General features: G+C 39.0%; 1 pseudogene; it reads left to right on the top strand.

The window, feature by feature from the left end:
• The first annotated feature begins 35,541 nt into the window (after positions 1-35,541).
• On the top strand, positions 35,542-56,868 carry LOC109166681 (annotated as a pseudogene).
• Positions 56,869-72,089: the final 15,221 nt, after the last annotated feature.

Here is a 72,089-nt window from a genome sequence, read left to right as displayed (position 1 = left end):
AAGAAGGCGTTATATGGGTTAAAACAAGCACCGAGAGCTTGGTATGACACCCTATCAACGTTCCTAATTAACTGTGGTTTCACAAAAGGCCTTGTTGATAAAACCTTATTTAGAATTCAAGAAAATGATCACATTTTATTGGTACAAATTTATGTTGATGATATTATCTTTGGAAGTACTAATAAAATTCTTTGTGAGAAATTTTCTAAGCTCATGCAGAATAAGTTTGAGATGAGCATGATGGGAGAATTGAACTACTTTCTTGGTTTACAAGTAAAGCAACTCAGCGAAGGAATATTCATCAATCAGGCCAAGTACACAAAAGATCTGATAAGGAAATTTGGTCAAGATGGAAAACCCTCAATCAAGATCCCGATGAGCACATCTTTACGATTAGATAAAGATGATGAAGGCAAGGATGTTGACGAAACAAAATATCGAGGAATGATTGGATCATTACTATACCTCACTGCAAGTCGACCAGATATATCTTATTCAGTGGGAGTATGTGCTAGGTTCCAGTCAAAGCCAAAAGAGAGTCATCTTCTTGCTACCAAGAAAATCATCCGATACTTAAAAGGAACAGTCAATGTGGGATTATGGTATCCCAAAGAAGGTAATTTTACACTAACTGGTTTCTCAGATGCAGATTTTGCAGGATGTAAAATCGATCGCAAAAGTACCTTAGGAACGTGCCAGTTCTTAGGGGGAAGGTTGGTATCATGGTTCAGCAAAAAGCAAAACTCCATAGCTACAAGTACAGCCGAAGCTGAATATATAGCTGCTGGAAGTTGTTGTGCGCAAATTCTTTGGATGAAACAACAGCTGAAAGATTATGACGTGAATTGTGAAAATGTCAATATATTGTGTGACAATACAAGTGCTATTGCCTTAACACATAATCCCGTGTTACATTCAAGAACTAAACACATTGATGTGAGACATCATTTTATCCGGGATCATGTTGAAAAGAAGGAATTATCAATTGAATATATCCCGACCGAGAATCAATTAGCTGATATTCTCACAAAGCCTCTGTGTGAATCAAGATTTTCGAAATTGAGACACGAGATGGGCATGATTGAATTGAGCTAAGTTTCTAAACTCTATTCTAATTAAAAGCTCAATTTTTCATCTGATATTTCGACACTTTATCTGATTTAAATTTTCGTGCCTATGTGTCACACATGCAAAAAATGTCACATCTTTTTAAAATCCACCTATATCTATTAAATGGTGTTAAAGCACATAGTGCTTATATATCTTTCTAACCGTATATCTATATACATATATACAAGTAGAAATCATTTAGATATGCCAAATCTTACCATTTAAGAGTGATAAGATGGTGTGATGATCGAATGTTTTAAATGAGAACACCTTTTTATGGTAGTTGTGCACAATAAATAGTCTAGAAAGAATAGATTTCTCTTTCTTCCATCTACATAAAAACGTGTATATTCATACATATTATTTTCGAACAAATTTAGTGCTCTTTGAATTTTATTTCAGGTAAAATCAGTCCGAGTATCTAAATTTTTGGCGCCACATCAGCAGACAAATTAGATGGAGAATATATAACCTAAACTAACTATCAGTTAGGTCCAAGGTTGGAAGCTATTGGAATATCAAAAATACCCCTCACTTATTAAAAGTCAACATTTAATTGTGAGGATATTTGTGTAAAGACACCTCTTTTCTACCCAATCGGTTGGAGAAGCCACCATCACACTTAAATTTTCAAAAGCCTTTCATCTTCCATAGCCGAAATACAAACCTCTTTTTCCAAAAATTCTCAATCCCTCAAATCTCCTAAAAATATCAATCGCATTATGGCCACCATTGGAGATACAAGGTCACAACCGAATGAAGAACACACCACACAACTCAACCTTACAAAGCTAGCAGTGGGAATCAAGGCCGGAGGAAGTTTTGACCCTCAAGGATTCCTCAAAGAAGCCGAGAACTCTCATCTTGCACAAAGAATCATCAATGCACTTCAACAAATCAATCTAATGAGGTTATGTTCTTACCCATATTCTGGATTTTATGATGAAGATGTAGCAGAGTTTTATGTGAATGCCAAGGTTGTTGGATGGACCATTGAGTCCACCGTGAATGGAACTCTCATCACCATTGATGAACACGAGTTACACACAACCTTTGGACTGCCCATATCTAGTCCAGAACAACCTCTGTTGGACTTAGATGTTCATTTATATGATCATACGGAAATTTGGACAGAAATTCGGAATGAGAATGCCTCTCTCGAACCAAATCTTTCCGGTCAAAAATCTGAGTTGAAGTTGGAGTATGAAATGCTTGTTAAAATTCTCTACAAATGTGTGTTGTGCAAATTAAATAGCATGGAAGATATTTCACCTGTAAGAATTGGTTATGTACATGCTATCATGAATGTTGTTAGGGGTGATTGGAGTAAGCTTGTCTTGAGCCGAATTGCACACTTTGTGAAAGGTGCAAAAATAAGGAATGGGAAGTTCAACCGTATATTAGGGTTCGGTTTGCTCATTGGTGAGATTATCAAAAGAAAAGGGTTGACTATGAGGTCAAAGAAGCCTTTTGGAAGTAATAGAATCTTGTTTAAAGATCATGAAGTGATTAGTGATCTAAATTCCAAAAGAAAGAGGAAGCCGAGAGGTATCCCAGCTAGAAAAAGACCAATTGCAGAAATTCTTGGTCTACCCTCTCAATCCCGTGAAAACCCTACATCAAGCCAAAATCCAAACACAAGCCATAACCCTACCTCAAGCCTTAACCCTACCACAAGCCAAAATCCTACCACATGTCTTAACCCAAATGCAAGCCAAAGTTTCTTAAATCCTTTTTCCCAAATTGCCGAATTGGAAACAATGTTGAATGAGGAGATTCATCAAGTTGAAGGTTTAGACTTTGTATTAGTGAATGAATACCGTAGAGTCCTAAATTGGAGAAAATGGAGACTTGGTCCTTATGATGAGTTGATGACTAAGGGACCAAGTATGCAAGAAAAAGAATTGTTTTCATTAAATTGGATTGGCAATTTTGATGTTTGCCATGCAACCTTGTTGTCTACAGTGAATGGAGCATTTGTGAATAAATTGAAAGCCAAATTGGCCGAAGCTACTGTTGATTGCACTGTTCAAAGTGATTTGCCTACTGAAGAAAATTTTTTAGTTGATATGGCCGAATTTGTGACAAGGGATGTTGAAGAAAATGTCACGTATGGTGTACATTTGATGGATAGTGGCTTATATGATGTGAGTGTGTTAAATCTCACTGAAATAAGTCAAGACCAAAATGCCATGCAAGCTAGTCAACATACGGAGGAAATTCAATCTATTAATGCAGAAAGTGCACATGGTGACACTCACGTGCTACACACTCCGGAAAGGGAAGGAAATCTAGTGGAAAATCAAGCTCAATCTCACATGCTTGAAGCCAATTTTGCTCAAGAAGGAGCAAGGTGTTTTCCCTCATCCCGAGAAGAGCAAGAACTTGATGGCACACCTACAAATGAGACATTAAAAAATCTGGAGAATGTTGTCTTAAGCCTTGTTGACCGAATGGAGAGCATGTTTCAAGGGATCTACACTCATGTGGATCAAGTTGTCAATGTTCAAGGTGGAAAATTCGAAGCATCTTTTGATGAAAATCGGAGAAGTCAACAACATTTGATTGATACCCACCAAGCACTTGAAAGACAAGTTGGAAGTTTGAATAACAATGTCAAAGGGCAACTCAATGAGTTCTATATCCAACTTTCCCAAATCCTCAAGAATTCTGGAAAGGCAAATGAAGCAATTGCCGTGAGCCAAAGCCAAGGTATTCTTAATGTTGTTCATCAACATGAAAAGCAGATTAGTGATGTCCACACGGATCTCATCTCAGTTAACACCAAAGTGGGCTGTCTTCGGGGTTCTTATGAGAATATTTCCGAATCCATTTCATTTCTTCGTGAATCGGTTCATACACTTCTTGATTACGCCAAAAAGGGGGAAGAGAGATTCAGTCATTTGGAGAGCATGATTGAGATGATGATGACTGCCATGGCTAGCAGAAATGTTGGCACAAGCAGTAGTAGAGGTGGAGGAGGCAGATCTGTTGGAAGAAATGCACCAAGAAGAGGAGGATTGGAGTATTGGTTCGGTAGTGGTGAAGCTGGCAGTCCAGGATGATCAAGCAGTGCAAATACCACTAACCGTTCTTTTCGTGATATTGTTTGTGCAGGAGGAAACATTGAGCAAATAAATTGGTACAACCGTGCAGCTCTTTATTTGGAATCCACACCGAGAGATGGTAGAGTTGAAATCCCAAAGTTGGTGCACCACTTTGAATGATCTACCAAAAGGAATGAAGAAAAGTGGTCCTAGTGATCAAAACATGTGGGTTTCAAGTGAAAATTTCAGAAGAATTCAAAGCTATGCTAGAGCCTTGATGATTATGGTTCTAAGGGACTACATCAAAGTCAATGATGCCGAGCTACAAGATGGGAAAAGTCTAGAAGAGTGCATCATATGGTATGAGGAAGGTATACTGCCCGGGAGCAACATCACTGAAGCTTTCAACTACTATTCAGTTGGGCAGGTATGTAACAACTTTGCCATTAGTGACAATTTCGTTGATGTTCAGAACCATATTAACAATGTGCTCAAGGAAAAGAGAAACAAAGTGATTAGATGATTTGTATGATTGGTACAATTTTTGGGGTCCACGGGTACATGAACCCATGAAACAATTTGAAATGATTTGAATTATCTGTTTATGATGCTATTAAGTTGTTTCTTAATTTTATTATTTGTCTTGAAAGGTAATATTTTTAGCTTAGAGTGTATCAAATCGCATGAATTGGAAAAATGCAAAAATTCATTATCATTAAAATTCCAAAAAATGCGAAATAGGAATATAGTGGCTAAAAATACCTTTCCTAGAGTCAAAATCATTTGTTAAACTCATCTTGGCTATGTCTAAGTTAATAAAATCTTTTGAAAAATAATTGTTTTTAAAAGACAAGCCAAATGACTGAGTATAGGTTTTGGCGTCATCAAAAAGGGGGGAAATTGATAGGAATATTTTTGTAAGTTTTGATGAGCCAAATGTATTTTTAGATCCCCTTAGTTTTTAAGCCTTTAGTACAAGCATCATAAATCAGAATATTGAAATCAAAAGGAATCTACCATAGGAAGAACAAAATTAATTTGAGAAATTAATTTTGGTCCTACGAGTATTCATCCGTGAAAGAAGCATAAAGCAATGGCGTTGCAAGGAATGACCGGATGAGCCTAACGGCGAAATGGTGGAGGTCCTTACTTTAAACGATCATACCTATTTTTCTTAAGGCAGATTTTGAAGGAGCTCGATGTGTTCAAAAGAGCACAATGTGTGCTAAAGAAGCACAATGTGTCCGAAGGAGCACAATGCGAAGGAGCACAATACTATCTAAGAAGCACAATGCTGTCAGAAGAGCACAATGCCACCTAAGAAGCACAATGTTGTCAGAAGAGCACGTGACAATGCCACCTAAGAAGCACAATGTTGTCAGAAGAGCACAATGTATCGAAAGAAGCACAATGTTCAAAGTCAAGGAGCACGATGTTCAAGTCAAAGGAGCACAATGTGGCAAAAGAGCAAGATGATCAGAAATTGGATAAATTCGAAGGAATTTACTCCAAGTCCACCCACATGCCACAAGACTCCAAAATTGCCTGAAAGACATTTGATCAGAACGGAAAAATATTTATGAAGGCATGAATATAAAAACTTATCCTAGAAATAAATTCTATCAGATGAATTTATTTCAAAGATTCGTTGGATATTCAAATTGACAATTAAAGTAATATTTTTAGAAACAACTAGAAAATCAAAGTTGTGCTAAAGAATTACTTTGTCAGGCAAGTTGACAAATCAAATCAAAATTGAAGATCTACTACTGTCAACAATATCAGGCTATGAAGATTCAAATTTCAAATATCAAATTATCCCACTCCAACGGATATATTTGATTGACTATAAAAAGCCATGAAGACTTGAAGACAAAGAGCGTGAGAAGAGATAGAGAAAAACGAGATAGAAGTGCAATACAAGTGCAAAATTCAAAAGTGCTAGTGCTCAAAATATTCTAAGAGACTTAGTCTGAATAGTCTCAAATCTAGTTGGAGAGAGAAATACAAATCCTTGTATTTGTAAATTGTAGAAAGAGTATAGCTGTGTGCAAAAATACTCTAGTGAGTGTAGCTGTGTGCAAATCACTCGTAGTTGCTAAGTGTAGCTGTGTGCAAGACACTTAGTTGGCGTTGAGTATAGCTGTGTGCGAAATACTCGGAGTTGAGTGTAGCTGTGTGCGAGACACTCGGAGTTGGGTGTAGCTGTGTGCAAGACATCCGGAAGAAGTGCTTGTGTAGCACTTATTCACTATTGTAACTGTGTGTGAAAATAGTGAATTTCTCCTAGACGTGAAAGGAGAAAAGTGGACTAGGAAGATTACGCCACTTCCGAACCACTATAAATTGCCTCTCTCATTTACATACCGCACTTACATTATTTGCTATATCTATCTATCTCATCCGACTAACCCGTTTACTATTCTCAGTTAATCTTAATCATCCGGGTTTAGTGTGTTCTCATGTATGCATGTGACTCAAACTTCTCGAGCTTAAATACTAATTTATTCTAAGCCAGTTTGACGTGCTGCATGTAACATTCGTCACACGGACGACGTGACACGATATTTATTTACAATCTTGAATATTGTTATTATATATTGAGTGAACCATCTCCTTTATATATTCAAGATATCTCTGTCACTTTACATATCATTTGTATCTATCTTACTTATACTTGCATACTTAATTTACTAGTTGGGCATAACTCTTTACTATTATTCCGCTGTGCAGTACAAACTCGCTCTATTTACTTGTTATTTAGAGTTGAAGTTACCGAAGAGTTATTTAATTTGAAAAAGCTTGAAAGTCTATTCACCCCCCCCCCCCTCTAGACTTTCACCACCCTATCGGGACCAACAAGAATAAACTTTAGTAAGGGAATATTCCGTTAACTATTTATTATTCTTTAACTTACTTATTAATTTCTATAAGAAAGGTCTTAGGTTCTAACCTCACCCCAATCAGAGTTGGCATAATTCTAAAACATATACTACGCATATGTTAAAAAATACAATGTAAAATTTAACATAAACTTTGGTCAAATAATTAGCCCAACTAAATAAATAACATTCAAAGTTACATCAAAGATTATAAATCAGTAACCTTGCAGTCATTTTCTTTCATTTAAAAAAAAATTTAGGTTAAGTTTTTTTTTTTTTTTCATTTAATTAATTTATAACTAGATGTCTATATTGCCTTTATTTAAAAACAAAATTCATTATGAAAGTTGATTTTAGTGGTGATGTTTTAGTGAGTGTCGTCCTCCGGGAATGGCTATAAGGGAATTGCGAAGCGAGGGGTTAAACACAAGATTATTAAGTGTTTGAAAGCTAACCAAAATGGAATATTCGTTTGCATAGAGACAATTTTAAAACAACTAAATGATTAAGTAGTGCACAAGGATAAAAGAGAGGACTTAGATTAAATAGCAATTTACAAATGCTTTTTAGTGTTATAAATTCTAAGGAAAACAAAGACCAATGATGAAAGTGAAGGCTGATGGGGATTATACCCTGCCGATATAGGTTGTTTAGCCCGGTCAGCAGTATCCGCCAGGTCCGCCCGGTCACCCTTGTAATATAGCCCAGTCAACATCTCGCCGCAGTCTTCCCCCGGACGCCCGACCGTCCTCATGAGGCAGAGCGCCTCAGGAACCTCACGGCTCTCAGATCGGTGACCGGGAAGGACAACCGGTCGGGGCAAGGTCCTGCTGCTGTCAGGAGGAGCGCACCATGTGTACGGCTGCATGCTCGCCTTCCCAGGACCCGGTGCATGAACACCACGTGCCCGGCATGCCGGAAGACCGGGTGCTGCTCCCTATGTCTCTTATAAATACTGCATTTATTACCTGATAGAGGACTTTTGGATTTACCTACACACAGTACTCTAGAGGTTCCCGGTTGTATTATACGATCGGTCAACCCGTCACATTATTGTACCAAAGTACGGTGATTTTATACTTATCAAAGGCGTTTAAGGCAAGTGCCAATGCCATTCTCATGGTCATTGGGCTATCACCTAAGTTCTAATTCCATTCTCATGGCAAATAGACTAGATGATGCAATTAATCAAATACCTTGTGTGCTCTATCCCTTCCAACTCCCCTTTCTCAAGAGTAAGTTAGAATTGTGATAGGTTTGGCTATGGTGAATCCCTATTCTCATAGGTGAAGCACCAAATCCAAAATCCCCTTACAAAGTTGGGCCCTAACCAAGCAAGATTCAAAACATTTTACCAAATTCACAATCAAATTCAATCTAAAGATATTGCAAGCCCTAGGTTTTCCAATTTAATTCATGTTGACATTCATACAAAGCAATTCAATCTAAATCCCTAACTAGTTTAAGTACTTATAATTAAATTGATAAACTAAAAGCAATTAAAGTAATGAACAATAATTCAAACTACAAATTATGTGAAATGTAAAACTGTAACAGTAAGAAATTGAGAACTTAACTTGATAGAACTTGTAGAATGTAAATCTGAAACTGAAAGTGAAAGTTGCAATTATATACGTTAATCTCCCTCTAAATCTTCTCCAAAAGATGATGGAATACAATGGATTTTTTGTTCTAAAGGGTTTGGATGGAGAGAAGGTGTAGAGGGAGATTGGAAATTGAAAGATTGATGAAAATAATGCCTAAAGATCCTTTATACTTTTGGAATCCCGTCCTTTTAACTGCTTCCAGAATGCCTAGTCAGGATGGAGGTCATTGCGTGACCTTCATCGTGACTAGGCCTAAGCCTCGCAGGTCTCTGCTGGTCACAGTCAACGTTACCGTGACTGCCACCGTGACTAGCATCTCTGCACAATATCTATGGTTTCTAGACCATTTTTCACGTTGTAAACGTCCGAACTAGCCTTTGTAGTTTTCTTGAAAGTTGTAGCTCTCTAAGTTTCCTTTCGAATGCCACTTGAATCACGTTATTTGGACACTCCTAACTCGAGATATGCTCAAATTACCGAGATTTCGCCTGACAGAAAAAAAAAGTACAAAGCGTAATGGTGTAACGCTAGCAATCACGGCGTGACCACCAGCGTGACCCATGTTTTTCACTTCAAAAACACATATTTCTTCATCTACTTTTTTCCTTTGGGTCCTCGGGCCATGTCATGATACTTCCACTTGCTTTATTTCATTTTCTTGACGTTTAATGACTTCCGGAACTTGCCTTTCTGTCAAGATGACGTCAAAACACAACAAATTGAGCTCCAATTTACATAAAGTTACAACCAATGCCTCCTAATAACCTAAATGACACAAAAGAATCAAATATGCACATACTTAGCTTCCAATTAACATGAAATCATATGAGTTTGATATCAATTATGCAAATAAAATTACTAAGAATTAGCACTTATCACATTATAAAAACATAAAAAAACATATATAATTTCATTAATTATATTATCTTTATTTTCTACAATTAAGGTTGTTGGTCCCGATAGAGTTGTAGCGAGAGTCTAGAGGGGGGGGGGGGGGGTGAATAGACTCTTTTCGTGTTATGCCCTAAAAACAACCTTTCGGTGTTTTAGCGTAGCGGAAATGTTAAATTCGTTTATTTGCTTTGCACGGGTTTTGTTATAACGAGAGCTTTTGGTAATAGAGAGAAAAACTATATGATGCAGAATTGAAAAGCATAAGTAAAGAGATAGAGAGACGAGAGTTTTATAGTGGTTCGGCCAACTTTGCCTACTCCACTCTTCTTCCACAACTTATGGAAGGATTGCACTATCACTCGTTAGTACAATTACACAAAGACTTCCTTGATCACTGAGCTGGACAACCTTCGTAGGTTTTTCAACTCCTCGAGTTTACTCCGCCTCTATCAACTTCTTCTTCAAAGTTGAGGTTGGTAGAAAGTGATTTCTGATTTCTCCAACATGATGAAGTCTTGACTGAGAGGAATGATTGCTTCGTACAAATAGCAAGACTTCTTTAAGGTGTAAGATGAGGATCAATGAGCTTCTTCAAGTATCTTTACACCTTAACACTGGTTCACAAAAGCTTGAGAGAGCTGAGAGCGTTTTAAGAGCTTTTGCGTATATATAGATCGAGTGATTAGAACCAGCACCTTCTTAGTTGGTGAAGGTGGGTTTATATAGGTGAGGAAAAATTCATCCGTTGGAGGGAGATGAATTTTTAAACCTATTGACCAGTGGGTAAGGACCGGGGAGCTTCCCGCATTAAATGCTCCATTAATGAGGTTGTACCTTGTAGACGTTGATAACATGGAGAGCCTTAGGGTTTTGTCCTTTAGCTTCAGGAAAAGTACATTTTCATTTAATGCTCCTTGATATGTGTGTCCCACAAGTTGAGGTCCTTTTGTTCCTAGGATGTTGTCAGACAGTGGAGACATTCTTCTTGCTGATAGTGAGAAGGAATGTCTTGAAGGATTGTCGTTAACAAGACTGCCCTTTCGTGTTCAATGACAACTCCTCGTAAACTCTCGTTGAAGGAGCTTCATGCTTCGTGTCTTCTTTCGTCTTGGTAACCCTAACAACTAAGCATAACTCGTCTTCGTGTGTTTGACTAGCTTAACACGAATTACATGTGAGTTATGGCAACTTTTGTCTAGGACGAAAGCGGCGATTAAAAGTAAATACGGTTAGGGGTCTACTTTCTATGTTACATTGGTATCATCAAAATCCTAATACAAGCGTTCCTAACAATTTCCCCCTTTTTGATGATGCCAAAACCTATACTCTTCTTATAAGGCTGATAAAAGGTTCCATAACGGATTTTCTATTACAAGTCAGCCCTACTCGAGAGTTTACAAGTCTTTTCTAGATAAATGCCATTAATAAGAAAGACAAGGACAGGTAACTCAGACAAGTGACACGAGATTTGTAACAACGAGTACTTTATATAAGGATAAAGATGATTACAAAAACTTTTTAAGATAGACATAATGAAGAACAACTTACAGATCTAGAAGGTTTGACATTTATGGCTTGGCTTTTTCTCGTTCACGAGTGTCCCTTTCCTCTTGTTGCTTGAGCATTCTGAAGGTGTCGATTTCCTTGTTGATTCGTTCTCTGAAGATCTTGATTGGATTTGTCTTGACTAGATCTTCGTATTTTCCTCGAATGTTGAGGCTTATGTAATTGTTGTAAGCCTCCCGAATGTCTGCTCCTGCAATTACTCCAGCTTTCCACCATGAGATGAGTTCAAAGGAATTCATTCCTTCTTTGTAGCTCTTTCCAGACTCGGCATGCACTTTGAAAGCTGCATTGTAGATGACACCATCCTCAGAGTGTTTGGTTACATTCGTGAGATCTTCAATAAGCTTCTTTACTCTCTCTCTCTCTTTCCTTCAGTTCATGCTCTCTTATTTGAGCTTCTTCTTCGTGTTTCTCCCATAGTTCTCTATTTTGTCTCTTTATTCTTTCGTTTTGGGTGCTTATGTGATGTTGTCTAGTGTGATTGTCCTTTTTCTTCAGCCAGGTAGGAACATTGCAACCCTCAAAACGTTTTCCACTACCTTCTTCATAAGGTCTGTATTCCACAAAGTTTCCTACTCCATCCATAGTTACCTTTCTGTCCTTCATAAGTTTCTGCCTTCGGTTTGCCTTTTCTCTCTTGGAGATCCTAGCAAATACAAATTGTGATTCAGAGCCATAGGATTGACGAGGCTTGAGAGACTGTGATCTGGGTTGAGAATGGCCACGATTTGAATAGTGTCTTGACTGGGAAGGATGGTGACCACGAGATTTGGATGGAGGATTTGTACTTCTTTGCTCAGAATTTCTTGGTGCATGAGATGGAGATCGTTCTCTCGTGTTCTCCCTCGGATGATCGTCATCTCTATCATCATCATGATGTAGCTTTTCCCCCTTTTTGGCATCATCGGCACATGTGGTAGGAGGAATGATGGGGAGTTGATTAATTGCATTCAGAATGTCTTGGGCATACCCGAGAGTTTGAAGAGCATACTGTCGCAATTGATATGTGTTATCTTGAAAAGTGTCTATCTTTAAGCAAGCTAAGTCAACACGCTCTTTGAGACTGAAGTGTGAGTGCTTGAGTTCGTGCTGTTGGCGAGCCACTTTGTTGACAGCAGTGTGAAGTTCATGGAGTTCCTTAGCCAAGCGCTTGTGAAGGTGTTGGTCAGGATTTGCTTGCGGTGGGGGTGGAGATGGCTCTTGTGGTGGCGGACGAGGTTGAGCTTGTGCAGCCTTCAACTGATCCACTTTCTTGGACAAGTCTTCCAAGACCTTGGTGTCCCTTTGCCTAATCAAGTATTGTTGATGTATGGTTTCGGCAGCATGGACTGTTTCTCTCATGAGATTCATGACTACTCGTGGGGATACTGGAGGAGATTCTTCTTCAATATTGGTTTGTGGGGTTTCAACTTGGTCTCCTTGAAGTGGTGCATCCTTTTTGCCACCACTTCCTGAGCTGAGATGAATTGGGGAGGCTTGCAGTTTTCCCTCATGTACAACTGCTTCCTCTCGCTTTATTGGAGTCTCGTCCATGGGTTGAACATGTGGAACGAGAACTCGAGACAGATCTTCAGGATGATTAGTTGATACGTCTTCATCTTGTTGTGATGCTTCCCTTGTGCCATCACTATTGGAAGGTGATTTCTGAGCTGGAGATCTTTCGGGAACAGTGTCATAGTCAGGACCGACCAAGAGAGTTGAGGCACTGTCATAATTTGGATTAGCTCCATTGTTACCATTATTTCCAGAATCATCATCGTCATCATCATTGTCATCGTTCTCATCATCCTCATCCTCGACATCATCATATTTGTCTTCTTCTTCTTCATCTTCGGCCGTGTCAATCTCTTGACCTTGCTCATTTTTCAAGCCACTGACGCTGCAATCAGGGTCATTTTGATGTTCTTTTTCCAGGATGGTTTTGACTTTGGATATCAACATGGCATAATGAACTATCTTCATTTCTTCTTCAAAAGCTAGGTCCAAGGGAGGTTTGTTGAGCTCAATGCAAATCGGAGCTTTATCCCTTCCGAGAGTACGATTGGTCATTTTATAAGAAAACACACGTCTTATTTTTTCAAGTCGTAGTGCTTCATTCAGATCCTTGGTTTCAAGCCACTCAAGAGCAAACTCTTCTTCATCTTTCATGGCTTCAAAAGTTTCGATAAACAAGTTCAAGGGGGCTGTGCGCCATTTTTGCCATTGCAACACTCGATTGTAGTCATTTTCAATAGACTTATGAAGCAGTTGATCTGGAGATGGAGGAATGGGTGCAGCAACTGGTGGTTTTGTTGTGACTTCGGGAACATGTGTTGATGTCTTCGGAATGGTGGAAGTGTCAATTGGTTCAATGGCTGTCTCATCTACCAATGCAGGTTCTTGTGTCAGCTTTGTCGGTACCTGCTCTGCATTAATAGGTTCTTGTGGAAGAGACAAGACTTCAGCCACTTCTTTCGTCTTTGCTGGCAAGCCAGGTTCTTGTGGAAGACTTAAGTGACCGGCCTCCGTGTCCATAGCAGCAGGTTCTTGTGTCAAACTTTGAATATGTCGCTCTGCTGAAATGGGTTCTTGTGGATGAAGGACTTGAGGAGAACTGGGGTAAGAGTTTTCTTCTCTGTGGGAGATTTTGGAGATATGGGAGTGGGTGTGGGTGTACTGATTGCTTCCTCTTTTGACTTGATCCGAGAGGAGCGTTTCTCTTTCTTTTGTCTTTTCGGCTTTGGTTGGTCATCCTCTGATCCTTTCGGTGTCCTTGACTTTCGTTTGGATTTCACCATTTCCAAAGGAATATCCAGCTCCAAAGCTTTCTGCTTGTCATAACCAGAGGGCTTCTGCTTCATGTGGCAGGCTTTTTGTCCTGGCCTGATCCCTGGTCTCATGAAAATATCCTTTGTGACAAGTAAATGACTGACCAAAAATCCGTAGCCTAGTTTCTTTGTTATATCACCAGGACTTTTTCTGTTGAAGATGACAGTGTGGACAAGGTTGTTGAAGATAATTTTCGACCAGTCGACTTTGTGTTTGTGAAGAAATGCATGCAGCATTTTGAGCTTCTCCTTTGTGACATCATCTGTTCCAGACGTTTTGTGATCGACGATCTTATTGAAGATGTCCACAGTGAACTCATAGTTTAGGCGGAACCATTTTTTCTTCAACGGCCATGTAATCTCCGTTTTCGAGGGTGCATGTTTGTTCTTGATGGTATCATAAAACTCACTAGGGTCATAGTGATAGAAGGAGAGGTTGGCCTTATATGTCTCATCTCTCTGAGGAAACCCATACGTCGCTCGTATGTCCTCTGATGTTATAATCACTTGATGATTATGGACTCTAGACGTGATGGTTAGAGAATCGCCAGAGACAGTTGCATTCATGTAAAATTGCGCAACATCAATAGGATGCCATATAGTATAGAGATGAGTGACAAACCTGTATAGCCCAGTCTCTGTAAGCAGATCGATGATTTCTTCTCCAAACTTGCGATCAAGAACATACTCGAGGAACCCATGAGCGTCCCACATGCTTCCTCCGACTATAAGTGGAGCCCTAGATTCGATGAACCGTATATCTTCCGTAGGAAAGGAAGGAATTTCCAAGGAGGCTGGGGTTTCTGGTTCTTCTTTCGAGAGGGTATCTTGGGTTTTCTCCGCCATTCTGAAGTGTCGAGGGGATACAGATATGGCACTGTGATTTTGAGACAAAGAATGGGTGAAAGATGTGAAGTATGGAGGATAGGGGGTTTATGTAGGGTTCCATATGTTTCCGGGTATTCAAATACGGGTCAACCCATTTTAGGATGGATGATTTGAATTTCAAACATTCAACCGGTTCTACTTCTTCAAATGGTAACTGATTATCTTATGAGAGAGTGATAAGATCATGCTCAGATCAGTTTTGATCATTCCATATTAAATGTGGAGAGAGAATTTTACTCAAGTGCCTGTACGAGCATTAAATGCCCATTACATCATCTGTCAGCCGTCGTGGGGCAGTGGACCATTTTCCTCGGCCACACGATCCCCATGATGAGACATGTAAACGGTTCAGATGAGATATAGAGAAGCGTATTAAATACGATTGAAGACCGAAAGGAGATGAGTTTCTCATAATAAAAGATTTGTAAAACAAATAAAGTCAAACAAATCTTATACTAGACATACACCGAAAGTACATAGCCCGAGAGATGATTTATTACACGAAACAAGTACAATGACAGCTACAGCTCTCATGTTTTACGAGCCATGAGACGTTACTCCATGGCAGCCCTCTTCTTTCGAGCATTGTCAAAGTATTCCTTCTTTTGTACCTCATGTGCAAATACTTCAGCTATGATTGTTTCATGATCCGCTCCCATTGCATCTCTTGAGAGACCTCGTCTCTCCATGTCATCAAGTTCAGCCATGACTTTAGCTTTAGCCCCAGCAGAAAGGGATCGGTATTGTTCTTCATGCTTCAGTTGCGGCGCAAGTTGCACAAGGAGTAGAATTCAGAACCACTTGGTACTTTGGTAGGTTCATCAAATGATGATCCCTTCACTAGAGAACTTTCGGGTTTATGACGAGAGTCATTTTTGAACCCAGACAAACTTCCAGTTGTAAGAGCTATTTCTTTCCCTTTGTCCATGATGTTACTAGCTGAGAAGAGTGAGTCCATACTTGCCGAGAGGATCCTTTATATAGACTGAAAGATGCATCAAAAGAAGTGATCCGAATGACTAGCCATAGACATGTTGAGCACGCTTGGGGAATATATTCATTTCCAAGAAAAGTGTAAATAGACCGAGATGTACTTTGATAGGAATGAACAAAACAAATAAAGTTTCGTTCATCACTTTAACAGATTCAAGATTTTTAACACCCGGATTTTATTATTCATTAAAACGAGAGAGACAGATACAAATAATAAGACACATAAACCAAAGGTTTAGTTTTTCTTTCTCTCATTTCCCTTGCCCTCAGACGGCTCAGCTTTCGGCTTTTTCAGATCAGCCCACATGCGTTTGTACCATTTTCCGGTATGCAGAAAGTTGGACCCCGAAGATGACTCTGGTTCTTCTTCAGTCTTTAGCTCATCAGTCTTTGGCTCATACTTGATTTCTTCTTCTTTCAGAAAATCCATGTAGTCTTGATCATAGTACTTACTGGGATCATCAGGGGTTGTCTGAATTGGAGGGGCAACATCTCTTGAAGGATTTTCTTCTTCCTGATGTTCTTCCTCTTGTTCCTCGACTATATATGCAGCCATTTCATCATATTGGTCAAAGGAGTCACTGTCAGAGAGGACTTCAAGCGGGGCTTGTAGACTATTCCCGAGATAAAGATCGCCCTGTTCTTCTCGGATCTGCTTAGCAGTGTCTCTCAAATTTTTAAGATCACCTCTGGTAAAAGGCTTTTTGGGATACATGATGAAGAAGGTGATGGTGAGATGTTGAGGAGTTCATCCCCTTTTTATAGCGGTGATGAGAAAATACTTATTTGACTGTTACTCATAACATTCAATGCAGCAATTAATGCTCATATGTTTCTTCAATAAGTAATCAATTTCAAGTAAGACTTTGACTGCTTGAATTCAGGATATTCATGATATTAAGAACAGTAGCGTAACTCCAATACCCACAGAAGTGCGCCAGAAGATATTCATTTAAAAATTCTTTCGAGAGGTACATGGATGCTTGATAACAAGATAGATTAAAACAAAGATAATCACTTCTTTGTATTTCCCTTCCCTTTTGAGCTAGACTCGCCCTTAGAGCCTTTGGAGCCCTTCTTTGAACACAGTTGTTTCACCTCATCAGACTCTCCTTCAATGTAACCTACAAGCTCCGTCTTGCAGTTGTAGGTTCTCCAGAACTCTCGAAGATCTCTATCCATAGTAGGATCATTCCAAGCTTCTAGAATGAGGAAACCCTTTTTCACAATCAGAGGGGGTTCCTCATTTGGATTAAAAGATTTGGCATCTCCATCAGCATCTCTTTGGATGAATTCATCAAAGTCCTCAATTTCTGAATCGGATGAGATGTTCAGAGGATTGATAGGGTCATTTCTAGGATAGTGATTACCTTGTTCACCCCTTTTTGGATAAGCTCGGGTTTTTCTTGACACTTTCTTGGTGATTGAGACTTTGGGAGCCATTGAAAAGAGATGGATGCAATTGAGTATAACCAATGTGCTCCTTTTATAGCAATTCAAGATAAGAAGTAATGCTTTATCCAACGGTTAACCATTAGGAAAACCCATGGTTCTTGAAGAGTCAATTAGCATTTTGATTCATGAATTCATTGTCATTTTCGAAACAATTAAGAGATAATTCTTTGTGAAATAATTCCATCTTTGAACCTAGGGATACGTTCTGACATAAAAGAAACAGGGTCAAAAGAGTAATTAGTAAAGACAATAATAAGTAGATAGCTTCATTGAAGGGAATCGTGCAGAAGTACTCCAAACCATACAAATAAGACAAGCAACATTCAGATAAAGCGATAGGGCACGTGAAGTTCCAGTCGGGTTAACTCATCAGTCACATCGGGCAGATTAGCCCTGTTTGCATATTCGTCCAGTTCCTCAAGTGTGAGGGTAGGTATGTTCGGGTTGGTAGGTGACTGAGAGTGAACCAAAGTGAAGACTTCGTAAGTTTCATCACTTTGTTGTGGAACTTCAGGAATGGGGTACCAACGAAAGTTAGGTGGATTCGTTGAGTGCTTGTTAGCGCTCTTCAACATCATTATCCTTTCGTTGGCAAGCCGTTTGGCTTGCTCCAAGTGGTATGCCTTCTTTGCCCGAGATTCATTGACAACATTATCCAGTATCTCCTTTTCTTTAAGGCTCGCTGTGTTGGGCATGGAGTATGTCACATTGACCCTTTCACCGTCTTCTTCTAGCTTGATGATAGTAGCATTGGGTAAACTGGCTTCCTGGAGATGATGATTTAGACGAATGGCCCTTCTCCCGGCCTCATCTTTCGGAGTGGCCAAGTTTGGCATAGTGAATGTTACGTGGACCCTATCACCATATTCCACTATCTTCGTTATTGTGGCACTTGTCAATTTGCCTGCTTCTCGAAGATGATAGATAGCTCAAGCCTCGGCTTCGTCCATCTTTTCTTTGCCCTTATCCATACCTGCGAAATTTTTCTTACTAAAGAGCTGAACGTGTGAGTAAGGATTATGACGAAAGATTCCAATTTATAGGCACAAATGTTGCGTGTGAATCCTGTTATAATATTTTGGATACTGATGTCTTATTACGTGTGAAAGACGCTATCAGAAGATTTGTGGAAAAGACAAGAAATTTAAATGATTCAATTGAGAAACGAAACATATTTAAAGATAATAGAGGCACAATTTATCATTATGGCCCAATTAGGTTGCCTTTTTCTTCTTGCTGCTAGCTGTGGACTTGAGAGGAGACGGCACTTTTGGAGGAGTGCTTGATGGTGAATAATCATAACTATTACTTCGTTCCAACACACTATCTTCCTTTGCATACCCTATAGAGTTCGTTCTAACACACTATCTTCCTTTGCATACCCTATAGAGTTACCGACGGAGTGAAATGATTCTCTTGATTCATTTTCCGTTGGATCTCGTAGAATGTTTTGTATGTTCTGAGAGTATGCAAGAAATTTGTTTACATCCTCCTCAGATACTAGTGGGTCATGGAAGATTTCGATTTCTTCTTTTCTTGTCTCGGTGATCGCTGTCTTCGTTTCACTTCTGGTACTCATATCTGCACATACAAAGATAAAAGCTAGATCTCTTGTTAATTATGAGAATTTGATGAAAACATGTACCTCCTTTTATAGAGACCTTTCGTGTAGCATGAATACAAATCTTTTGGGTAGAATATCGAGGAATATTGTGAGAATCTTTGCAGATTTGATTCTCAAGGCTTTATGGCATCTCAATCATTCCTATCTCATGCCTTATAGTGGAGAACCTTGCCTCACTTAAGGGTTTCGTGAGAATGTCCGCAAGTTGATCATCAGTGTTGACATACTCAAGAGATATGTCCTTTCTTTCAACATGATCATGAATAAAATGATATTTGATATCAATATGCTTAGTTCGTGAATGTAAAACGGGATTATGTGTGATGGCAATTGCACTCGTGTTATCACACTTAATGCTCACTTCGCGTGCATTTATGCCATAATGTTTTAATTGATGTGTCATCCACAAAATTTGAGCACAACAGCTTCCGGCTGCTATGTATTCGGCTTCAGCCTTACTGGTAGCAATAGAATGTTGTTTCTTGCTAAACCATGACACGAGTCTTCCTCCTAGGAACTGACAAGTACCTGAGGTGCTTTTTCTATCAATTCGGCAACCTGCAAAGTCGGCATCTGAATAGCCAACTAGATCGAAAGATCCTTCTTTCGGGTACCAAAGTCCAACACTTTGCGTCCCTTTAAGGTATCTCAGGATCTTTTTAGTTGCACTCAAGTGACATTCTTTTGGTTTTGCTTGAAATCTTGCACAAACACCAACAGCAAACGATATGTCAGGTCTGCTTACTGTTAGATATAGAAGAGATCCAATTATACCACGAAAGTTTTTCTGATCTACATCTTTTCCTTCGTTGTCAATATCCATTCTAAGAGATGTGCTCATAGGAATTTTGACGGATGTTTTTCCATCAATGCCAAACTTTCGGATTAGATCTTTAGTATATTTGGCTTGACTGATAAAAATTCCATCTGAGCATTGCTTTACTTGCAATCCCAGAAAGTAGTTAAGCTCTCCCATCATGCTCATTTCAAATTTACCTTGCATAAGGTTTGAGAACTTTTCACATAGTCTAGGGTTCGTGCTCCCGAAGATAATGTCATCAACGTAGATTTGTACTAAAAGAATGTGATCATTGTCTTTTATACGAAAGAGGGTCTTGTCTACAGCACCTTTCATGAAACCACAATTTATAAGAAAGTGTGAGAGCGTATCATACCAAGCTCGTGGAGCTTGTTTTAATCCATAAAGAGCCTTTTTGAGATGATAGACTTTTTCATGTTCATTGTTGACCGCGAACCCAGGCGGTTGCTCAACATATACTTCTTCTTCAAGAAGTCCATTTAGAAAGGCACTTTTGACATCCATTTGATAGACTTTGAAGTTTTTATAAGCTGCAAAGGCTAAGAATATTCTTATGGCCTCAAGTCTAGCTACGGGGGAGAAGGTTTCATCAAAATCGATTCCTTCTTCTTGACAATATCCCTTAGCTACAAGACGAGCTTTGTTCCTAACAATGAGCCCATCTTCACTCATTTTGTTTCTAAAAACCCATTTAGTTCCAATAACATTCTGATGAGATGGTCTCGATACAAGTTCCCATACATCATTTCGTTCAAACTGATGAAGCTCTTCTTGCATCGCTATTACCCAGTCAGGATCACTTAAGGCTTCTTCTATGGATTTAGGTTCCATTTGTGATAAAAAAGCATGCCATCATGCTTTCGTGCAAAGAGGCTCTTGTTCGTACACCTTCTTGAACATTTCCTATCACTTGATCTGGAGGATGATCTCTTAACCATCTAAGATCGGGTTCATGAAAAGTTTGCTGATTTTTTGCATCCATTTCAGGAATATAAGGGAGCTGAACGTAGATCATAGGTTCGGATGCTGCCTGATTGTCAGGATTGACTTGTTGTGCGTTGCCGATTTCTTGTGTTGTAGTTTCGGGCTCAGAAATCTTTAGTTGATATTTCGTGTAGGAAGATAATATATCTTCTTCATCATCCGATATCTCTTCTTCATTTGATTAAGGGTTTTGATGTGGGTTGCTTGACGATTCAATACCGGCTGGATTTTTCTCAGATAGCTCATCAAATTTGACATGAATAGATTCCTCAATTACCATTGTTCGCTTATTTAGAACTCTAAAGGCCTTGCTTACTGAGGAATAACCCATGAACAATCCTTCGTCTGCTCTTTCGTCAAAGGCTCTCAAATGATTCTTTCCATTGTTGTGAATAAAGCACCTGCAACCAAAAACATGAAAATAGCCAATACTTGGTACTTTACCTTTCCATAGTTCATATGGAGTTTTGTTGTGGAATTTGTTGATTAAGGATCTGTTTTGTGTATAGCAGGCTGTATTTATTGCTTCGGCCCAAAATCGCTTTGGTAAGCCTGAATGTGCGATCATAGTCCGTGCTGCTTCCTTCAGAGTTCTGTTTCTCCTTTCGGCTACTCCGTTTTGTTGGGGAGTCCGTGCTGCCGAGAGTTGATGAAAGATTCCATTTTGTGCACAGAATTCTTTTATGATCTTGTTTACAAATTCAGTTCCTTGATCTGATCTTATCCGAATGATTTTGACTTCTTTTTCTGTCTGAAGTTGTCTTAAGAGATTGGGGAGAATGACCTCTGTTTCGTTCTTTTTCTTTAAGAAAAGCACCCAAGTGTATCTCGTGTGATCATCTACTATGACGAGAATATACTTTCTTCCACTAAGACTTGATGGGTCAACTGGTCCGAAGAGATCCATGTGTAGCAGACTTAATGAACGAGAATTTGCATCCACATCTTTGAGCTTGAAAGATGATTTGATTTGTTTTCCCTTTTGGCACGCCTCACAAGTTTTGTCTTTCACGTAGGATGCTTCGGGTAGACCTCTCACAAGATTTTTCTTTGCAAGTTTGTTGATTGTTTTCAGATTTAGATGACTCAACTTGTTGTGCCATTCTTGACTAAGACCTGCATTACTTTTAGCCACAAAACAAACGTTAGCATTAGAAGAATTCCATGAGATTACGTACATGTTTTTCTTTCGTTGACCAGTTAATGCAGTTATGCCATCCTTCGTGTTCACGATTTTACACTCATTTTTGGAGAATTCGACTTTGTGGCCTTTGTCGCAAAATTGGCTTGTGCTTAGGAGATTGAACTTCAGTCCTTCAACATATGATACATCTTGTATAGTTATTCCCTGTTTGATGATGTCTCCTTTTCCACGAGTTTTGCCACTGTTTTCTCCTCCGAATATGACTTTAGGTCCATCTACTTCTTTGAAGTTGCTCAACATTGTTTTGTCACCAGTCATATGTCTTGAGCATCCACTATCTACATACCATATGACTTGTTTGTCCTGCAACAAAGATTATATATTCTTAGGTACCCCTTGAGTTTCGGGTCCTTGAGGGTTAGATGTCAGCTTTGGAACCCACATCAACCTAGAGCATCCACGACTCATCCTTGGTCCTCTATATCCATTAGATGTGCGGTAATCATAGTGGATTTTGGCAAAGGTTTTAGCATTATATCTCTCGCGAAAATATTCTTGAGGAAGATTTTCATAATGCTTGAGATGATTGGTTTATTTACGCAGATGAATCCTTTGTAGTTCAGCTTTAGATAGAGGTTCTGGGTAATCAAACCAATCTTCTTCTGATGGCCCAGTCCATCTATTGCCATAACCAGATTTCGTGAAGGATCTTTCGGTTTGTCTGACTCGTCCATTTTTCAGGGTTCCTTGATCAGGATTCGTTCGTGTTGATTTAGGACGATATTGCCTCTGGTTAACATTCGGCCTTTTCCTTGATTGAATATTCTTAGAAGGCTGACCTTTCTTATGGTGTAGATTTTGTCTATTTCCATTTGGTCAATTCCTTTTAACATATTGTTGTCTAGGATTGCCTTTGTAAGATTTTTCATTTCGAGGATCCACAATTCGTTGTACAGCCTTTCCTTTCGGTAAGCTTGTTGATTGTGGTGTGGCATCGTTGTTAACTTTCGTCATTGGCTCAGACACCTGGGTTGGACCTTGAACAAATGCAGCTTGAAAGCTTTCATGTGAATACGCATTCGTGGATTTGTTCAATCCGACTTGTGAAGAGGAGCTGGGGTCAAAACCAATTCCCGTTCTTTCCCCGGGCAGTCTAGATTCATTCATCATTCGGTCCATTAAATTGGATGAATTATTGAATTTATCCAAGACTTCAAGCAGTTCTTGCTCTCTCTTCTCTCTTGCTGTGCACTGCTCCTTCAGAGCGAGAACATTTTTCTCAAGTTGCTCCTTAGCAATGGCTAGCATAATGTTCTCAATTCGAACTTGCCTCAGCGCATTATAGCTAATCATGAGCCGAGAGTTCTCCTCCTTAAGTTTGGAGTATGTGCTTTTGATCACTTTGAACCTCCTCATCATTTCGGTAACAGATTCATTGGAGGTTTGACTCCATACAGAACTTGACTCAGCTGAATAACAAGAGGATGAATGAGAATTTACCTCATCTTCGTCAGCCATAAGACATAGATCTTCTGATTCTTGACTGAACAGGCATAGTAGTCCTTTTTCTTCTTCAGTACTTTCGTCATCTGAACTCGAGCTTGAGGAACTACTTTCGGCCTCAACAGTGTCGGAAGCTTCGTTCACTACCATCGCTTTTCTTCTTCTTTCGTTTCTGGAGCTTGAGGATTCCGGCTTGTCATTTCTTTTGTATTTCTCTCCAGTCTCCTTGGAAGGGCTTTTGGTAGCGTTGCTTTCTTGATGTTTGCTCACTATTGGGTGAGGACAGTTAGCTTTGAAGTGTCTTGGTTTTCGACAGTTATAGCACAGCAATTGCGAGTCTGAGGTTTCAGCCTTTTAGGTTTGAGGTGAACTTTCGTGTTGCTTTCGGTGGCCCGAACGATGTGAGTCTTGAAAGTTGTTCTTTCTCATGAACCTCTTCATTTTCCTAATAAATAGGGCATACTGTTCATCAGATAAGAATTCACAAGTGTTAGATTTTGACCTGTTAGAAGCTGTTGCTTGTTGGCTGGCCACGAGAGCTACATTTCTTGTTTCTGATTCTTCGACATCTTTCGCTTCATGTTCAAACTCGTGCGCCTTAAGATCACTGAAAATCTTGGCTATGCTTGTCGTTTTCATGTCTCGATTGTCTCTCATTACAATGACTTTCATTTCCCAAAATTTTGGCAGACCACGAAGGATCTTCAGATTCTTTTCTTTCTCAGATGGTTCCTTCCCGAGGTCTGTCAGGTCTCCCATGAGTCTGGTGAATCTGAGTTCCATGTCCATGATTGTTTCATTTGGCAACATTGTGAAATCTTCAAACTTCTTCATAGCTACAGTCAGTTTGTTGTCATTTTCTTGTTCATCACCTTCTCCCAGATCCATCAGAACCTTCCATACTTCCATGGCATTCTTGCATTTTCGAACTCTTGGGAACAATGAGTCGTCAAGGGAGTTGTAGAGGATGTTTTGTGCTACATTGTCCAGGTTTTCCCTTGTTCTTTCTTCAGAGGTATATTGATCTTTTGGCTTCGGTATCATCTGCTCAGCACCAGCTCCTTGGGCTGCGGCTTGTGTGTTCGCCATCATGACCATAATTGGTCCAGTTGTTATGACGTCCCACATCTCGTCGTGTATGGAGCAAAGGATGGCCTGCATTCTTATCTTCCAATCATCAAATTTAGCGAGGCTAAAAGCAAGCTGCTTAGAGCGGTTAGCATGCTCCTTTTCCATTTTGCAAAAATTCGTGCAAAGCTGAAAATATGCAGATTTTCAGAGATTTGATAAGGGATCTACCAGGCAGTAAATGCAAAGCCTTTACCGTTCAAGGTGTTTGGCTCTGATACCACTTGTTGGTCCCGATAGAGTTGTAGCGAGAGTGTAGAGGGGGAGGGGGGTGAATAGACTCTTTTCGTGTTATGCCCTAAAAACAACCTTTCGGTGTTTTGGCGCAGCGGAAATGTTAAATTCGTTTATTTGCTTTGCACGGGTTTTGTTATAACGAGAGCTTTGGGTAATAGAGAGAAAAACTATATGATGCAGAATTGAAAAGCATAAGTAAAGAGATAGAGAGACGAGAGTTTTATAGTGGTTCGGCCAACTTTGCCTACTCCACTCTTCTTCCACAACTTATGGAAGGATTGCACTATCACTCGTTAGTACAATTACACAAAGACTTCCTTGACCACTGAGCGGACAGCCTTCATAGGTTTTTCAACTCCTCGAGTTTACTCCGCCTCTATCAACTTCTTCTTCAGAGTTGAGGTTGGTAGAAAGTGATTTCTGATTTCTCCAACGTGATGAAGTCTTGACTGAGAGGAATGATTGCTTCGTACAAATAGCAAGACTTCTTTAAGGTGTAAGATGAGGATCAATGAGTTTCTTCAAGTATCTTTACACCTTAACACTGGTTCACAAAAGCTTGAGAGAGCTGAGAGCGTTTTAAGAGCTTTTGCGTATATATAGATCGAGTGATTAGAACCAGCACCTTCTTAGTTGGTGAAGGTGGGTTTATATAGGTGAGAAAAAATTCATCCGTTGGAGGGAGATGAATTTTTAAACCTATTGACCAGTGGGTAAGGACCGGTGAGCTTCCCGCATTAAATGCTCCATTAATGAGGTTGTACCTTGTAGACGTTGATAGCATGGAGAGCCTTAGGGTTTTGTCCTTTAGCTTCAGGAAAAGTACATCTTCATTTAATGCTCCTTGATATGTATGTCCCACAAGTTGAGGTCCTTTTGTTCCTAGGATGTTGTCAAGTTAGAAAGTGGAGACATTCTTCTTGCTGATGGTGAGAAGGAATGTCTTGAAGGATTGTCGTTAACAAGACTGTCCTTTCGTGTTCAATGACAACTCCTCGTAAACTCTCGTTGAAGGAGCTTCATGCTTCGTGTCTTCTTTCGTCTTGGTAACCCTAACAACTAAGCATAACTCGTCTTTGTGTGTTTGACTAGCTTAACACGAATTACATGTGAGTTATGGCAACTTTCGTCTAGGACGAAAGCGGCGATTAAAAGTAAATACGGTTAGGGGTCTACTTTCTATGTTACATTGGTATCATCAAAATCCTAATACAAGCGTTCCTAACAAAGGTTCCATACCTTCAAATTCATTAATCAATTTTATTCACTATATTCTCATTGTCTTGTTTTTACAATATATTGTAATTAAATATCGAAGTTATAATACAAAATATGTTATATATTTATTTACCAAGTATTTTATACAAATATAATAAATATTAATTTTTTTTTTTCAATACTTTCACATGATAATCTACGGCACACATCTCACAACACATGAAACATATGTAGAGAAAAAAACTACAACTGCCAAATATCAACAGACGCTTGCTTGATAATAAATAGTTCATAGTACAACTAAGACCTTAATCATATACATAGCAACACAAATCTAAAACTTATTACATCATAATCTCATTGCATGACGCTGCCCTTTAAGCTACCACCAGTAACCCAATTGCACATGACACACTACAAATAAAAAAAATGAGGACAAGTACTGAAGATGAAGACAATGACAATGCTACCCAAAAGAGAATAAAGAAGACTTAGAGAAATTTAAATCGAAAGTAGTATTTATTTAGACTATCATTTTTAGACTAAGTATTTAGACTAGCGTTATTACAAAATTGCAAACATTTATTATAGTGACAATTATAATCAATCTCTTATACATTATCTTGCATTTATATATACGTTGAATTACTGATTTAAATAAATAAAATCAACATTCAATTACCTATGCATTAACATCTTCTATATATAATCTTCCATTGATATACTCCGAATTACTTATTTAAAAATAATCATTGGGCATTATCTCATTAGTGCAATGCACGTGAAAAAAACTAGTATTTTAATAAGAGTAATAAAGTAGCGTACATACTTTTCATCAACAATAATGAAATCAATGATTTTATTTTAATTTATATTCGTTGTTGAGACAAATTGTTTTGAGAGTTTGTCAATGACAATTGTTACAATTCCTGTAGATAGAGAATGATAATAAATAATTCAAAATATAGAGTTACAATAGATATTGTTATAATGATATAGTAAAAATTAACTACCAAATTTCTTTAGAAGTTTTCATGCATTGATAAAATTCTGATGTGTAAACTTGTTCAATTAGAGCCAATGGGATGTCACCATTGTCAATTCTTTGGAAAATGGTCTTACCGTTTTAGATTCCATGTGTAATTGTATTTATGATCAACAACTTTGTAGTTAGCTCACGCAGGTCTGACAATGATGTAAGAACAATTTTGTCCGATAAAAAAATAATAATATAATATTTGTACAGTAATGTACAATTGTACTATTATAAAATACATACAAAAAATATTAATACCATAACGACCTAAATCATACCAATAATGCAAAAGTATAATTGAAATATTAATTTTTGTTCTGATCTAAATAATCAAAAGAAGATTAATTAAACGAAAAAAAAAAATAACTTAACATAAATTTGTTTTTTTTTAAATGCATAAAAATCAAATGATTTTTAAAGTTCTTGATTTATAATCTTTGATACTTAACTTTGAATGTTATGTATTTAGTCGGACTAATTATTTGACCAAAGTTTATGTTAAATTTTATATTATATTATATATATATATATATATATATATATATATATATATATATATATATATATATATATATATACATTTTAAAATATTCTTAGTATATGTTTAACAATTATGACAACTCTAATTGTGATGTAATTTGAACCTAAGACCTTTCTTATATAAATTAATGAGTAAGTTAAAAATAATTAATAGTTAACGGAATATTTCGTTACTAAAATTTATACTAACGGAATTTAGGGTATTTAAGGGAAGAAAATAATATAATAGAGGGTAAAATCAAAATAATATGAATCGTTCATTTTAAGAAACATTAGGACCGACAATTTTTTGTTCCAGTTAAGGGCTTAACATTATTGGCTTTTATTAGAATTGTAGATTGTAGATTATATATATATATATATATATATATATATATATATATATATATATATATATAGATTAGTAATCACTTTTGCAACAATAAAAAATCGGCTTTCCTAGTAGAATTGAAAAATGAGATTTTCTAGGGGTGGAATATTTATCATGCAATGATTTTATTTGAAATTATTTAGTCATCGCGCCAATTTGAAGTGTAGTAAATTTGTAAAAAATAAACAAACACCTGGAGTATGGGTAGTTGAACCACAGGGAAGTGGGGTAGTACTAAGCACTAGTTACTAAACTACTCACGTGAAGCTAGTCCTAACAAAACAGGTGATTTTGACAATTGAGAAAATTAAAAAGCTAAATAAACAGATTGATGAAATCAGAAGAGCAAAATAGGATTCTTGAGATCTAAGTGGTGAATCATGATGCTCTGTCGAGCCGGGGTGTGAGGGGTTTTTAGGGTTGGGGTTCAACCTTTTAGAAAAATGATTCTCATATGTCTAAATATCATTAGTTTAGTTATATAGGAGTGAGATAATTATAGATTAATAATAAGAATAATGGGACAGAGAAAGTAATAATATTGCATAATAAATATTAATAAAGTGAGTTGGTAAAAAAATAAGGGGAAAATGTTAAATTCACCCCCTAAGTCGACCGGATAGTGTAATTAGGTCCCCTAACTAAAAAAAGCTTCATTCAGATCTCCTAAACCTGTAAAATTGTTCAATTAAGTCCAAGGTAGTGACTTGTTTAACAGGTTATATCTTCACATTGTTGACACGTGTCATTTTAAAATAGGGAAAATGACATTTTTTCCCCCTGAGTTATATACTTATAGTACTTTTTCCCCATGAATTATTTAAGTGGCTCTTTTTCCCCCTGAAATGTTAAATGGACATATTTACCCTTAAAATAAATATTTAAAATAAATATTTCATTTATTTTTCTTCTCCAACAAATTATTCCTATAATTTGGTTCAATCCAAACAGATACTATAGCAACGAAACCAAAATATTCCAATTACAATTTAGAATCAAAACGCGATATTTAGAGTTTATTAAAATCGCGAACCGGAATGGCCGGTTCATGTTCCGAACTGAAAAAATAAAATACAGTTATTGTTGAATTTAGACTATTTTAAAATAAAAAATAAAATTTTAAAATAAAGACGGTTCAAAATCGCGAATTGGATCCGGAACCGTCGGTTCACGGTTCATGATCCAATTTTTTTATTCTTAAATTTAATAAATTGATTCGAATGCTATAGTGTTTGGTTCAGTTCAAACCGAACCGTGGTAATCGCTACATATACGCAATAATTTGTTGGAGAAGTAAAATAAATAAAATGTTTACTTTAAGGGTAGAAATGTCAATTTAATATATTAGGGGGAAAATCACCACTTTTAAAATAATTGAGGGGGCTAATGTGCTTACATAAATAATTGAGGGGGGAAATGCTATAAATATATAACTTAGGAGGAAAAAGTGCCATTTTCCCTTTAAAATATTTTTTTTAATGATTTATGTATTTATTAAAATATATATTATATATAAAAAATAAAATAAAATAAAATAATAATAAAAAAACACAGCCACCTAATGTAACACCCCAGATTTTCAAGACACTTAAAACTTACAAAATAAGGGTGAAATCTCATTAATTCCCAGAAATGTAACATAAAGATTACGGGGTGCTATGCCACACCTGAGCTAGAGAATTCAGGTGCACAGGTCAACTAACTAATATCCTTGATAAAGCAAATGCATAACATGGCACGCAGGCCGAAAGGGAAACTATCTACTTCTAAGCTCCAAGTTCTAGCGCGCTCCCGTGACTTATTCTTCCGTGCCTGAAAGCCAAATATATCTGTTCAGCGAGAGATGCTGGTAACCCACTCCAACGCGTTGAAATACAATACATATAGATATATACATAGATATACGAAAAGCCATTTCGAAGCATGAAGATATATCCTAAGAGACTCTAGCTTTCAAATCAGGGAACCGACTCGACAAATAGGGGTACACCCAATCAACAGTCATAATCAGGCATATACAATTCTCACATAGGAAACAGTTATAGATAAGCACAACCAATAATCAAAATTAAGCATTACTAGCAAGAGCCCTATGGTCACGTTTCCATAACAGTCATATCATCAATCCTTCTCATCTTATCATATAGTACACTTTGTTGGCGCCACAGGACCAATTGCATGCCCATACATGAGGGTCAGCGCATATAGCTCTGACACGGCCCCGCAGCACCCTGCCCCGTCTCACAGCACGGAAGGGTCCTATATAATATTTATATACCTGACCGGTCTCTACTAGCCTGGTTAACAGCCAGTATGGTTCTCAGCCCATCCGATTGCCCGTATAGCCCGATTGATCTCAACCAAATCGGGGTAACATGCACACATAACACATAGCAAGCACATGCAACCCACATTAACACATTGGGAAGGGGGAAACGCATAACGAAATCTATGCGTGGTCATCCACAACTAAGAATACTCCTAAGGGGTTCATACTTCTTATACCTAGGTCAATGGGATACCAATTCAACTAGTATGCAATATACAAGACTCATTCGACCTACGAACGGTATCCGAATATCAAACTAGACATAGGCACGATAGGAGGGGTCCGTTGGGACGACACGGGGGTCGGGGGAACATCAAACGGGGAAGCCGGAATCTCGGGTTGGGATACTTTCCAGCGGGTAGCCGGTGGGTGAGGGTTCACCCGCCGGCGTTACTGTTCCGGGCAGCGGGTGCCCGGCGGGCAGCTGCCCGCCCGCCGGCTGCCCGCTGCCGGAGCTGCCCTTTTTGGCCGCGGGTAGGTGGTGGGTCCCCTACCCCCACCTACCTCCCACTGACTCTTTTTCATCAATAACGCCCCGGAAACCTTTGTGGAACCCGAAGCCATGCTTAGACACTTTCAACGCAATTGACAACAACACGTAGACAATTAACGGATCGAAATCGAGAAACATACGGCACATATCCTAACATGCTTTTCTAAATATAAACAACACCCAATCATGCGAATTCCCGCCCAATACACCAAGAATAATACCACACAAATCTCACGATATAACCTAGGGTTCTTAATTACTTTTTAAATCAACAAGAACACGATTCATCTTTTAATATCAAGGTTCGGTAGGAAATAACACATAAGCATCAAGAACATCATATAATCATCAAGAACATCACATAATCATCAAGAACATCAAGAACACCTTTTAATCATCAAGAACTTCCCAAGAACATCAAGATCACCCATGGAATCATAATACCAATTATCAAGATCATTATAACGAATCATCAATCTCACAAGAACATGGGGGAAATCCTAAGAGGGGAAACATAACTATGAAAATAGGTTTTGTTGAGACATGGGTTACCTCTTAGCCTTAATTAATTCCTTGGCTATGAAGGGTCTTTCTTTAAGCTTTCTTGCTTTCTTGATTTCTTCTAAGGGAATTCTTGGAACCCTTTGGGTGGTGAGAGATTATTGTGGTGGGGATTCTAGGTGCCTTCTAGGTTCCCTATTTATATATCTAAGGGTCTTATTTAGGATCTAATCCTTTTAGGACTAGGGGTTGGGTTTAGAGATGAGGGCCCACGGACTATGGTGGGCCTTTTTCCCTAATTAATTATTGTAATTTATTCTTTCTCTTGGGCCATTGGTTACATAATTAATTGGTTTTAGGGGTCGTAACACGGGGTGTTACACCTAAACAGCTTTGTGCATTTTTTTTAAAAAGTTTTTTTTTGTTTGTTTGTTTTTTTTTTTAATTTTATTTTTATATATAATATATATTTTAATAAATAAATAAATCATTTTTAAAAAATAAAATAAAAAAAAAACATTTTAAAGTGACATGTGTCAACAATGTGAAGATTTAACCTGTTAAACATGTCACCTTGGACTTAATTGAACAATTTTACAGGTCTAGGGGATCTGAATGGAGCTTTTTTTAGTTAGGGGACACAATTGCACTATCCGGTCGACTTAGGGGGCCAATTTGACACTTTTTCCAAAAAATAATAAAGTTTAATTGATAACAAAATTATATATGAAAATTAAGGAATATCTAATGAATTGACACTGCAAATTAAAGTAAAAAAATGCGCTCCACTCCCACTATTGCAACTATAAATTAAAGAGTTTTTTTTTTTTTTTTTTTTTTTGACCAGGGATCGAGTCTCACCAGCGGCAGTGTGGGAGCAACCTCTCAAAGTGAGGGAGCCTCCTTGTGCGCTGTGAGCACCGGTCTAGCCTCTGTGGTTCATGTTCAGTTGAGTCACCATGATTTAGATCCTCCCAAATGCTTTGTCGGGCCGGAGTGTGGGGGCCCTTAGGGTTGAGATTCAACCTTTTGGAAGAATAAATTAAAGAGTTTTCCATAATTAGTAGGACTCTCTATTTTTCCAAAAGATTGAACCCCAACCCTAATAGGACTCTCTATTCTAATTAGACTAGAATTTGTTCACCCTCTCTCTCTCTATATTATTATTATTGTGAATCTATCAGTTATCATTCCTCATCGTAAAGAATCCTTCTGCTCTAATATGGTCTTCTTCTATAACGTACTGTTAGAAGCCCATATCAGTAAGGTACTCAAGCTTCTCTCCATTATATCACTTATTGTGCTATAAATATATATATATATATATATATATATATAAATCGGTTCTCGTGCAGTGAACACCTCAGGTGCGGTTATGCGGTTTAATCTGAGCCATTCATCTCGCTTAAATCAACGTCCAAGATTACCAAAATTAAAAAAAAAAAAAGGCGGTGTCAATTTTGTAATTTTTGCATCTAGGTCAAAATTAAGGTGAGTGGTTTTATGATTAATGTGCGTGAGTTTTGTACTCAATGTGCGTGAGTCTTGTGCTTAATGTGCCTGAGATTTGTACTTAATGTGTGTGAGTATGTAATGTTAATGATTTTCACCAACTTTCACACAAAGTCCGATCCAGCCATGGAATCTCCCTTCTCTTTCTTCTCACTTGGATTACTGGGTATGTACTTCTTTCTTCACCTTGCGTTTCGATCGTTATGTTACGATATCTATGTATGTTTTTTTTGTTCTTTAGTTTGTTGTGTTTTATTTTCTGATGCTACGCAGAGACATATTCAATCTTGTTGGTTGCTTGCTTGAGCCTGCAACAACCTGATGTATTATCATTTGAAGGACTTGAGTTAGGAATTTCAATCTTGTTGGTTGCTTGCTTGAGCCTGCAACAACCTGATGTATTATCATTTGAAGGACTTGAGTTAGGAATTGGGCATCGCTCAATAACAACACAACCTTAATGTGCGTGAGTTTTATGCTTAATGTGCGTGAGTCTTATGCTTAAGGTGTGTGTGTTTTTTACTTAATGTGCGTGAGTGTGTACTGTGTAGTGCTTAATGTGCGTGAATTTTGTACTGTGGGTGAGTTATGTACTTAATGTGCGTGAGTTGTGTGCTTAATATGCGTGAGTGTGTACTTTAACCTCTCACTGTTTTGTTTCTTCTTAGCCACAATTTACTCATTCTTAACCACATTTCTTTGTACGCAAGTGAAGTTGTGCAGATAATCTAACTTAACCTTTACTGTTTTGTTTGTTTTTAGCCACTGTTTACTCATTCTTAAACACAGACAAGTTTTGGAGTCTTTGTGCTTCCAACCGGGAAGCCTCAAATGCACCTGTTCCCTTCCCTATATATATATATATATATATATATATATATATATATATATATATATATATATACTCTTGATCTCCATTAATTTAATATAAATATGGGTTTGTAATTACCTTTCAACGTCATCTATCAATTTGGTATTCGATCATCTTCATACGTAAGAATCTTTGTAACTTGTTTCACAAAGATTTAATATATTACATCTCTCTCCCATATAGCTTGTTTGATCTGATCTATCAGAATTTATAATAATTTTTATCGTTTATTTTTCGAATATTCACTGCTTCCGCTATATATATATATATATATATATATATATATATATATTCCTAAGACAAGCTAAGGCAGAAAGTTCATCCAATTCTCTATCTGAATGTGATTTCATTTTCGATCTCGAATTCAATCGCTGTATGTATATAGGTTATGTTGTTTTGTATTTCATGAAAGTTTAGGGGTCGTTTACTTCATTTCTCCATTTCTCCATTTCCAGTTTTCCATTTCTCCAATTCTCCAATTTTCCTTCTCCATTCTTCCAGTTTTTCATTCTCCAATTCTCCAATTTTCTTTCTCCAATTCCTCCAGATTTTCATTTCTTCAATTTTCTAATTTTTATTTTCATTTCTCTAATTTTCTTATTTCTCTCTTTCTATAATAATAATAACAACAACAACAATAATAAAAACAACAACAACAACAACAACAACAACAATAATAATAATAATAATAATAATAATAATAATTTAATAATCAAAAACTGAAGAAGAAGCGTTTCACTATAATAATAATAATAATAATAATAATAATAATAATAATAACTTGAAAAAGAGGCGCTGAAGAAGCAAGGCAAGCAACTGAAGAAGCAAAAACAAATGCGTCCACCCGGATTCGAAGCACTGACCTCACATAATGTGCACTGTTCACCCATGTCCATTCTCCACTCCTCCATTTGGAGATATCCAAATAGGAGTTCTCCAAAATTGTACATGAAGTTGGAAAATGGAGAAGAGATAAGCAATTGGAGAAATGATTTTAGTAAACAACTTCTCCAATTTTTATTTTTTCCATTTCTCAATTTCTCCAATTTTTGGAAAATCCTCCATTTTTCCAAGTTGGTAAACGACCCCTTAATTTCCTTAATTTTCAGTATCTCAGAGGTGACCTACAAATGGCGTCACTTGTGGCAGCTGCTGGTATTCCGATCTTTTTTTCTTTTTTGAATCAGAATAATGAATATTGTAATGCATAGCTTTTTTTCTTTTTTGAATCAGAATAATGAATATTTTAATGTATAGTTTAATTCTAATGTAAATATTTTAATACTTATACGTGAAATGTTTTGTTACTTTTGAAAGAACAAAACCAAAAACATCGAAAACGTTGGACAGCTAGAGGTATTTCTATCTCCCTTTCTTGTATCAGAAAATGATTGTTTCTAATTATGAATATTGTAATACTTATAATTAAAATTCTGATACGTACACAGTCAGGAAATGTACATTACAATTGAATGAACACAACCGGGAACTAATTGAGAATGAATTTGGGGTAATTACAGGTATTTCAATCTCCTTTTTCTGTATCGAAAATGATTGTTACTACGGATGAATATTATAATACTTATAACAGAAATTGTGATACTAGCACAATTTAATTCTAATGTAAATATTTAATACCTATACGTGACATGTTCATTACTTTTGAAAGATCACGAACAAGAACTACTTCAGAAACTTTTGGCAGCTAGAGGTATTTCATTCTCCTTTTTTGCTGTATCAAAATTTGATTGTTACCGATGATAGGATATTGTAATTCTTATATAAGTAAAATTGTGATACTTACAGAATTTAATTCTAATGTAAATGTTGCAATACTTATGAAATGTTTGTTACTTTTGAAAGAACACAATCGAGAACAACGGAAAGTTGTGACATGTATTTCGATATCTTTTTTCCTATATTTGAAAGTAATGATGAAAATTGTGATACTTATACATTTTAATTTTATTGTAATACTTAACATGAAATGTTCTTTACTTTTGAAAGAACACAACCAAGAACTTCGGAAACTTGTGGGAATTGCAGGTATATAGATCTCCTTTTTTCTGTATATATATATACCAAAAACACGCATAACATTAAAATGATGTGTTTAACTTTGAAACTGAATCTGAATCTTCAGATGCTGAAAGCTTTACTAGGGACCTAGATATAGTTGATGAGGTGATTCAAACGATAATTGAGTGGATGACTATAGAGCGCCACAAAATTCGCGAATATATAGAAGAAGCTTTAGGTATATACATATTCTCATGAATGCATTGCATGTATGTATTCAATATTTATAATACATGTTAGAATTGTGGCTCAAATTCTTTGGAAATATTCAAGACCACACATTTATGTCCACTCTCCATGTTGCACAATCTGCATGCGCTTGTCCTCAATCCTCTCCACACGTCCTCAATACATATACCGTTTTTCTCTCTTTTCTTAGGCTATAAATAGCTTTTGCTTTGTTTGTAATAAGGCATCAATATCAATTGTGAATTCATTCTCTTACATACTTTCTTTCTCCCTCACGTAGATTTATATATATACATATATATATTCCTTTATATTCTCTTTTGAGAGATTAATATATATATATATATATATATATATATATATATATATATATATATATATATATGATATATTTTATATTTTCCATTGTTACTTATTATGGATGTCATTTATATATTTTCCTATTATTTAATTTCTATAATTCTCAATTTTCGATTCTTCGCTTCCGCATTATTCCGCTATATTCCTAACAAGTGGTATCAGAGCGGTTTATTTGAGAATTATTTTTAAAGATGTCGACTGTTACTAAGTTCGATATCGAGAAGTTCGACGGGAAAATTAGCTTTTCTATTTGGAAGGTTCAGATGGAAGCCGTTCTAACCCAGAACGGTTTGAAGAAAGCGCTAGCTGGGAAGAAGAAGAAACCGGCTACAATGACAGATGAAAATTGGGAAGATTTGGATGACAAGGCACGTTCAACCATTCTTTTGTGCTTGTCTAAAGAGGTTCTACATGAGGTAGTAAGTGAGACGACTGCGTCAGATTTATGGTCCAAGCTGGATACGCTTTACATGGCCAAAACTCTGGCGAACACGCTACGCCTGAAGGAGCGTCTGTACACAATCCGTATGACGGAAGGTACTTCTATTAAATCTCACTTGGATGAATTCAATTCTATTTTATTGGACTTGGAAAATATTGATGTCATAATTGACGATGAGGATCGTGCTGTTTTATTGCTTGTCTCTCTCCCTAAATCATACAAGCATTTCAAAGAAATTATGCTGTATGGTAATAGTAGTGATACCCTTACTTTCGACAATGTTAAGTCAAACCTATTGTCCAAAGAAAAGTTTGACTTTGAAATTAAGTCTGAGGACAAAGGTGAAGGCTTGACTGTAAGGGGTCATTCACTTGAAACAGAGAGTAGCAATAAAAAATCTAGATCCAAGTCCAACAAATCCTGTAAGTACTGCAAGAAGCATGGTCATGATGTGACTGAATGCTTCAAGTTGAAAAACAAGCAAGAGAGAGAAAAGAAGTCTGCTGAAGCTAGTGTTGTTGAAAGTGATTCAGATGGTGATGTGTTGTTATCTGTTAGCTCCGGTGAGAAACGGAGTGAAACCGAGTGGATTCTGGACTCTGGTTGTACATTCCACATGTGTCCTCACAAAGACTGGTTCGTCTCTCTGGAACCGGTTGATGGTGGAGTTGTCTTGATGGGTAATAATACCCAATGCAAGGTTAGTGGAATTGGAAGTGTGCAGATTAAAACTCATGATAACGTTATCAGGACTCTTACCAATGTTCGGTATATTCCTTATTTGAAACGCAATTTGATATCCTTGGGTACCTTGGAAAGTCTGGGGTGCAAGTACACAGCTGAAGGTGGAGTTCTAAAGGTCATCAAAGGCTCTATTGTTCTCATGAAAGCTTCTCGTTTCGGAGGCCTGTACGTCTTGCATGGCAGTACTGTGACAGGTTCAGTAGCGGTATCCTCATTGATGTCTGATGCAGATCTCACTCAACTATGGCATATGCGTCTGGGGCATATGAGTGAGAAAGGCATGCATCTCCTGAGCAAGAAAGGTCTCCTTGGTGATTCAGGTACGGGTAAATTATAATTTTGTGAGCATTGTGTTTTTGGGAAACAAAAGAGGGTTAGTTTCTCTACTGCTACACACCGTACCAAAGATGTATTGGAATACATACATTCCGATTTATGGGGACCAACTAAATTCCAGTCTATGGGAGGCTGTAGATATTTTATGTCTATTATTGATGACTTTTCTCGTAAAGTCTGGGTCTATTTCCTGAAACATAAAAATCAGGCATTTTCTATTTTCAAGAAGTGGAAAATACTTGTTGAGACTCAGACAGGTAAAAAAGTCAAGAAGCTCAGGACAGACAATGGCTTGGAGTTCTGTGAGTCAGATTTCAATGACTTTTGTGCGGCAAATGGAATCGCCAGGTACAAGACCTTGCCTGGTAAACCCCAGCAGAATGGTGTTGCCGAACGTTTGAACAGGACTCTATTGGAAAGAGCTCGTTGTATGCTCTCTAATGCTGGGTTATGGAAACGGCGTGATTTTTGGGCCGAGGCTGTTTCTACTGCTTGCTATTTGGTAAATAGATCTCCACATTCATCCCTTGATTTCAAAATTCCAGAGGAAGTTTGGTCAGGTAATCTTGTTGACTACTCTATCTTAAGAGTTTTTGGATGTCCTGCTTATGCTCATTCCAGTACGGGTAAATTAAACTCGAGAGCTGTCAAATGCATTTTCCTTGGTTATGCCTCTGAGTCAAAAGGGTATCGTCTATGGTCTCCTGATTCTCGGAAAATCATTCTGAGTCGAGATATCACTTTTGACGAAAATGCACTACTTTCTTCTGGAAAAGTTCCCAGTACTGGTGAGACGCAGAGTACTGGTGAAAAGGTGGAGTTTGAGTTCAGGCCTATTGATAGTGTTACTACTGCTGACGGTAATACTAAAGATGATGCATCTACTAGCACAACACCTCTCATCGAGCCACAACGAGATTATTCCATTGCTATGGATCGGCCTAGGAGGACAATCAAGAAACCTGCTAGGTACGCTAGTGACGATGAAACCAATATGGTTGCTTATGCTCTTTCAGTCGCATAGGAAGTTGATGGTGATCCATCCTGCTATTCTGAAGCTTTTCTTATTGCTAAGTTCAAGCCATGCTTGAGTTTAGTCGGCTGTTCCAGTTGTTAAATCTACAATAAATTTGATCCAAGGTAGAGATTGTTAGAATTGTGGCTCAAATTCTTTAGAAATATTCAAGACCGACCACACATTTATGTCCACTCTCCATGTTGCACAATCTGCATGCGCTTGTCCTCAATCCTCTCCACACGTCCTCAATACATATGCCGTTTTTCTCTCTTTTCTTAGGCTATAAATAGCTTTTGCTTTGTTTGTAATAAGGCATCAATATCAATTGTGAATTCATTCTCTTACATACTTTCTTTCTCCCTCACGTAGATTTATATATATACATATATATATATATATATATATATATATATATATATATATATATATATATATATATATATATATATATATTCCTTTATATTCTCTTTTGAGAGATTAATATATATATATTAAAATTCCTTTATATTCTCTTTTGGAGTAATGAAAATATTAAAATTGCAATACTCGTAGAGAAAGAATCGTAATAGATGCAAAGAAGAAGCGTCTTTCACCCAATAGTGAAGAGTTTGAACCAAGATTTCCAGATGAGGGGGGTAGGGTATTAGTATATCTAATACATAATTTAAATGTGAGAAATTGTCCTCTAAAAAAGGAAATATTGAATGAATTGATCGTAAATTCTGAGATTTTAATATTTTTTTGCGCTCTAATATGAATCGTAAAGAAAACGGAATTTCCACAATAAAAGCAAACCCCTCTGATAGCAGTTTAGAATACAAACTCTTGTTGGGCCCAAAAATTTGACTTTTGTTAGAAGAATAAGTAGTAAAATAGATATATATATATATATATATATATATATATATATATATGATATATTTTATATTTTCCATTGTTACTTATTATTGATGTCATTTATATATTTTCCTATTATTTAATTTCTATAATTCTCAATTTTCGATTCTTCGCTTACGCATTATTCCGCTATACTCCTAACAATACATTTTAATACTTGCATGTTGATCGAGTTAATAATATATATTTTCTTTTAGTTGTGAATTAATGCATGCTTAATTCTGATTATCCAATCCAGAAAAGTTGGAAATCCTACAGCAGAACGAGGAGGAAAGTTGTTGAAGGTGGAAATACTTAAAGAAGGAAGCTAGATAGAGAAGATAGAGATCCGACCCTTTAAATTTATCTTCTTTTTTTTCGTAGTGAATTGCATCTATTCCACAAAAACTATGTTGATCGCTATAAAATTTTTCATCATAATATTAATATATAAATAAATATTGGTCGTGACAAAATTAAAAAATAAAAATTAGGCACATAATGTGACAAAATTAAAGAATGGTATTAAATGCGATAGTGCCATATAATTGTCAATATATATATATGAGATTAACGCTAATGGCATACTAACCCAAGTATGCTCATGGACGGTAGGGGAATGAAACATTATATTATATAGCTGTTACAATCTTGCATAAGTTTGGGGGATAATAAGGGGTTGAAACTAAAACTTTTTGGGAAGTGGTGAAGTCGAATAAGTTTAATTAGTTGATAGTTAGGTGGTGATAGTTAAGTGGTACTAGACACAAGTTTTAACCTAAAAGATCGTTAAGCACTTTCAACCTGCATCTATCTTGTTAGGTTGAGGTATGAAAATCTTTGGAGCGAGATATTTTGACTTTAGTAGGTAATTACTAATTAGGATTTACAAGGTTGCTTGCATAGTGTTTTTACATTTCTGGTCGATCTTATTGTTTATGTGGCTTAAGATTCCAATTCCAAAAGATTTTTTAAAAAGCCAATTAATTTGACATGGATCATCAATGTCACGTCGTTGATCGGACCGCTTCTCATACGGTGTATCTTGGTTTGATGCCATCGGCTACTGCTACGAAGTGAGGAACATGGATGTTGGAAAAGGAAAACCCTAGATAACTGATACCAGATGAGAATATAACTGTGTTGTATTCAAGGATAATGTCTGAGAGTACGGGGAGCGAATATATAGAGATGCTAGATAGAATCCTAGTCTAACACGAATAATATAGTCCTAGTCTAATATGGATAATAGAGTTGACAGGATAATAGGGCTGGCACCCGACCCGGATCACAAATGGGCGTTGACTCAGCATCACATGGGAACCCAACGGGCAGAACTCCAACGGTTAGGAATTCCAACAGGTGTCACATTTATTGTCTTTGAAGCCACCATTGATGCCACCTTTGATGAGAGAGAGTTAAAGCCTCAACGCCTCATTCATGACTCTTCATATTCTTGCCGTTAGCTCAGCTCCCCAATGATGACTCTTCATGTTGTTACCATTAGGACCTAGCATAAATAGAACTTCCCTCAGCTGAGCAGGGGACGCATTGTACTTTCTATACTGAGACAAAAGCAATACATCTATCGTATTCTCTTATAGCATTGTTATATTATTATTTACCGGTAACGTTATTACCGTCATTGGTGCTTTCATTGAGAGCCTGAGTCCAATACTCAAGCAGGCTACAACACTACTCTTTTTCTATTTCAACAGCAAGCCTGAAAGAATGGCGTCCCGCAGCTCCCACGGTTCTCGCAACGTGAACAATGGCAATGCCTCAGGTGACCTCCGGGACCAACTCACCAACAATCGCGGAGGGGACCTCCGAGAACAGCTCAACAACGGGAGGCCCGGGGACCTTCGAGACCAACTCAACAATGGAGGGGTAAACCAAGCCGTGAACGAGAGGCTCGGGGACCTTCGAGACCAACTCAACAATGGGGGGGTGAACCAAGCCGTGAACCTCCAGGTGACCGCCGATATCATTCAGCAAGCAGTGACGGCGGCGCTAAATCAGGTGGCGGTGGGACTGCAAGGCCAAGTGCCCACGCCGCGGCCCCAGCAAATAAGGGTAGAGACCCAAAGAAGTGGACCGGCCAGACGACAACCAGGCCCTTCCCAATCTGCGCCAGAACGATTGGGACAGAGGGCGCCCGTGCGGCAAAGATTAGGATCACGGGCCGAGGGGTCCTCTACCAGAGGCCCTCGCCAACACGAGAACAGACAAGCCGAGAGATCACCCACAGAGGAGGTGGGCGAGTCTTGGGAGCCGACCCCACGCCGACACGTTGATGAGTCGGCCCTACGTCGACACTTGGAGGAGCGACGCGTCGATGAGCCGGCTCTGCGTCGGCACTCGGCGGAAAAGCAACGCGCTGATGAGCGGGTCCCACACCGACACTTGGATGGACGGAACGTCGAGGAACCCGCTCCGCGTCGACACTCAGATAGACAGCACGTCGATGAACTAGCTCCACGCCGACACATGGAGGAGCGGCAGCCGGCCCCGCGTCGGCACCCTGACGAGTCGGCCCTGGTCGAGAGGCTGCAGAGAAGAATCGAGGAGTTAGCAAGAAGGGTGGAGGCACGGGAGCAGTCGCCGGAACCTGAGGTACGGATGGCAGCACCATTCTCCCCTAGCATCATGGACGTACCTTTGCCGAAGGACTTTAGGTTGCCCGCCATCAAGGAGTACACGGGGGCCACTGACCCACGTGTCCACATGACGAGGTACAAGGCTGCTATGGTAATGATCGGGGCAGGGGACGCCATCATGTGCCGAGCGTTCTTGTCCACACTGGATGGAGCGGCCCAAGACTGGTTCAACACCATCCCAGATGGGTCGATCCAAAACTTTGGGGAGTTATCCAAGAGCTTCCTAACATACTTCTCCGGTAGCATACATCGCAAGAAACCCTTCTCTCACCTCTGTGTAGCGAAGCAAGATAGAGGCGAGAGCCTCAAAGACTTCCTGATCAAATGGAAAAAGGAAGTCAATAATGTCTACGACTTCGACTCCAAGGCGGTGATCCCGATATTTATCCATGCCTTAAGATCAGGGTATTTCCACAAGCAGCTGAACGCTCACCACCCCCGCTCTTACGAAGATCTGATGAGGACGGCTAGCCGCTATGCCGAAGCAGAGGACGTCGACAGGAAGAAGAAGGACGAAGAGGATGGTAGGAAAGATGGGAAGCCTGGGAAAGCTGGTCCACCCAGCCAGGCACCACTCTCGAACCACCCGACCGCAGGGAAAGGCCGAGACCACGAACGGCCTCGCCTGGTCCCCTTGTGTAATTTGACTCCTCTTACCCATCCCGTCAGTGTCATTCTAAAGCAAGCTGAGGAGATGTGAATGGTAGAATTCCCCGAGGAGTGCATGAAGGTCTCCCCAAAGGCAGACCAACCAAAGTACTGCAGGTTTCATAGGCATGCCGGACACGATACGAATGAGTGTCACGTTTTGAAGAGACAAATAGAAGACCTCATCCAGCAGGGCTACTTCCGACATTTCGTCAAGCGATCCAAGCAGCAGCAACAGCCGCAACACAATCCACCAAAAAATGTCTGGAGGAATGAGGATGGCACCGAGCCGTCCACCTCAAACGCCAAAAAAAGAGACCACGACCAAATATCTGAGCAGAGTGATAGCGAGAAAGAAACCGAGGTGGCGCCCAGACGATAAAAGAAGCACACCATACACTTTATCTATGGTGGACCTGCAGGGGGCGACACGCCCGCGGAAAGAAAGAAGTGGAGCCGGCAGCTATACGTGGGAGAAGTGGCGAGACTTCCCAGAGAAAAGAAACAGAGACAGGAGGCCATCACCTTCTCTGATGATGACCTCCCAGAGGGCCCGTTACCCCATCGTGACGCCCTGGTAATTGAGATGGACGTCAATGATGTCATTATCCGCCGATTCTTAGTCGACACGGGAAGCTCAGTCAATGTGATGTATTACGATGCCTTCACCAAGTTAGGGATACTTAGGAACCAGCTCAAAGAAGTACGTACCCCACTCTCTGGATTTACGGGTGATTCAGTAGAGACGGAGGGGTCAGTGGTCTTACCAGTGGAGATAGGCACGAGCCCTAACATTCGCAAACTTGACTTGGAATTCATCGTGGTAAAACTCACTTGCGCACACAACATCATATTGGGGAGACCGGCACTGGAGAACCTCAAGGCCATAGTGTCGGTGGAACACTTGTGTATGAAGTTCCCCACTCCGAGCGGGATAGGGGTCGTCAGAGGAGACCAGCGAGCGGCCCGCAGTTGTTACGTTAAAGCATGCAAAAAGATTGGCAGAAATGATCTATAAGTCCACACCATCTGTAAGGATGATCGGTCGGGTATGGAGCTAGGAACATTTGATTAAGTATTTTCCATAATATTCTAGTAGTCGTTTGGAACTGGTGTTTGGAAATCGCGGTCCGCCCGCCTCGGCCACATGGCCTCGGCGCCGCCTCGGCCACATGGCCAAGGCCGCGTCTCGGCCACAGGCCGAGGTCGCGCCTCGGCCACATGGCTGAGGCGCACGCCACGGCCCCGAAAAAAAAAAAAACGATCGGACGAGGCTACGCCTAGGCCGCGATCAGCCGAAGCGCACGCCTTGGCCACGATCGGTCGAGGCTACGCCTCGGCCGCGATCAGCCGAAGCGCACGCCTTAGCCACGATCGGTCGAGGCCACGCCTCGACCACGATCGGTCGAGGCGACGCCTCGGCCACGATCGGTCGAGGCGACGCCTCGGCCACGATAGGTCGAGGCGACGCCTCGGCCATGGTCAGCCGAGGCGCACGCCTCGGCCACGGTCGGTCGAGGCGACGCCTCGGCCACGATGTCGGCCACGATCGGTCGAGGCGACGCCTCGGCCACGATCGGTCGAGGCGACGCCTCGGCCACGGTCGGTCGAGGCGACGCCTCGGCCACGGTCAGCCGAGGCGCACGCCTCGGCCACGATTGGTCGAGGAGACGCCTCGGCCACGATCAGTCGAGGGGTTGGCCGAGGCGCCCGTCTCGGCCAACGCCGAAGTCCGTCCCAGCATTAAAAAAAAAAAATTCATGTGTGATTTGGAAAATAAAATCACATACTCGGGATCAATCGGGATTCTCACGATATCAAGCAAATTCAGCTTTACTCCCAAGTCAACTCAAACACATCCGTTGCCTCAGGAGTAGGGGGGACTGGTGACAGGATAATAGGGCTGGCACCCGACCCGGATCACAAATGGGCGTTGACTCAGCATCACATGGGAACCCAACGGGCAGAACTCCAACGGTTAGGAATTCCAACAGGTGTCACATTTATTGTCTTTGAAGCCACCTTTGATGAGAGAGAGTTAAAGCCTCAACGCCTCATTCATGACTCTTCATATTCTTGCCGTTAGCTCAGCTCCCCAATGATGACTCTTCATGTTGTTACCATTAGGACCTAGCATAAATAGAACTTCCCTCAGCTGAGCAGGGGACGCATTGTACTTTCTATACTGAGACAAAAGCAATAATCTATCGTATTCTCTTATAGCATTGTTATATTATTATTTACCGGTAACGTTATTACCGTCAAGAGTCCTAATAAATACAACATTAAAAAACTAACAAATGAAATGAGATACAAGACTATTTTTTCACAAATTCAAGATGATTTTTATGCATTCAACAAATATTATCTTATACTTATTCTTTTAATCGTATAAAGAATATAACTTTAATAATACCAAAGTTACTTAAACGTAAAATCTAAATTTTTATAATTATATGATCAACTATACACATAATACGTACTGCATAAGTGCATATTAATTGACAATTGAAATAAAAAAACATGCAAACAATTGTAAAATTATTTTCACAATTACAAATTGCACATAAGGAAATTTCAAATTTAAATTAGTATTATCACCTTTTTACATTGCATTACTGTAAACAAACGTCTAATTCAACAATTCAAAAAACCAAAATAAAAGAAAAAAATTATTGAAATTCAAAATTAATTACTTCAATAAATCTAAACATTATATAAAAAAATAACTCTAAATCTCAATTAATTCATTATGAATTTAATTTTTCGGTTCATTGAACTTTAAATTGTATTTTTCTTATTTGTACTCAAATGAATTTATATAATATTAAGGAAAAATTGCAATTTTCGTCCCTAAGTTCTAAGGTAATTGTAAAATTGATCCCTAATAACGGTTGACCGTGCTTACTTTGCGTCCCTATGCTATCATTGGCGTTGCACTTTTCGTCCTTTTTATTAACTTTATGTGTTCATTTTTTGTCCCTAATTAAGCTATTATAACGTTGTAAATTTCATGTCTAATGTTTCATTAGTAAATGGAGTAAAAGTGCAACGTCAATGATATCTTAGAGACAAAAAGTAAGTACGACCAACAATTAGGGACTAATTCTACAATTATCCTATAACTTATAGACGAAAAGTACAATTTTTTCTAATTTTAATACTCATTCTGTCTCATTTTATGTGTTTGGTTCGGTTAACGAAGCTTGATTGAAGTTATTTTTATTCAATTTTTCATAAAATTATGTTTACTATTAGGATATAAAATTTATGTAAAATAGACAGATGGAGTATTAAATAATTTCAACTATTGATTGATTTAAAGTAACAGAATTTTTATTCAATAGAATTCATGCATATAATAAAATATTATTTACTTATATATGTAATGATTATCAAACTTTTTATTAAGTAAAATGTCTAAATTAGGAAAAACGACAAAAGAATGTCTACATTATATAGTTGTATAATTTATTATACTCTGATCTCACATTAACTACAAAGTAATGCCCTTCAATATTAGTGAATTAGATTGAAAACAAAGCTATCCAATCTCTCTCTTGTCGTTACTGCGATACAACAAACTCGACCTCAACTTGCTTATGCAATTTAAGACCTTCATCCCTATTTTGCCATGTTTAAAGTGGAGTAGGAGATGAAGATCAAATCTGGTTTCAGAAATTTGTTGTTGTAATTCGGGAGTGGAAAGACATGTGGACGATGATTTTTCTATAGATAACTTTGGTCGAAGCTTTGACTTGGATACTTGAAATTAAAGTGGATGGAGGACTTCAAAATCAAAGCTTCTGATCCTTTAATTCCATGAAAAAGTGTACATTCTCAAAAACATGTACACCCATTCTTGTTATTTGAATTTTAAGTTTGTGGTGATATATTCCTATTGGTTTTTCTTCACATTGTGAATGAGGTTTACAATGCCATTCCAGTGAATTTTGAATTAGTCTTTGTTGTAATTTTTCAAAATAAAGATTGTTGGCAGTAGGTTTAGTTGAAAAATTATTATAAAGATAAAAAGATTTATGGGAGAATGTATGATTTGAAGTTCTGGAAGCCGCTGGAGTTGCGATACGGGGAAGCCACATCAAAAGAAAGAAAGAAAACCCATGTGTAATTTATAAGAAAGCCAAATCAATAGATTTACTGGATAATTGATATATTCTTACCTTCTAAAAATGCTAATTGAAATTTTTGTGATAGTTGAAGGGGTTAATTGAAGCACTTCTTAATTAAGGGTGCTAATTACACTTTTCACTCAGTTTCAGTATAGTACATTAGTACGGCGGCATATTGACCCTTATCCCAATTTTTTATATTGCAAAAGTAATAAAATTTATTTAAGTTTGAAATATATGTTATAAATATTATTGTGGACATTATTATCCATGTTGTAACACCTATGTTGTAACTTTTATAACTGATGTACTTATTTCTATTTACTACATATTTACTCTTACCTTGTATATATATCTTGCCATAAGAATGACTAAGGATGAATGAGAACACATGCCTTCACTCTCTATCCTCTGTGTCTTCCTTCTTCTCCTTACTTGCGTTTTCTTTATTTAACATGTTATCGACACTTTGATCTACCGCCACTACAAGAAAAATGCACATAGACAACACTAGAAAGACAACAGTTTTTAAGAAAAGTGTCGTCTTTTGTATAAAAGACAATAGTTTGGTCCAAAACCGTTGTCTTTGATGTAACACTTTTGTCAAAGACAACGGTTTTTACTTAACCGTTGTTATAGGTGTGTTGTCTTTGTGCATTTTGTGAAAAGACAACACCACAACGACAACGGTTTATTAAAACCGTTGTCTATGTACGTTTTTTTAAAATAAGACAACGGTTTTTTTAACTGTTGTCGTTGGTGTGTTGTCTTTAAGCGCACTGGAATACACAACACTAGAAAGACAACGGTTGTTTAAAACCGTTGTCTTTGTGCGCTCTTTAAAAAAAAAAGACAACGATTTTATTTAACCGTTGTCGTTGGTGTGTTATCGTTAAGCGCACTCGAATACACAACACTAAAACGACAATGATTTTATATAACCGTTGTCGTTGCGCGTTCTTTATTTGTTTAAGACAACGGTTTTATTTAACCGTTGTCTTTGGTATGTTGTCTTTAAAAGACAACGATTTTAAAATATAAAATAAAAACTAGGATGTTAATAACAAGAATTAAACCTATGACCTCAAACTTAACAAGTACATAGTATAACCAACTAAGCGACACAAACTCTTATATTTAAAGGTGCAACATCTGGTATATAACTAGGTTGCTTCTGTGTTGTTTGTGAAAAACAAGACAACAAATTTAGAAAATAGTTGAAGAATTCCTCCCAAGAAGAATAAAACCTAAAACCTCTAACATAATAAACTAAGCTAAACCCACCAAGCCACACCAACACTTGTTTACTTAAACGCAACATCTAGTATATTACCAGTTTGCGAAGGATAGAACTCAAGACCTTTAACATAACAAAGAAAGCTAAATCCACCAAATGACACCAACTCTTGTGTACTAAAGTGTTACACCTTATCTTTTACTATAATTTAACAAAGAAAGAATACAATTCAAAAGTTAATTTAATAGTTCTATTTTCGTTCATATTTAAATATAAAATTATTCACCAAAATTTCAAAGTAAATTTATTAAAGTTTTATTTTCAATTATATTACAATTAAGACCAATCTATGAATTCAAAAAAATAATAATAATTATCAAGTATAAAAAACAATATGGGGTGGTGTTCATAATGGTGCGGTATGATGTGTAGGGGTTAAGGGCGGTATGATAGGGGCCGAGGTTGGTAATCGACTCTTCCGGCTAGCGCATGACTAACAAGGTTAGCTATATGTTGGTAATCGACCCTTCCGGCTAGCGCATGACTGACAAGGTTAGTTATATGTTGGTAATCGACCCTTCCGGCTAGCGCATGACTAACACGGTTAGCTATGTTGGTAATCGACTCTCCTGGCATGCCTGGGACACGTTGAGAATGGATATGAAAGAGTAGTTGATCGATGTCGTACAGTTAGCTATATCACATTTCTTTTGCCGCGATCTTAATTAGCTAGCTCTCTGTTCATAATTACCAAACTATATATTCATAATTTTTGAATTGAAATGCATATTGATAATGATTGAATAACTCTGATCTATATTCACAATTACAGAACTTTATGTTTATAATTTACGATGTTCATATTCCCAAGTGTTGATTAGTTTTTTTTTTTCTATTAGTGCTAATTAACTTTTTGTAGTCAAAATAATAGTTGATATGAGACCATAACATTATACTTAAATTTTTCATACCGTGCATCGTACGGATAAAATACTATTATATATATCTTCCTTCATTTTAAGTTTTTTGTTTCCCTCCCAAAAAAAACTCACACAGTACACTTAGTGAAAAAAATTCAATTCCCTCCCAAATAAAAATTCCTAACACTTAGCGCGAAAAAAATTCAGTTCCTTCGCAAATAGCTTGAAACTCACACGGCGGCCCTTTGCAAAAACAAAACTCAGTAGCGGCCCTCTGCAAAACACACAGCGAAAAACAGGCGAGAACACAGTGGTAATCGTCGGCGGACTTCAATCTCTCGCCAACAAAGTGGTAACCGCCGGGGCCATCACCGCACTAGCGAAAAACACCGACGCTGTTTCTCCCTCGCCGGCAGGGCCGGATTTTAGGCTGTGCAAGCTGGGCTACCGCACAGGGCCCCCAATTTTAGAGGGGCCCCAAATTTTATAGGTCAAATATTTAATTTTTACCTAGCTAGTTTAGAAATAAAAATTAAGAGTTTTCAATTAAACTTAAAAGGTTCTATGAAGAGATGGTAAAAATGTATATTTATTGTATTTTAACTTGGAGGTCAAAGGTTCGAAACTTGCATGTATTGATTTTAAAAATTGTGATTTTGGTAGGGCCACATTTATTTACCAGAACAGGGCCACCAAAATTTAAAATACGGCCCTGCTCGCCGGCCGGCCACCGCCGTCGGCGTCGCTACATGTTAGTCATCAATTTTTTTTTTTAAAACCCTAATCCCTAATTTCTTAATTGTATTGTTGAATTTCCATATTTGAAAGCTATGAATGTTCTTAAACCCTAGGTTAGTTGTAGATTATTAGGTTAGTTTATGAGACAAGACCTGTATACTGTGTATATTATGTTGTGGATTATTATTATTATTATTATTATTATTATTATTATTATTATTAGTTTTTGCCCCGTGCGATGCACGGCATAAAATTTAAGTAACTTTATTATTGATAATATTTTAAAAACAATAAAATAAAATATTAATCATGAAATTAAAATTTATTCTGAAATGTATTTTTCTTTAACAATACTAAATTAGTTGTTATATCGAACATCGCATACTGTTAGCATATATTATAAAGAATTGTGTTATAACATACCACATGAGTTTTAAAAAGTGTACATTAAAATAATTATACACACACACACACATTTTTATAAAAAAAAAAATTAAAAATTAGGAAATCAAACAATATACAATAAAAAATTATGAAATTAAATTTTCTTATATATAAAAATATTTATTAATATGATTTGCAATTAAAGCCTATAGTACATATACTTGACAATATATAAATAAAAAATACAGTATCATCATCATACATTGAAACTAACTACGAAAATCTTTTCTTAAACATTGATTAATTATAATAATTATATACGTACAACATATATAAATCTAAACTAAATATGAAATATTTCATGACATGAAAGAAAAAATAAAGCCTGCAATGCTAAGCCCAATAAACATTTAATTATCTATCCATATAACCCAGTTACGTTGCATTTCAGCCCAATACCCGAGCCCATTAACCCAATTATAAAACCTGATTACCAAACCCTAATCCATATTTTTTTACGATTGCGCTTCCGTCTACTCTGTTGCGTTCGTCATTCTCTCTAAAATGTTCATTGACTTACGCGAACCTTCTCTGTTTCCGGCGTCTTGACACACTCGATTTTAAATCATCGCACGTCCAAGTAATCCACTGCTAAAAAACTTTTCAGATAATCTGACCGTAGCTTTTGGCCGTTGTGGAATTGCTTTATTCCCCAAATGCCGATCTGAAAAATCGGGTGACCGGAGCAGATCTAAAATAAACTAATAAATACAGTATCATCTTCAGGTAAGACTTATTGTTTAAAACGAAATTAAGAAATACATCATATTTTCTAATTACTTAATATCAGTTCAATAATTATTTGTTTAAACTTATTGGTCTCTCCAATATTATTGTTCATGCAACTGATTTAAATTTTAAAAAACTTTTTTTCAATTTCGTAACTTTTTTTAAAAAAAATTTTCCCTCTCAACTATATTAGAATGAACAATTAAATTGTTGTCGATCAACAAAATTGTAAGAATAAAAAAAATAGGTTAATCTTATTTTTTTAAATCGGATACTCTAATTTTTTTTTTCAGTAAACAATAAATTAATTTATATAATAAAATGTTAACTTAAAAATACTGGAATGTATTACCAGCTTTATCATTAAATAACAATAATTGTAGATTAATATGTATTGAAAATAGATAAATATGCTGCATTATATACCTTAAAATGATGCAATTTCATTTAGGCGGGAAATTGATTGGCAAAAAACATTTTGCTAATATATAGAGTAAGATAAGATTATTATTATTCTATGAGTACTACGCCATAAGAGGCATCCGAGTTGACCGAGTCGAACCCGGCTTCGTTTCCTGCACTTTCAGATTCCCTCTTCGCCTCACCGTGAGAACAATCCTCTTCCATTTTCTTCAAAGATTTCTTCTTTGTTTTTGATGTTTCTGAGTTGTCGATAATTGGAGAAATATTTTAATTTTAATTCAATTTTTGTAGGACAGAGAAGGGAAATTAGCATCGGGTGCGATTGCGAACCTGGTTGATGAAGTGGGAGGTGCGGTTGTACACGTGGAGCCCCATGAATGTTTCTGTGGACATGTCAATCTCTTACCTTTCTGCTGCAAAGTGTGATGTAAGCTTCCCCTTCTCTCGTATCTTCATTCTCAACAGTTTATGAATTTCTTCTGATTTACCTTTATTTCTTCATCCTTTATCTCTATAATTATGTTATCATCTTTAATTTGTTACTTTAAGCTATTTGGATTTTGGGTAAGTGTTTCACACTGATCTGAAGACCCATTCCTGATTGATTTCACACTTGAACTGCAACTTCTGAATTTTAGTCCCAGGAATTGCATCATTTCACCCGGTGTATATCTACTATACTAATAAGAGCCCAAGAGAGTTAAGCCTATAATGGGGTAGAAAAAATGGCGGTCGAATTTTTTAATCTACTATACTATCTACTATACTAATAAAAGCCCAAGAGAGTTAGGCCTATAATGGGTAGAAAAAATGGCGGTCGAATTTTTTAATCAAATGAATGGTTCAGATTGATCAAATTTTATTTTTTCCTTCGAGATTTTCTAATTTATCCTTAATAAATATGATTATCCGTTAACTTTTCCGTTAAATATTATCTTTTCCGTTAATTTCTGTTAGTTCACCGTTAACTTATTAATTTTAATAAGAAAGGTCTTAAGTTCGAACTACATCCCAATCAAAGTTGGCATAATTAGTACTCTATTTTACTCTTATTAAATTAAATAATAATTTATTAGCTACAACAAAAAATAATACATATGCATTTCTTTAATTAAAAATTATGTGTCTACAATGCCTTTATTCAAAAAAAAAAAATTATTCATTATCAATAAATTAAATAAGAGAAATAATTTCATTAGTTATATTGTCTTTATTTTTCTTCAATATAAAAATTCTTTACATTCAAAATTCAAATTCATCAATTGATTATATTCGCTACATTGTCCCTACAATGTCTTTATTAAAAAAAAACTATTCATTATCAATAAATTAATTAAGATAAATAATTTCATTAGTTATATTATCTTTATATTTCTCCAATGTAAAAAATCTTTACATTCAAATTCATCAATTGATTATATTCACTACATTGTCTATTATCTTTTTTGTGCACTATTTTTTAATTAAATATCAAAGTTATAATACAAAATAATGTTATATATATATATATATATATATATATATATATATATATATATATATATATATATATATATACATACATATTTACCAAGTATTTTATTAATACCATGAAAAAATTTAAATTAATAAAGCCAATTATATTAACTACTTGAGGGATCTGTTGACAAAGAGAGTATTCAAATCACACAACAAATTGAAGTGAGAAACTACCTTGCAATGTCATTGTTTGACAATCAGCAGTTAGCGTTAGCAGATTATATTAACGGATTTGACCAGCGAATTATATCAACGTTTGGTAAAAAGATATTGAAAAAATTAGCTGTTTAAATTAATATTTAAAATGACCTAAGGGTATACATATAATAATAATAATAATAATAATAATAATAATAATAATAATAATAATAATAGCTTTTATAATAATTTTTTTTTAAAATATAGATGTGTTTTAATGAAACCATTCTAAAAAACATTAAGTGAAATTATTGTAAATTGCAATAATGTTTGTATTTTCAGTGGTTTGGAACAAATTGTTGCGTCAAACTGTTTAATAACCAAAACATTTTCTTTAGCATTTTGATCTTTGGGTTACATCATATTTACCCATCATCCAATATATTTGGGTTACATTATAATTAAAAATTTTAAATTTTTATTACATCTAAATTTTTTAAATTAGGAATTTCTTTAACCATAATAATTTATTCATAAATAATGGTTGAACTAAATGAACACGGAGCAAAACACTTAAAGGACCGTTACCGTTGATTCATTCATTGATCGTGTATATATGTGCATTCATTAAATATAGTAGAATCCTTTGCAACAAAAATACTTGGTTACTATTTAAAAAAAAAAGTTTAGTAACTATTATAATGAATCTCCTATATTACATTGTATTCATATATTATGAATTACATATTTAAATAAACAAATTAGACATTGAATTACTTATGTTGAACTTCTCATATATAATCTTGCATTTATATATACTTTCAAATATTTATTTAATTATAAACATTGGGTAGAAAAAATGACCGTCAAATTATTAAATCAAATGAATAGTTCAGATTGTTCAGATTTTAATTTTTCTTTGAGATTTTCAAATTTTAAATTTTTCTTTGAGATTTCCTAATTTATCCTTAATTATATAATTATCCGATCCGTTAACTTTTCCATTAAGTACCGTTAATTCACCGTTAGTCTAATTCTAATATTAAAGTTTAATATAGAATTATAACTACAACATTACCACAAATCCTACTGCCAGAATCTCCTCAAACAATATTAGTATATATTTAATATTTGATGCTTTAATTTTTATTTGCCCTCCCTTATGTCCCGTATTTGGTTTCAACCATACCCATACAATTATTTTATTGACAATTATAATCAATCTTGACTATATTATCTTGCATTTGTAAACTTAGAATTACCAATTTAAATATGCAAATTCAACATTCAATTATCTATGCATGAACAATTCTAATATAATCTTGCCTTGATATATTTTAAAATACTTATTTAAGAAAAATATTGGGCATTATTCCAATCGCGCAATGCGCGTAAAAAACTAGTATAGTCTATAGGCTACAAATTGGAAAAATGTATTTTTACTTTTTTTTATTAAGGTTTAGAAGCAAGGTGCTTGTGTTTCATACTCTCCAATCTAAGTAGAATTCTCTTCAGTTTTATAGAAAGAAGAGAATCGGGGTTTTCTCAAGCCATATCATGTTGTTGTTGGAGATGCAATGCCACTGGAAAATACTATTATTATCTAATTAAGATGAAAGAAAGGGATAAAATGCATTCCATCTTAAGTAAGGCTGATAATGGAGTGTTAGAATCGTTAAAGCTGCAATCATCCCTGTTGCGATAGAAAAAAGATGAGGGGGAGGGGGAAGAAGAAAATAAACAGAAACAGCATTGATCCTGGAACTAGGAAGGTGATACATGCTTGGGACCAGGATTTTAGGAAGTCTTATTTTATTATATTACATAGTTTAGATATTAATAAATTACTAAATAGTTATTTAAAAACTAATAAATAGTTATTTAGAAATTACTAAATAGTTACTTAACTTATTATTCTTAGTCTTCGAATTAATTTAGGTAGTTTAATTATTTAGAAATAAACTAGAAGATTTCAGCAGATTACTTAACTGATTTAGCCATTTTATGAGTTGTATTTTACCCTATAAAAAGGGAGTATTATTGAGAATAATGCAAGCAGAAATTGAATCCCAAAAAGGGTCTAAGGGAGTTTTGGGTCTCAAGCAAACCCAGTGTTTCTTCTCTTTATTTTCCAATTGTTATTCTGTATTCAATTTTCCTTATGTTTTCTTGCCCGTGACGTGAGAACACAACATTGGTTCCGTTGCCGGCGTCATGGGCATCACTCAGTCGGTGTTTGAAGCTCTCACAGAAATAGCGACTGTGTTGAAACACTTAGACAAAGTTTTACGCAAATTTTCCGTTGACCTGAAGGACTTGCTTCCGTCGATTCTCTCCAAAATTAAGCAAACAGAGGATGCGACCACTTCACTTGAATCATCAATAATCATTGTTGACCACCCACATGTGGAGATAGTGCCGATGCAAACCAACGTTTCAGTCGATCAGCCTCATGTTGATTCAACACAAAAGGCTGCTGACTCTACTGAAATTGAGGTTGTGCCCTTTCCAAAAACCGTCCTATGCTTGAGAGGGTTATTTCACCACTCTCCAACCCCATCTCATTTAAGGGTTGTGTTGTACGGTATTGGTCAGCCTTCATCTTTGGTGTCTCTCTCATCATCCAATGTTGCTGTTCCAACTAAATCCTTCAAAGGATGTCCAAGTTTGGGGTCTTCCTCACCACTATTTGCTCCTCCATTGATATGTAGAATGCCAGTTGAGGTTCTTCCATTTGTACTTCTTTTGAGGAGGCCATTTGATCGTTAGAGGTGTTGGCTACAACTGCACGAGGTTATCAAGCTTGAGGACAAGCTTGTGGTCCAAGAGGGGAGTAATGATACATGCTTGGGACTAGGATTTTAGGAAGTCTTATTTTATTATATTACATAGTTTAGATATTAATAAATTACTAAATAGTTATTTAGAAACTAATAAATAGTTATTCAGAAATTACTAAATAGTTACTTAACTTATTATTCTTAGTCTTCGAATTAATTTAGGCAGTTTAATTATTTAGAAATAAACTAGAAGATTTCAGCAGATTACTTAGCTTATTTAGCCATTCTATGAGTTGTATTTTACCCTATAAAAAGGGAGTATTATTGAGAATAATGCAAGCAGAAATTGAATCCCAAAAAGGGTCTGAGGGAGTTTTGGGTCTCAAGCAAACCTAGTGTTTCTTCTCTTTATTTTCCAATTGTTATTCTGTATTCAATTTTCCTTATGTTTTCTTGCCCGTGACGTGAGAACACAACAGAAGGGAAAACTCTATGATACAATGTTCTTTCCTAGGCTTCACAATTTGAACTTAAAGCTGGCATTTGCTTATGTGTTTGAATTCCTCTTTTTCTTGTTTAGCTTTCCACCATGGTCTAGTTTTGTTTGATTGATTACTAAGTGTTGTTTTACCTGTTTAGCTTTCCATCATGGGCTGGTTTTAAACGTAAATCGTACTTGTTGGATTACTAATTTTACGCCTACCTCTTCTTATGGCTTACTGACAGGACGAATTGGAGATTGTCGGACGATGCTTAGGTAAAAGAGGAGGGTACTCCGGAACGAGTGTGCTGGTGAGGAACAAGTTCACAGGGGAACTTATTGCTGAGGGCCGGCATTCGTTGTTTGGTAGACATGTCAGTAAGATGTGTATATTTTACTTGAAAGTGCTTGCATAACTATATCTTTTCTTTTAAATGCTAGAGTGATCTCCATGGCGTTCCACTAGCTCCTTCATCTTTACTTGGGATGCCAACCTTCATTCCACCCAGGTCAAATTGCTGCACTGCATCCATTTTTAATACATCAATAGGGAGTATGTATGATTTGATCATTAGAACGTTGTGATCATTTAGATTTGGTTTGTGGAATTGTTTTTTGTAGTATTATGACTTGGATGATATATGATTCGATTTGAATTGGTCATGAAAGTATTTAGACTTGTTAATTAGTTCTTTTGTATTTTGAACCTTAACTTGTGCAAAATTATCTAACTACACTTGGCCATGGTGAATGGATAAATTGATTATTTATATGATTAAAATTTAAGCAGGTTAAAAACGGTTAAAAACCGTTGAGACGACGTTTAAAAACCGTTGTCTATTTTACAATAGACAATAATTTGAAACTGTTGTCTTTTTTACAAAAGACAACAGTTTATGGGCGTGACAACAGCGGTTTCAACAACACACAATAGATAACAGTTTATAACTGTTGTCTTTTAAAGAAAAGACAACAGTTAAAAACCGTTGTCTATGTGCATCACTTTTAACAACACCGGTTTTAACAACATTGAATAGATAACGGGTCAAAAACCGTTGTCTTTGAAAGAAACAACAACGGTTTAAAACCGTTGTCTATGTTCATGACTTTTAACAACACCGGTTTCAACAACACTTAATAGACAACGGTTAAAACACCGTGGTCGTTTATAGAAAAGACAACGGTTAAAAATCGTTGTCTATGTGCGTGACTTTTAACAACACCGGTTTTAACAACACTTAATAGACAACGGTTAAAAAACCGTTGTCTTTTCTAGAAAGAAAAGACAACGGTTTAAAACCGTTGTCTATGTGCGTGACTTTTAACAACACCGGTTTCAACAACACTTAATAGACAACAGTTAAAAAACCGTTGTCGTTTCTAGAAAAGACAACGGTTATTAACCGTTGTCTATGTGCGTGACTTACACCAACACCGGCTTCAACAACACTTAATACACAACAGTTAAACAATCGTTGTTGTTTCTAGAAAAGACAACGGTTAAAAAACCGTTATCTATGTGCGAGACTTACAACAACACCGACTTCAACAACAGAAATTATACCCCTACGACAACGATTATTAACCGTTGTCTATGTGCATTTTTCTTGTAGTGCGCCTTGGTGAATTGAGAGTTGTTTGGAATGTTTTTTTTCTTTTTGAGATTTGGACGATTCTGATTCTAAATCTCGCAAGTGATTTATTGGAGGTGTATGGAGATCATATGATTTCCAATAATAGAATTTCAGATTGATCGTCAATCATTGTCAATTCCTTGACCAGACCTTCAGATCACTGCCACAACCATCATTGACGAAGCCCTAGATCGCGAGAGCGTTCAAGAGGTTGATCAGCGAATCGGCCACGATCGCCAGGCCTAGAGCATCGACGGTGGGGCTGAGGGATTTTCAGCGGCCGATCTCGCGATCATTGAAGGCGGTGCATTGGCTCGCGATCACTGAAGGCGGTGCATTGGCGGTACAGTTTCCGTCGGCCAAAGGGAGATTCGTTTGCCCCTACCGGCGGCTACGCGGGCGCTGCAAGAAGGATTGCTTACCGCCATTGTAACACCCCTAAATTCTGAGATATTTAAAACTTATAAAATAAAGGCAAATCCATTGATTGAATCCCAAACAGAGCATAGAGCTAACCATAACTGTCGGGGTGCTATGCCACAACTAGGTTTGAGAACCTAGGTGCACACGCTAAGCTAACTAAGCATAATAAAACCTTAATTCAATATTCAAATATAGTCCCAAGGCGCACAGGCCAACTACTGAGCTAAGGATAATTAAGCTAAGTCCAAGGCTCTGATTAGCGGGCTCCGAAGCTAATGCTCATCACCTGAAAAACATTCGGTATAACAACTGTCAGCGAATAATGCTAGTAACCCACTCCAACGCGTTAAGTACAACTGTCAGCGAATAATGCAGGATGTAAGACCTCCTCGAGGGTGATGTATTGTCCTTCTCCGACATAGTAGATGTCGTTGCGGTGGAGGTTTTGGGCATTGAAAACCATCCCACCCATGGGTCTGGCTTCAGTCCGGCTTAGTTCCACTCCCTTTCTTTCCATGATCCAACTTAGGATCATCCCGTAGGGTAAGCTGAGCCGGTTGCTGGATTTACAGAATTCCATGTGTTTCAACATAAGGGCGAGTAAGTTGAACTTGACCTTATGCTTAAGGAAATAGGCAAAGGTGCATTCCAAGCTTCCCACATCCTTGCTCTTGTTGTTAGTGGGCAACAAGCTGTCGGACACAATCATAACTAGCAGTTTCTGCTTGGCGGTTAGTAACTTCTTGTTTGGCCTTGTGGCCGAAGTAAAACCACCTTCTCTTCCTAGCAAATACCCGAGGTAATCCTCGTACCCTGTGTCCCGGGTACTGACCCATGCCTTTCGATCATAGTCTGACACACCCGTGGTGGTCAGTTTCAGGAGTTTAGCCAAGCGGCCCTTGGAGAGCACTATTTCCTTGCCCCGGACCTTGGAAGTGATTTCCAACTTGTCCCCCCGTTTGGTGGCCACCAAATGGCAATAGAACTCCTTTACCAATTCCGGGTACGTATCCCCTTTAATCATGAGATAAGTATCCAAAAGGCCTTGGAATCTAAGCATATCTACCAACTTTGGAGAGAATTGGTCGGGTTCGAGTGCTTTACCTCTGATCACCGTATATTTGGCGTCGTTCCATTCCGGGACTCGGGTACCGACGGGCTTCTTCGGCATTGTTTGGAGTGGTTACGATTGGGGTGGTTTTCCGGTGGGAGTTCCGACGAGAATTCCGGCGAGACTTCCGGCGAGCGCGGCGGACGGCGGCTCCGGCGAGGGTTTCTTGTGCTCGGCGTGGTTATGGTGGTGGCGCGGTGGCTGGCCAGTTTGGCGACGGCTGGGCGGTTGGCGGGACGTGGCTGGGTGGTGTGTGGGTAGCGGTGGCGTGTCCGGTGGCAGCTGCTCGGGTTGGCGTCACGGCGGGGTGTGGGGGCAGCGGGTCTCTGGTGGGCGCTGGCCGGGCGGTCGACGGTGGCGCGATGGCTGGAGGTTGAGGGCTTTGGGTGGTGGCGGCGGTGCTTTGTCGAGAGGGAGGAGGGAGAGAGAGAGAGAGAAAGAGAAAGTGGGAGGAAGAAGAAGGAGAAGGGTTTTTGATTTGGGGATTTTCGGTTTTAGGAATTTGGAGGGGGTTAAAAAGGTTGTGTTCCCTTGGGGTCTCAAGAAACATTGGTGGTTTAGTGGTTAAGTGCTTGGTCTTGAAAATGAGAAGTTTAAGGTTCCATTCCTAGTACTTATATTAGGTCTTTTTAGTGTACCTTTCCATGCTTTTGAGGGCTGCGTGGATGTTAGTCCTTTACTTAATCTGAGGGTCCGAGGGGCGGTAGTCAGAGGAATTTAAGCTGATTGAATTAATTAACCTCGTCTTTTATTTTAAAGGTATGAGAACTTCTAAATAACCGAACTAAATAAGAGATTCTACTAAAAGGGTAGTTTACAAGGATTCGTAGTCTCTCCAAGACAAAATTCCTCTTCCGGATTTTCTTCCAGTTGATTTGTGGGGTCCTCGTCTCCTAGAGTTATGTTTTCTGCATCGATTCCGGCTTCGGCTTCGGCTTCGAGGTCGGCCTGGGTGCGGCTAATGACGAATACCTTTCCAGGGGCCCCGTAATTCCCCCGGTTATTTGCGTTTCCTTGTTGGGCCATGACCGTAGGTCGTGCGCTTGGGGATTGAGTGCACTGGAAGGCCTTATGTCATTCTCCCCTACAGTTGAAGCATCGCAAGGCGTTTCCGAGGCAGTCTATGCCCCTATTGTCCTTATTGCATCTTATGCAAAGGAATGGTCTTGCGTTGGCTTCGTTGTTCCTTATGGACGATACTTGATTAGGTGGGTTAACCGTCCATGTGTTAGCATTGTTTCTTTCTCTTTTCACAGGCGGTCCCCCACTTCTGGTATTCCTCTTGCGGATCTGTTCCTGAACTCCTCGTTGTAGAAGTTGGATCCGATAGAGGTTGGCGACGCTGGTGTAGGCCTCGTTAAGGGTTCTGGGTTTACTTACGATTAAAGCCTTTCGAGCTTTGAAGTTGAGGCCTGTCACAAACTTCTCTATCTTGGTCGTCTCTGTAGGCACCAATTCAGGCGCGAAACGAGCTAGTTCAAGAAATCGTTTGTGGTACTCCATGACCATGGCCATTCCCTGTTTTAGGTGGAGGAATTCCTCGTACATGGCTGCCCTTATGTGCGCGGGGTAGAACCATCCCCGTAGTCGTACCTTTAGGGATTCCCAATTGAACCCCGGTTCTTGCCTACAAGCAGGTCCTTCGTGGACCCACCAAAGATCGGCTTTGTGTCCAAAGTAGAACTAGGCTATCTCTACACGGCGTCCCTCCAGGCATTCTACTACCTCGAAGATCTTGTCGAAGGTTCGAATCCATTCTTCGAGGGTTGTGGGATCTTCTTCTCCTGAGAAAATAGGCGGGCGATGGCTCGAGACTTGGCGAGCTACATTTGAGTTTCCGTTTGGCGGTGGTGGTGGTCGGTTATTGTTATGGAGGATAGCGTTGCTTAGTGTCTGGGCGACCTAAGTCAGTTGCTATAGGTTCTGAGCTAGTGATTCGTGGGCAGAGGGTTCAGGGGTCCTTGACTAACTCCTTGTTGGTGCCATTCTGGTGTTCTACATGGCCAATATCGATTGTAATGGTAAGTTAGGGGTTCACATCCTTACCTTGATGCTATAATTATGGGAAATCTTTAAGTTAAGTACAGAATTGAGTAAGGAGAAGTTAAGCAGATAATGATAGGTGACTCACAGCCTTACCGCGCGTCCTAAGATAACTAAGTCCTAGGTATTTAAACACCTAGAGTTAAAGCTTAGTATCCTAAAGTCTTAAACTTAGAGTACCATCCTAGCTGCAGCCTAGATTCTAAAAGTCTAACTGTTAACATCCCAAGTATGTGAGTACCAAGGGTTCAAGCTTAATGTCCCAGGTCCAATCCTAGAATGATACTTAAAACGCCAAACGATACTTAAAACGCCAAAAAGTAAATTTTTTTGTTGCTAACAAGTTTCCTCATGATTCGTCTAAAGCCCAAAAAGATAAAATAAATAGTAATGCCAAGTACTATGTATGGGATGAACCGTACCTTTGGAAACATTGTGCTGACCAAGTGGTAAGGCGGTGTGTACCTGATAGCGAAATTGCCTCAATCCTTGCTTTTTGTCATTCTTAAGCTTGTGGCGGGCACTTTGGTGCTAAGAGAACCGTAAGGAAAGTATTGGAGTCTGGGTTTTATTGGCTGACTTTTTTTAAGATTCATACTCATTTTGCAAGTGTTGTGATGCTTGCCAAAAGACAGGTAATTTATTCCGAAGAAATGAGATGCCACAAACTCCGGTCCTATTTTGTGAGGTCTTTGATGTTTGGGGCATTGATTTTATGGGCCCATTTCTTGTATCTCTTGGTTTTGTCTATATTTTACTTGTTGTTGATTATGTTTCGAAATGGGTGGAAGCTAAAGCCACCAGGACTGATGACTCTAAAGCTGTTGCAGATTTTATCAAATGTAACATCTTTTCCAGGTTTGGCATTCCAAGAGCTATAATAAGTGATCAGGGTACTCACTTTTGTAATCGCACCATCGAAGCTTTGCTTAAGAAGTACCATGTCACCCATAAGGTGTCAACTGCCTACCACCCGCAGATTAACGGGCAAGCAGAGGTGTCCAACCGAGAGGTAAAGTCAATCCTTGAGAAAACAGTCAACCCAAACAGGAAGGATTGGAGTTTGCGATTAGATGATGCATTGTGGGCGTATAGAACCGCATACAAAACACCTATTGGTTTGTCCCCTTATCGCATTGTGTTTGGAAAAGCTTGTCACCTTCCCGTTGAGTTGGAACACAAAGCCTATTGGGCTGTCAAGAGCTTTAATATGAACGTTGATGAAAGTGGCCTACATCGAAAGCTGCAACTTTCTGAGTTGGAGGAGATTCGCAATGAGGCCTACGAGAATTCAAAAATCTACAAAGAAAAGACAAAAGCATTCCATGACAAGATACTTTTGAGAAAGGAATTTTCAATTGGAAAAAAAGTCCTACTCTTCCAGTCACGTCTTCGGCTATTCCCAGGTAAGTTACGTTCTCGTTGGGTTGGTCCATTTATTATCACTAATATTTTTCCTCATGGTGCGATAGAGATTCAAACTTTACAGACTTCAAAGATATTCAAGGTTAATGGCCATCGGCTTAAACCTTACCATGAAGGTGCTCAAGTTGATTACATTGCCGACATACTTGTAACACCCCGTGTTACGGCCCCTAAATTAAAATTAAATTAAATTATCACCCACCCTAAAAAGGGAATTAAAATCCATTAATTAGCTAAAGAGGGGTCCACCATGGTCCATGGGCCCTTATCCCTAAAACCAATCCCCTAGTCCTATAGGAAATAGAATTAGCAAACCCATACCACTTAGACCCTAATTATGACTCTTAAATATATAAATAGGGACATAGGAGGCACCTAGATCTTACACCACAATAATCTCTCACCACACAAGAAGTTCCAAGAATTTCCTTATGAGAAATCAAGAAAGAAGGAATCTTAAAGAAAGACCCTTCATAGCCAAGGATATTAATTAAGGCTAAGAGGTAACCCATGTCTCAACAAAACCTATTTTCTTCGCAATAATCTCCTTCCTTGGCCTCCCTTTATATTCTTGTGTCTGGATAAATTCTTCTATGTTAATTGTGATATGTTCTTGATGATTGATAAGATGATTTATGTGCATTCTTGATAATCTTGATGATCTTGATGTTGAAAAGAAGTTCTTGATATTGAAGTGATAATTCTTGACGAATCTTGATATTTCTTGACGTTAAAGATAAAATATGATCTTGATGATTTGGGTGGGATTAGAGCCCTAGGTTGGATTGGGAATTTGTGTTGGGATGTTCTTGATATATATTTGGGTTGGAATTCGCATGTTCGGGTGTTGTTTATATTTAGAAGTCGTAATAGGATGAGTCCTACGTGATTCTTGCTTTTGATCCGTTAATTGCCTACGTGGTGTCGTTATTCGCGTTTAAAAATGTCTAAGCATGGTTTCAGGTTCCACGAAGGTTCCCGGGACGAATATATGAGAAAAGAGTCAGTGGGGGGTAGGGGAACCCGCCACCTACCCGCTGCCCGAAGGACACCGCCCGACAGCGGGCAGCCATCGGGCAACCGCCTGCCCGCGGGCAACCCGTTGCCCGGAACATGCCCTCCGGCGGGCAGCCGACGGGTGACCCCCACCCACCGGCTACCCGCTGATCCGTACCCCACCCCGGGTGTAACACCCCGAAATTTTCCAATTTTTCTAAGACTCATATAATAAAGGTAGCTTCTCATTAAATCCCAAACCATAATATAAAAGAGTACGGGGTGCTATGCCACACCTGAGTTAGGGAACTCAGGTGCACAGGCTAACTAGCTAATATCCTCAATAATGTGAATACATAAGCATGGCACGCAGGCCAAAAGGGAAACTATCTACTCTACGCTCCAAGTCTCTAGCGCGCTCCAGTGTCTACTTCTCTGTGCCTGAAAGCCAAATATATCTGTTCAGCGAGAGATGCTGGTAACCCACTCCAACCCGTTGAAATACAGTATATATATATATATATATATATATATATATATATATATATATATATATATATATATATATATATATATATATATATATATATATATATATATATATAGATATACAAAATCATTTCGAAGCAGGAAGATATATACTTAAGAGACACTAGGTTTAAAACCAGGAATAGACTCAGCAAATAGGGATAAGCACATCAGACAATAAAAATAACATCATAAGGAATACGCATTTACGGTCACAAGTCACTTCTCAATTCCAATCCACATTATCATCCAATCAACATTCATATCACATAATCATCGATGGCGCCACGGGACCAATCGCATGCCCCGAACATGAGGGTTAATGCCTATAGCATTAACACGGACCCGCAACACCCTACCTCAGTACCGCAGTACGAGGGGAGTTGATCGCAACCAACCCTTTGAGAACCGCTGACGAACTCAACGTCGGACCACGATCCGACACACCGCTGACGCGCCCAGTCGGTGGATCGGGATCCCCTTTACAAGGGGGGACTTACGACCCTACACACCGTTGGTGCGCACAATCGGCGGGCCGTAGCGGATCAAGCCCGACACACCGCTGAGTTAAACTCAGTCGGTGGGCAAAGATCCTCGGAGACTACGGTCCTGCATACCGATGTCCCACCACTCGGTGAGCCGCAGCCAGTCGTAGCCCTACACACCGCCTGATTACTCAGGTCGGTGGACTACAACCTTCCTCGGCTTGTTGGCCCCATACCGCCTGGCGCATCCCGATCGGTGGGTCTTATCACCGAGGCCCATGTGGACCTTCAGTCCTATACATAATCTTTATATACCTGACCGGTCTCTACCAACCTGGTTAACAGTTGGGATGGTTCTCAACCCATTCAACTGCCCGTATAGTGGACCTCAGTCCTATATCATATCAATATCCCTGACCGATCTTAACCGGCCTGGTTAACAGTTGGGATGGTTCTCAGCTCATTCAACTGCCCGTATAGCCCAATTGGTCTTAACCAAGTTGGGGTCATGCATCACGTAACCTCAGTCCTATATCATATCAATATCCCTGACCGATCTTAACCGGCCTGGTTTACAGTTGGGATGGTTCTCAGCTCATTCAACTGCCCGTATAGCCCAAGTGGTCTTAACCAAGTTGGGGTCATGCATCACGTAACACATAATAGCACATAATTCACATAGGGAAGGGGGAGACATATAATTAAGCTTACATGTGATCATCCACACACTAAGAATAGTTCCTAAGGGCTCATATAACTTCCACCTAAGTCCACGGGTTACCAATTCAACTAGCATGCAATTCCTAAGACTCGTTTAACCTACGAATGGTACCTGAAGTTCCAAACTCGACTCAGGCACGACAAACAGGGTCCGTTGGGACACCATGGGGGACGGGGAACATCAAACGGGGAAGCCGGGGACCCGGGGTGGGGTGTGGACCAGCGGGTAGCCGGTGGGTGGGGGTCACCTGCCGGCTGCCCGCCGGTGGGCGCTGTTCCGGGCAGCGGGTAGCCGGCTGCCCGGTGGCTGCCCGCTGCCGGGCAGCGCCTCTTTGGGCAGCGGGTAGGTGGTGGGTTCCCCCACCCCCACCTACCCCCCACTGACTCATTTATCACAAATTCGTCCCAGGATCCTTTGTGGAACCCGAAACCATGCTTGGATACTTTTAAACGCAAATAACGACATCACATAAGCAATTAACGGATCAAAAGCAGGAATCGTGTAGGACTTATCCTATTACAGCTTCTAAATATAAACAATACCCGATCATGCGAATTCCCACCCAAATATAAATCAAGAACATCTTCAATACAAATTCCCAATCCATCCCAGGGCTCTAATCCCACCCAAATCATCAAGATCATATTTGTTTCTTAACATCAAGAAAATATCAATATTCGTCAAGAATCATCATATCATAATCAAGAATATCTCTTTCACATCTAGGTCATCAAGATTCACAAGAAAGCATATAAGTCATCTTATCAATCAACAAGAACATATAATTATCATAGAAGAATTCAATCAAGACACAAGAATATAGAGGGAGGCCAAGGAAAGAGATCATAGCGAAGAAAATAGGTTTTGTTGAGACATGGGTTACCTCTTAGCCTTAATTAATTTCCTTGGCTATGAAGGGTCTTTCTTTAGGATTTCTCCTTTCTTGATTTCTCCTAAGGGAGTTCTTGAAACTTTCTTGTGTGGTGAGGGATTATTTGTGGTGTGTGTTCTAGGTGCCTTCTATGTCCCTATTTATATAATTAAGAGTCCTAATTATGGTCTAGGTGGCATGGGTTCACTAATCCTATTCCTTATAGGACTAAGGGGTTTGCTTTATGGATAAGGGCCCATGGACCATGGTGGACCCCCTTTTTGGCTAATTAATGGGTTTTAATCCCCTTTTTAGGTTGGGTGATATTTTAATTCATTTTAATTTAGGGGTCGTAACACGGGGTGTTACACTCTCCCCCCCCCCCCCCCCCTTACAGGAGGCTTCGTCCCCGAAGCCGGTGCGTGGACCCATTCTTTCACCCTGAGACGTCACGTATTTTGGCCTCCTGGTTAGGAAATGAGGCTCCACGTGTTGTCCTTGTTTGGGGTAGACTGGATTCTTGGTGAGGTGGTGGCTTAGAGGGTTTGAGTCTACCTTGGTTTCCTGCGCCTGAGTTGGATGCCCCGCGAGTGCCCAACATGGTCTCGATGGTTGCCACTCTTTGTCCAAGGCGCGTGTTGCGTGAATTAGGGATGAGAATCCCTCGTCCATGATTTGGTTCTGTCGGGTGAGCTGCGCGAGGATGCGTTCGTTGACTGATTCTTCATTTAGACCCCTTGGGTTTCCCGTTGCTCGCATGGGTGCTGGTGGACTGGGCTCGCTATCCTCTGCTTGTTCCTCATTTTCCCCTGGTTCCCCACAGTCTTGCATTGCCCGCTTGAGTTTCTTGTTGGAGATATTTAGTAGATCAACCAACTCCCTTCGTTCCTCTTCGGGCCTAAGGCAAATCTCTTCGAGGGTGATGTATTGTCCCCCTTCGGTGTAGTAGATATCATTGCGACGGAGATTCTGAGCATTGAAAGTCGTGCCACTTTCGGTCTTGACCTCTGTGCCGCTTAGGTCTACCCCCTTTTTCTCCATGATCCAACTCAGGATCATCCCGTAGGGTAGGCTAAGTCGGTTGCTAGTTTTGCAAAATTCCATGTGTTTCAACATGAGGGCCGGTAGGTTGAACTTGATTTTGTGCTTTAAGAGATAGGCAAAAGTACACTCCAGACTTCCTACATCCTTGCTTTTATTATTCGTGGGCAACAGGCTGTCAGTCACAATCATAACCAATATCTTTTGTTCTGCGGTTAGCCATTTCCTGTTTGGCCGTGTGGCCGAGGTGAAACCTTCCTCCCTCCCGAGTAGGTACCCGAGGTAGTCTTTGTACCCCGTGTTTTGGGTATCAATCCACCCTTTTCGGTCATAGTTTGACACGCCCGTGGTGGTCAATTTTAAGAGCTTGGCCAAGCGGCCTTCGGAAAGTATGATTTCCTTGCCTCGGACCTTAGTGGTGATTTCTAGTTTATCACCTCGTTTGACGGCCACCAATGTTGGTAGAATTCCTTCACCTATTCGGGGTACGTGTCCCCTTTTATGGCGAGATACGTATCCAAAAGCCCTTGGTGGTTGAGCATGTCGACCAATTCCGGAGAAAATTGATCGGGTTCAAGGGATTTACCTCTGATCACGGTGTAGTCGGTGTTGCTCCATTCCGGGTTGTGGACCCCGAGGGGCTTTTTCGGCATTTTTAGGATTTTCTTCGGGAGAGCGTTTTTCCTGCGGACTCCGGCGAGATTCCGGCGAGGGTTCCGACGGTACGGTTTCGGCGGTGGCGGTGGTTCTCGGCGTGGCCTGGCTCGGCGCGGCGGCGGGGGTGTCGAGGTAGCGGTGGTTCACGACGGGGCTTGGGTGTGCGGCAGTGGTGGGGCGTAGCAGCGGGGAGGGTCCGGGCGGTCGGCAGTGGCGTCGCGGGTTGTCTCCGGTGTGGTGGCGGCGAGTTGTTGCGGACGGGCGCCGGTGGTTTGGCGGGTGGTGGCAGTCGGCGGGGTGGCTCGTTGGGGTGCTGGGGTGGTTTGTTGTGTGGCGGCGGAATGGGTGGGGAAGGAAGAGAGGGAGAGAGATTGTGGGGGGAAGAAGGGAATGAGGAAGAAGAAGGGTTTTTTATTTGGGGGTTTTGGGGGTTTTTAGGGACTTGTAGGGGTTTAAGGAAGGAGTGTCCCCTTAAGTTTCTAAGAAACACTTGTAGCCTAGTGGTTAAGGCTTTAATTTGTAAATGGGAGGTCCAAGGTTCCATTCCCATTAGTAACATTAATCTTCTTTGTGAGATATCTCTTTGTCTTTTCCCTCTTTTGTCTCTTAGTGGCGGAAGACATTTTGTTGTTTGTTGCTTGTCGTCTTGTGGGTAGTCTTGTTTCCTTTTGTTATGCTAATATTGTTCCGAACTAGCTTTTATTTATTATAATTCCGAAGTGGCTATTCTAAACATGCGATCCTACTACGGGGGTGGTTACAAAAAAGGGGTTTGTTAAATTATCCTAAACAAAATTCATCTTCCTGGTTCCCTTCGGGGTTTGCGTGGTCTTCGTCTTCTGGGGTCATATTCCCTTCGTCGGGGTTGCCCTCGTCCTCGAGTTCGGCTTGCGTGCGACTCATGACAAATACTTTTCCGGGGGTACCATAGTTTCCTTGATTGTTCGTGTCCCCGTGTCGCCCATGACCATAGGGCGTGAGTTTGAGGGTTGGGGGCAGAGGAATGCCTTGTGCCCTTCTTTCCCGCAATTGAAGCATCGTAAGGGGTTCCCCATGCAGTCCTTGCCCCTATGGCTTTGGTGGCATTTTGGGCAGGGGAAGCCCCCTGTATTAATTTCGTTGTTTCTTGGGGGTGGCCTTTGTCCCGCTGGATTGCTTGGCCTTGCGTTGGCATCGTTTCTTGCTCTTTTCATGGGTGGCGCCCCACCTCTTGTGTTCCTTTTTCGAATCTGTTCTTGAACCCCACGTTGTAGTAGTTGGATTCGGTAAAGATTGGCGGCACTGGTGTAGGCCTCGTTGAGGGTCCGGGGTCCGCTTACTATTAGGGCTTTTCGGGCTTCGAAGTTGAGGCCCGATACAAATCTCTCTATTTTGGTTGTCTCTGTGGGGACTAGTTCTGGCGCGATGCGTGCCAGTTCAAGGAATCGTTTATGGTATTCCATGACGGTAGTCGTTCCTTGTTTTAAGTGAAGCAACTCTTCGTGCATAGATGCTTTTATGTGGGCTGGGTAGAATCGTTCTCGTAGTCGTGTTTTCAGACTTTCCCAGTTGAATCCTGGTTCCTGTCTGTAAGTGGGTCCCTCGTGGATCCACCAAAGGTCTGCCTCGTGTCCGAAGTAGAATGAGGCTACCTCTACACGACGTTCCTCTGCACATTCTACTAGCCCCAGGATTTTGTCGAAGGTCCGAATCCATTCCTCAAGAATGGCGGGATCTTCTTCTCCTGAGAAAGTGGGCGGTCTGTGGTTTGAAACTTGTCGGGCGATTTCTGAGTTTGTATTTGGTGGAGGTGGTGGTGGTCGGTTGTTGCGGAGAGCTATGTCGCTGAGTGCCTGGGCGATTTGGGTTAGTTGTTGTAGGGTTTGAGCCAGGGGATCTTGTGTAGCGGGTTCCGGAGTCCTTGATTGTCTTCTGGTAGGTGCCATGACGCTGATCTATAGAGCCAATGTTTATAGTAATGTTTGAGTTAGAGCGTTGTACCCTTACCTTGGTGTGATAAGCGAAAGCGGAGTCTTTTTAAATTAATGAGGGGTATGGTGGGCTCACAATCTCACCGCGCGTCCTATGATTCCCTAAATCCTATCCTACTGAACTCTTAATGTTTAGGCCTATTGTCCTAGGGTCTTGGTCTTAAGAGTTTTATCCTAGGGTCAAACTTAGGCTCTGATACCAACTGTAACACCCCAAAATTTTTCAATTGTTTTAAGACTCATATAATAAAGGTAGCTTCTCATTAAATCCCAAAACATAATACAAAAGAGTATGGGGTGCTATGCCACACCTGAGTTAGGGAACTCAGGTGCACAGGCTAACTAGCTAATATCCTCAATAATGTGAATACATAAGCATGGCACGCAGGCCGAAAGGGAAACTATCTACTCTATGCTCCAAGTCTCTAGCGCGCTCCAGTGTCTACTGCTCTGTGCCTGAAAGCCAAATATATCTGTTCAGCGAGAGATGCTGGTAACCCACTCCAACCCTTTGAAATACAGTATATATATATATATATATATATATATATATATATATATATATATATATATATATATATACAAAATCATTTCGAAGCAGGAAGATATATACTTAAGAGACACTAGTTTTAAAACCAGGAATAGACTCGGCAAATAGGGATAAGCACATCAGACAATAATAATAACATCATAAGGAATACGCATTTACGGTCACAAGCCACTTCTCAATTCCAATCCACATTATCATCAAATCATCATTCATATCACATAATCATCGATGGCGCCACGGGACCAATCGCATGCTCCGAACATGAGGGTTAATGCCTACAGCATTAACACGACCCCGCAGCACCCTACCTCAGTACCACAGTACGAGGGGAGTTGATCGCAACCAACCCTTTGAGAACCGCTGACGAACTCAACGTCGGACCACGATCCGACACACCGCTGACGCGCCCAGTCGGTGGACCGCGATCCCCTTTACAAGGGGGGACTTACGACCCTACACACCGTTGGTGCGCACAATCAGCGGGCCGTAGCGGATCAAGCCCGACACACCGCTGAGTTAAACTCAGTCGGTGGGCAAAGATCCTCGGAGACTACGGTCCTGCATACCGATGTCCCACCACTCGGTGAGCCGCAGCCAGTCGTAGCCCTACACACCGCCTGATTACTCAGGTCGGTGGACTACAACCTTCCTCGGCTTGTTGGCCCCATACCGCCTGGCGCATCCCGATCGGTGGGTCTTATCACCGAGGCCCATGTGGACCTTCAGTCCTATACATAATCTTTATATACCTGACCGGTCTCTACCAACCTGGTTAACAGTTGGGATGGTTCTCAACCCATTCAACTGCCCGTATAGTGGACCTCAGTCCTATATCATATCAATATCCCTGACCGATCTTAACCGGCCTGGTTAACAGTCGGGATGGTTCTCAGCCCATTCAACTGCCCGTGTAGCCCAATTGGTCTTTACCAAGTTGGGGTAATGCATCACGTAACACATAATAGCACATAATTCACATAGGGATGGTTCTCAGCCAATCCTAAGACTCGTTTAACTTACGAATGGCACCTAAAGTTCCAAACTAGACTCAGGCACGACAAACGGGGTCCGTTGGGACACCATGGGGGACGGGGAACATCAAATGGGGAAGCCGGGGACCCGGGGTGGGGTGTGGACCAGTGGGTAGCCGGTGGGTAGGGGTCACCCGTCGGCTGCCCGCCG

This window comes from Ipomoea nil, unplaced genomic scaffold (assembly GCF_001879475.1).
Source record: "Ipomoea nil cultivar Tokyo-kokei standard unplaced genomic scaffold, Asagao_1.1 scaffold3104, whole genome shotgun sequence".
In the NCBI taxonomy this organism is placed as follows: domain Eukaryota; kingdom Viridiplantae; phylum Streptophyta; class Magnoliopsida; order Solanales; family Convolvulaceae; genus Ipomoea; species Ipomoea nil.
The sequence above is the reverse complement of the archived record's forward strand: the minus strand, read 5'-3'. Positions and strand labels throughout refer to the sequence as shown.